The sequence below is a fragment of the Pristiophorus japonicus genome, chromosome 16 (genome assembly GCF_044704955.1).
Source record: "Pristiophorus japonicus isolate sPriJap1 chromosome 16, sPriJap1.hap1, whole genome shotgun sequence".
Classification (NCBI taxonomy): domain Eukaryota; kingdom Metazoa; phylum Chordata; class Chondrichthyes; family Pristiophoridae; genus Pristiophorus; species Pristiophorus japonicus.
In genome coordinates, this window is record NC_091992.1 from 11,396,750 (window position 1) to 11,461,570 (window position 64,821).

The following is a 64,821-nucleotide window of genomic DNA, read 5'->3' on the forward strand; positions in this document are numbered from 1 at the left end:
CGGTGAGTTGTGGCTTTACGCGGTGAGTTGTTGTGGCTTTACGCGGTGAGTTGTTGTGGCTTTACGCAGTGAGTTGTTGTGGCTTTACACGGTGAGTTGTTGTGGCTTTACGCGGTGAGTTGTTGTGGCTTTACGCGGTGAGTTGTTGTGGCTTTACGCGGTGAGTTGTTGTGGCTTTACGCGGTGAGTTGTTGAGCCTTTACGCGGTGAGTTGTTGTGGCTTTACGCGGTGAGTTGTTGTGGCTTTACGCGGTGAGTTGTTGTGGCTTTACGCGGTGAGTTGTTGTGGCTTTACGCGGTGAGTTGTTGTGGCTTTACGCGGTGAGTTGTTGTGGCTTTACGCGGTGAGTTGTTGTGGCTTTACGCGGTGAGTTGTTGTGGCTTTACGCGGTGAGTTGTTGTGGCTTTACGCGGTGAGTTGTTGTGACTTTACGCAGTGAGTTGTGGCTTTACGCGGTGAGTTGTTGTGACTTTACGCGGTGAGTTGTTGTGGCTTTACGCGGTGAGTTGTGGCTTTACGCGGTGAGTTGTTGTGACTTTACGCGGTGAGTTGTGGCTTTACGCGGTGAGTTGTGGCTTTACACGGTGAGTTGTGGCTTTACGCGGTGAGTTGTGACTTTACGCGGTGAGTTGTGGCTTTACACGGTGAGTTGTGGCTTTACACGGTGAGTTGTGGCTTTACGCGGTGAGTTGTGGCTTTACGCGGTGAGTTGTGGCTTTACACGGTGAGTTGTTGTGACTTTACGCGGTGAGTTGTGACTTTACGCGGTGAGTTGTTGTGGCTTTACGCAGTGAGTTGTTGTGACTTTACGCAGTGAGTTGTGGCTTTACGCAACGAGTTGTTGAGACTTTACGTGGTGAGTTGTTGTGGCTTTACGCAGTGAGTTGTGGCTTTACGCAGCGAGTTGTTGTGGCTTTACGCGGTGAGTTGTTGTGGCTTTACGCAGTGAGTTGTGACTTTACGCAGCGAGTTGTTGTGGCTTTACGCAGTGAGTTGTTGTGGCTTTACGCGGTGAGTTGTGGCTTTACGCAGTGAGTTGTTGTGACTTTACGCAGTGAGTTGTGGCTTTACGCAGTGAGTTGTTGTGGCTTTACGCAGCGAGTTGTTGTGGCTTTACGCAGCGAGTTGTTGTGGCTTTACGCAGTGAGTTGTTGTGGCTTTACGCGGTGAGTTGTGGCTTTACGCAGTGAGTTGTTGTGGCTTTACGCGGTGAGTTGTGGCTTTACGCAGTGAGTTGTTGTGGCTTTACGCAGCGAGTTGTTGTGGCTTTACGCAGCGAGTTGTTGTGGCTTTACGCAGCGAGTTGTTGTGGCTTTACGCAGTGAGTTGTTGTGGCTTTACGCGGTGAGTTGTGGCTTTACGCAGTGAGTTGTTGTGGCTTTACGCGGTGAGTTGTGGCTTTACGCAGTGAGTTGTTGTGGCTTTACGCGGTGAGTTGTGGCTTTACGCAGTGAGTTGTTGTGGCTTTACGCAGCGAGTTGTTGTGGCTTTACGCAGCGAGTTGTTGTGGCTTTACGCAGCGAGTTGTTGTGGCTTTACGCGGTGAGTTGTGGCTTTACGCGGTGAGTTGTTGTGGCTTTACGCGGTGAGTTGTGGCTTTACGTGGTGAGTTGTTGTGGCTTTACGCAGCGAGTTGTTGTGGCTTTACGCAGTGAGTTGTTGTGGCTTTACGCGGTGAGTTGTTGTGGCTTTACGCGGTGAGTTGTTGTGGCTTTACGCAGCGAGTTGTTGTGGCTTTACGCAGCGAGTTGTTGTGGCTTTACGCAGCGAGTTGTTGTGGCTTTACGCAGCGAGTTGTTGTGGCTTTACGCAGCGAGTTGTTGTGGCTTTACGCGGTGAGTTGTGGCTTTACGCAGTGAGTTGTTGTGGCTTTACGCGGTGAGTTGTGGCTTTACACGGTGAGTTGTTGTGGCTTTACGCAGTGAGTTGTGGCTTTACGCAGCGAGTTGTTGTGACTTTACGCAGTGAGTTGTGGCTTTACGCAGCGAGTTGTTGTGACTTTACGCAGTGAGTTGTTGTGGCTTTACGCAGTGAGTTGTGGCTTTACGCAGTGAGTTGTGGCTTTACGCAGCGAGTTGTGGCTTTACGCAGCGAGTTGTTGTGACTTTACGCAGTGAGTTGTTGTGGCTTTACGCGGTGAGTTGTGGCTTTACGCGGTGAGTTGTGGCTTTACGCGGTGAGTTGTTGTGACTTTACGCAGTGAGTTGTTGTGACTTTACGCGGTGAGTTGTGGCTTTACGCGGTGAGTTGTTGTGGCTTTACGCGGCGAGTTGTTGTGACTTTACGCAGTGAGTTGTTGTGACTTTACGCGGTGAGTTGTGGCTTTACGCGGTGAGTTGTTGTGACTTTACGCAGTGAGCTGTGGCTTTACGCGGTGAGTTGTTGAGCCTTTACGCGGCGAGTTGTTGTGACTTTACGCAGTGAGCTGTGGCTTTACGCGGTGAGTTGTTGTGGCTTTACGCGGTGAGTTGTTGAGACTTTACGCAGTGAGCTGTGGCTTTACGCGGTGAGTTGTGGCTTTACGCGGCGAGTTGTTGAGACTTTACGCGGTGAGTTGTGGCTTTACGCGGTGAGTTGTTGTGGCTTTACGCGGTGAGTTGTTGTGGCTTTACGCGGTGAGTTGTTGTGGCTTTACGCGGTGAGTTGTTGAGACTTTACGCGGTGAGTTGTTGAGCCTTTACGCGGTGAGTTGTTGAGCCTTTACGCGGCGAGTTGTTGTGACTTTACGCAGTGAGCTGTGGCTTTACGCGGTGAGTTGTTGTGGCTTTACGCGGTGAGTTGTTGTGGCTTTACGCAGTGAGCTGTGGCTTTACGCGGTGAGTTGTTGTGACTTTACGCGGCGAGTTGTTGAGACTTTACGCGGTGAGTTGTGGCTTTACACGGTGAGTTGTTGTGGCTTTACGCGGTGAGTTGTGGCTTTACGCGGTGAGTTGTTGTGACTTTACGCGGTGAGTTGTTGTGACTTTACGCGGCGAGTTGTTGTGGCTTTACGCGGTGAGTTGTTGTGACTTTACGCGGCGAGTTGTTGTGACTTTACACGGTGAGTTGTTGTGACTTTACGCGGTGAGTTGTTGTAACTTTACGCGGTGAGTTGTTGTGGCTTTACACGGTGAGTTGTTGTGACTTTACGCGGTGAGTTGTTGTAACTTTACGCGGTGAGTTGTTGTGGCTTTACGCGGCGAGTTGTTGTGGCTTTACGCGGTGAGTTGTTGTGGCTTTATGCGGCGAGTTGTTGTGGCTTTACGCAGTGAGTTGTTGAGCCTTTACGCGGTGAGTTGTTGTGACTTTACGCGGCGAGTTGTTGAGACTTTACGCGGTGAGTTGTGGCTTTACACGGTGAGTTGTTGTGGCTTTACGCGGTGAGTTGTGGCTTTACGCGGTGAGTTGTTGTGACTTTACGCGGCGAGTTGTTGTGGCTTTACGCGGTGAGTTGTTGTGGCTTTACGCGGTGAGTTGTTGTGACTTTACACGGTGAGTTGTTGTGACTTTACGCGGTGAGTTGTTGTAACTTTACGCGGTGAGTTGTTGTGGCTTTACACGGTGAGTTGTTGTGACTTTACGCGGTGAGTTGTTGTAACTTTACGCGGTGAGTTGTTGTGGCTTTACGCGGCGAGTTGTTGTGGCTTTACGCGGTGAGTTGTTGTGGCTTTATGCGGCGAGTTGTTGTGGCTTTACGCAGTGAGTTGTTGAGCCTTTACGCGGTGAGTTGTTGAGCCTTTACGCGGCGAGTTGTTGTGACTTTACGCGGTGAGTTGTTGAGCCTTTACGCGGTGAGTTGTTGTGACTACGCGGTGAGTTGTTGTGGCTTTACGCGGTGAGTTGTGGCTTTACGCGGTGAGTTGTTGTGACTTTACGCAGTGAGTTGTGGCTTTACGCGGTGAGTTGTTGTGACTTTACGCGGTGAGTTGTGGCTTTACGCAGTGAGTTGTTGTGGCTTTACGCGGTGAGTTGTGGCTTTACGCAGTGAGTTGTTGTGGCTTTACGCAGCGAGTTGTTGTGGCTTTACGCAGCGAGTTGTTGTGGCTTTACGCAGCGAGTTGTTGTGGCTTTACGCAGTGAGTTGTTGTGGCTTTACGCGGTGAGTTGTGGCTTTACGCGGTGAGTTGTGGCTTTACGCAGTGAGTTGTGGCTTTACGCGGTGAGTTGTGGCTTTACGCGGCGAGTTGTTGTGGCTTTACGCAGCGAGTTGTTGTGGCTTTACGCGGTGAGTTGTTGTGGCTTTACGCGGTGAGTTGTTGTGGCTTTACGCGGCGAGTTGTTGTGGCTTTACGCAGCGAGTTGTTGTGGCTTTACGCAGCGAGTTGTTGTGGCTTTACGCAGCGAGTTGTTGTGGCTTTACGCAGCGAGTTGTTGTGGCTTTACGCAGCGAGTTGTTGTGGCTTTACGCAGCGAGTTGTTGTGGCTTTACGCGGTGGGTTGTTGAGCCTTTACGCGGCGAGTTGTTGTGACTTTACGCAGTGAGCTGTGGCTTTACGCGGTGAGTTGTTGTGGCTTTACGCGGTGAGTTGTTGAGACTTTACGCAGTGAGCTGTGGCTTTACGCGGTGAGTTGTGGCTTTACGCGGCGAGTTGTTGAGACTTTACGCGGTGAGTTGTGGCTTTACGCGGTGAGTTGTTGTGGCTTTACGCGGTGAGTTGTTGTGGCTTTACGCGGTGAGTTGTTGTGGCTTTACGCGGTGAGTTGTTGTGGCTTTACGCGGTGAGTTGTTGAGACTTTACGCGGTGAGTTGTTGAGCCTTTACGCGGTGAGTTGTTGAGCCTTTACGCGGCGAGTTGTTGTGACTTTACGCAGTGAGCTGTGGCTTTACGCGGTGAGTTGTTGTGGCTTTACGCGGTGAGTTGTTGTGGCTTTACGCAGTGAGCTGTGGCTTTACGCGGTGAGTTGTTGTGACTTTACGCGGCGAGTTGTTGAGACTTTACGCGGTGAGTTGTGGCTTTACACGGTGAGTTGTTGTGGCTTTACGCGGTGAGTTGTGGCTTTACGCGGTGAGTTGTTGTGACTTTACGCGGCGAGTTGTGGCTTTACGCGGCGAGTTGTTGAGACTTTACGCAGTGAGTTGTGGCTTTACGCAGTGAGTTGTTGAGCCTTTACGCGGTGAGTTGTTGTGGCTTTACGCAGTGAGTTGTTGAGCCTTTACGCGGTGAGTTGTTGTGGCTTTACGCAGTGAGTTGTTGAGCCTTTACGCGGTGAGTTGTTGTGGCTTTACGCAGTGAGTTGTTGTGGCTTTACGCGGTGAGTTGTTGTGGCTTTACACGGTGAGTTGTGGCTTTACGCGGTGAGTTGTTGTGGCTTTACGCGGTGAGTTGTTGTGGCTTTACGCAGTGAGTTGTTGTGGCTTTACACGGTGAGTTGTTGTGGCTTTACGCGGTGAGTTGTTGTGGCTTTACGCGGTGAGTTGTTGTGGCTTTACGCGGTGAGTTGTTGTGGCTTTACGCGGTGAGTTGTTGAGCCTTTACGCGGTGAGTTGTTGTGGCTTTACGCGGTGAGTTGTTGTGGCTTTACGCGGTGAGTTGTTGTGGCTTTACGCGGTGAGTTGTTGTGGCTTTACGCGGTGAGTTGTTGTGGCTTTACGCGGTGAGTTGTTGTGGCTTTACGCAGTGAGTTGTGGCTTTACGCGGTGAGTTGTTGTGACTTTACGCGGTGAGTTGTTGTGACTTTACGCGGTGAGTTGTTGTGACTTTACGCGGTGAGTTGTTGTGGCTTTACGCAGTGAGCTGTGGCTTTACGCGGTGAGTTGTTGTGGCTTTACGCGGCGAGTTGTTGTGACTTTACGCGGTGAGTTGTGGCTTTACGCGATGAGTTGTTGTGACTTTACGCGGCGAGTTGTTGTGACTTTACGCGGTGAGTTGTGGCTTTACGCGATGAGTTGTTGTGACTTTACGCGGCGAGTTGTTGTGACTTTACGCGGTGAGTTGTGGCTTTACACGGTGAGTTGTTGTGGCTTTACGCAGCGAGTTGTGGCTTTACGCAGCGAGTTGTTGTGACTTTACGCAGCGAGTTGTTGTGGCTTTACGCAGCGAGTTGTTGAGACTTTACGCAGCGAGTTGTTGTGGCTTTACGCAGTGAGTTGTTGTGGCTTTACGCAGCGAGTTGTTGAGACTTTACGCGGTGAGTTGTTGTGGCTTTACGCAGTGAGTTGTTGTGGCTTTACGCAGTGAGTTGTGACTTTACGCAGTGAGTTGTTGTGGCTTTACGCAGTGAGTTGTTGTGGCTTTACGCGGTGAGTTGTTGAGACTTTACGCGGTGAGTTGTTGTGGCTTTACGCAGCGAGTTGTTGTGGCTTTACGCAGTGAGTTGTGACTTTACGCAGCGAGTTGTTGTGGCTTTACGCAGCGAGTTGTTGTGGCTTTACGCAGTGAGTTGTGGCTTTACGCGGTGAGTTGTTGTGGCTTTACGCAGTGAGTTGTGACTTTACGCAGTGAGTTGTTGTGGCTTTACGCGGTGAGTTGTTGTGGCTTTACGCAGTGAGTTGTTGTGGCTTTACGCAGTGAGTTGTGGCTTTACGCGGTGAGTTGTTGTGGCTTTACGCAGTGAGTTGTGACTTTACGCAGTGAGTTGTTGTGGCTTTACGCAGTGAGTTGTGGCTTTACGCGGTGAGTTGTTGTGACTTTACGCGGTGAGTTGTGGCTTTACGCGGTGAGTTGTTGAGACTTTACGCAGTGAGTTGTGGCTTTACGCAGTGAGTTGTTGTGGTTTTACGCGGTGAGTTGTTGTGGCTTTACGCAGTGAGTTGTTGTGGCTTTACGCGGTGAGTTGTTGTGGCTTTACGCAGTGAGTTGTTGTGGCTTTACACGGTGAGTTGTGGCTTTACGCAGTGAGTTGTTGTGACTTTACGCGGTGAGTTGTTGTGGCTTTACGCGGTGAGTTGTTGTGGCTTTACGCAGTGAGTTGTTGTGGCTTTACGCGGTGAGTTGTGGCTTTACGCAGCGAGTTGTTGTGGCTTTACACGGTGAGTTGTGGCTTTACGCGGTGAGTTGTGGCTTTACGCGGTGAGTTGTTGTGGCTTTACACGGTGAGTTGTTGTGGCTTTACGCAGTGAGTTGTGGCTTTACGCAGCGAGTTGTTGTGGCTTTACACGGTGAGTTGTGGCTTTACGCGGTGAGTTGTGGCTTTACGCGGTGAGTTGTTGTGGCTTTACACGGTGAGTTGTGGCTTTACACGGTGAGTTGTGGCTTTACGCGGTGAGTTGTTGTGGCTTTACGCAGTGAGTTGTGGCTTTACGCAGTGAGTTGTTGTGACTTTACGCGGTGAGTTGTTGTGGCTTTACGCGGTGAGTTGTTGTGGCTTTACGCAGTGAGTTGTTGTGACTTTACGCGGTGAGTTGTTGTGGCTTTACGCAGTGAGTTGTGGCTTTACGCAGTGAGTTGTGGCTTTACGCAGCGAGTTGTTGTGGCTTTACACGGTGAGTTGTGGCTTTACGCGGTGAGTTGTGGCTTTACACGGTGAGTTGTTGTGGCTTTACGCGGTGAGTTGTGGCTTTACGCGGCGAGTTGCGGCTTTACACAGCGAGTTGTTGAGATCTGGAATGCACTGCCTAACTTTAAAAAGTGAATTGGATAAATACCTGAAAGGGAAAAATTTGCACGGCTGTGGGGAAAGAGCAGGGTAGTGGGACTAATTGGGCACAAAGCCGGCACAGGCACGATGGGCCGAATGACCTCCTCCTGTGCTGTCTGATTCTATGGGCTCGATTTTCCACTTTTTTTGCATGCTTAATGCCCACCTAACGTCCATTTTACCGCTGAAATGACATATAACGCTCATATATTGCCCATTTAGCAACAAAATGGAAACTGATGGGCATTTTTCAGACACTTATCGGCGAGCATTACTTTCCCCATGTGCGTAACGCCGGGAAAAAATAATACCGTCCGCCCAATTCTTTTGGGCGGAATCATCAGAATGGGTGAAACCCACGGCCGTAATATCGCTCATAATATTTCCGCACGGAACTAACACCGAGATTCAATAATACCACCCGCCTACTTTTTTTTGTCGTAAAGATCACATTTGCCGAAACTAACGGCCGGGAGATTGCCCAGTGTCACCTTCACCACCTCACACACATATCGGCCACAATATCGCTCGTCCAAAAAACCGCCTGGAAAAAGTGGAACTAACTGGAACTACTCACAGCATTATGAACGCCATGTTCTACATCACATGTCACATCATTTAAAAAGCTGCTCTGCTTCAACCTCGGGGGAGTTCGGATGCACTCTGGAGGTGATGTGAACATCTGAACAAACATCTTATCATACTGTGGATGATTGGAATTTAAAGGTGTCTTCGTCGGGACATTCATTCTTTGTGACCAATCGGTGGAAGACAGAGAGCTATTGCAATGGGGCCTGTCCTTTCTCACCCTCTCTTGATGACCAGTTACATGCTGCAGACTCGAGATGGCCGATGGTACGCTCCACAGCATTACGTGCCCAATGTAAGACGTGCCAGATTGGTGAGGACCAGACGTTACGCTCCCCGCAAGTACAGGGACAAGCAGTCTTACCTCAGCTTGCTCAACACCACCTGCCTTCGAAGACTGCGCTGCCGCAAAGAGGTTATCACTGAGGTATGGCAGCTCATAAGGGGAGATCTGCAGCCTGCCAGCACCATCAGTACTGCACCGTCCGTCGAGGTCAAAGTCACCGTGGCACTGTCGTTCTACGCCTCGGGTTCTTTTCATACCTCAGCTGGGGACCTTTGCGGTCTGTCTCAGCATGCCACACATTGCTGCATTAGGCAGGTCACTGAAGCCCTGTACACACAAAGGATGGACTTGATCAGCTATGACCAGGGAGGCACCGACTGAGATTCTCCAGAATTGCAAACTACCCCAAGGTGCAGGGAGCAATAGACTGTATACACATCGCGATGCGGGCATCTTTTCAGCATCTAGAGGTTTTCAGGAACCGCCAGGGATTCCACTCCCTGAATATACAACTCGTTGTCGACCACCAGCAAATTATACTGGCAGTGAATGCTGAATTTCCGGGCAGCATCCATGATGCTCACTTCCTGCGTGAGAGCACGGTTTCTGACTTGTTTAACAATCAGCCACAAGGTCAATGCTGGATGCTTGGTGACAAAGGATATGGCCTCGCCACCTGGCTGATGAACCCCCCTGTGTGACACCCACACCAAAGCCAAGAGGCGATACAACGAGAGCCAAAGAGCCACTCGCAATATCGTGGAGAAAACCATTGGAGTGCTTAAGCAGCGCTTTAGATACCTGGACCACTCAGGAGGCGAGCTCCAATACCACCCTGAGCAGGTAGCTCAATTCGTGGTGGTGCGCTCCATGCTGCACAACTTGGCTATCAGGAGGGGACAAGAATTGCCTGAAGAGTCTGACAGTCCACCTCACCAGAGGAAGAGGAGGACAAGGAGGTGGACACTGACATCGGGCCAGAAAATCAGGCTGATGATGAAGCCATGCCCCCGCCCCCCTGTAGACCGCATGAAAGGGCCCATGGTAGCATGATAGCTGCAGACTCTTACGCCAGGAGCTCATCAATGAGCGCTTTGCCTGAAAGAACGTTGGTGGTATTTACAAAGTTGATGCACTGCTGGATATGCAGGTCATACATCAATGGTGGGCATCACCTTGGTGACCGTTAAAGTTTAAGTTGATTGAAATTAAGTGTAGTTATACCCTTTGATGTTAAGGAATCACCAGTGTGTAACAGTGCAGCTATCTGAGCCAATGCGCAACAAGGTTTTGTTAAATAAAAAACATTTAAACCGAACATTTGTCTGAAATCATCAGTATTTCTGTACAAACCAACCCTCCCCCGCCCCGCTTCTCCTCCCCATCTCTACCCCTTCCCCTTCTGACTCCAAGCTGCCTGGCCAAAGAGCTCCTCAGGCGATGCTTAATTGGGGGGCGGGGGAGGAATGACGGCCGAACCGCTGCTTGGACGTATACGGGAGAGGACGGTCCCGAGATGGGAATGTGCTCCAAGCCAGAAGCAAGATGTTGCTCCTGGCTCTCTCGTGTGGTTGGCAATGGGGGTGCGGCTCCTTGGGGTGCAGTGCCGTGCTCTGGGACCTCTGGGAGTCCTCTGCCACCAGTGTTCCTGGCTACCAGCTCCAGGGCCTCCTTCATCCTTTCCATGTTATATCTTCTTTGTTGGACAAAAACTCGGTGCCAACTATGTTCTTGGTGCTTAGTAGGCTTTTTGCTGCTGGTGAATCTCCCTCGTGCCTCCCACAACAGCCAGGCAAGCACACACCACAGCCACACACTCTTTCAGTCCCGCTCAGCTCCCTCTCTCTGTGTCTCCTCTTCTGCGCATGTCATGATGACCCTTGACCTCCTGAATCGCGGGAATCGAGCGTTGCCATGCCGTTGCTAAGGACGGCGACACTTTACGGCAGAAGGTCAGAGAGATTTACCGATACCGTCCATTTCATATCGCTCGTGGTAACGGCCAATTTCAAAAATGGAGATTAGGGGCTTTGAGAATGGGCGACAAGCCGGCGATCTGAAAACCCATTTTTATCGCCCACACCAGAAATAACGCCCATTTTTGGGCGATCTGCACAAAAGTGGAAAATCCCTATGACTCTAAGCCCTTCTCCAGACATGAACACATAATGTAGGCTGACATTTCAGTGCAGGGCTGAAGGAGTGCTGTCTTGTCAGAGGTGCCATATTTCAGGTGCCTGCTCATGTGGATATAAATGGCAACATTTTGAAGAAGTGCCTTGGCCAATATTTATTCCTTCAGCCAACGCGGTCAAAGCAGACTAACTGGTCATTTATCTCATTGCTGTCTGTGGGAGGACCTTATCGCTCAAATTGGCTTCTGTGTATGCCTTCATTACAACAATGACTACACTTCTAAAGTATTTATTTGGCTGTGAAGTGCTTCCGGACATCCAGAAGACATGAAAGCTGCTAATATAAATGCAAGTGCTTTCTCCTCTTACCCCTATTGAAAACAGTGTGCAGGTATTTTAACTGGCACCAAGTCCCGTTCACTCACCACCCCTGTGCTCGCTGTCCTACCTTGGGTCCCCGTCCAGAAACTCCTCGAATTTAAAATTCTCATCGAAATTCTCATCATTGTTTTCAAATCCCTCCATGGCCTGGCCCCTCCCTAGCTCTGTAACCTCCTCCAGCCCGGCAATTCTCCAAAATCTCTGCGCTCCTCCAATTCTGGCCTCTTGCGCAGTCCCGATTTTAATCACTACCATCGGTGGCCGGGCCTTCAGCTGCCTGGGCCCCAAGCTCTGGAATTCCCTCCCTCGGCCTCTGTGCCTCGCTACCTCTCTCTCCTCCTTTAAGATGCTCGTTAAAATCTACCTGTAGAACTGTGGAATGGTTACAGCACAGAAGGAGGCCATTCGGCCCGTCGAGCCCATGCCGGCTCTCTGCAGAGCACTTCAGCTAGTCCCAGTCCCCCGCCCATTCCACGTAGCCCTGCAAAAAAAATGTCTTCGGGTACTTATCCAATTCCCTTGTGAAAGCTACGATTGAGTCTGCCTCCACCTTTCAGGCTGTGCCTTCCAGAACCTAACCACTCGCTGCGTAAAAACGTTTTCCCTCATGTCGCCTTTGGTTCTTCTGCCAATCGCCTTAAATCTGTGTCCTCTGGTTCGCGACCCTTCCACCAATGGGAAGTTTCCTTCTTTGACCAAGTCTATCCTAATATCGCCTTATGTGGCTCGATGTCACATTTTGTTTGATAACGCTCCTGTGAAGCACCTTGGGACGTTTTACTACGTAAATTTATGCAGGAGAAGACCGGGTTTGATTCATCATCATCATAGGCAGTCCCTCGAAATTGAGGAAGACTTGCTTCCACTCTAAAAGTGAGTTCTCAGGTGACTGAACAGTCCAATATGGGAATTACAGTCTCTGTCACAGGTGGGACAGACAGTGGTTGAAGGAAAGGGTGGGTGGGACTGGTTTGCTGCACACTCCTTCCGCTGCCTGCGCTTGTTTTCTGCATGTTCTCGGCGACGAGACTCGAGGTGCTCAGCGCCCTCCCGGATGCTCTTCCTCCACTTAGGGCGGTCTTGGGTCAGGGACTCCCAGGTGTCAGCGGGAATGTTATACTTTATCAAGGAGGCTTTGAGGGTGTCCTTGAAACGTTTCCACTGCCCACCTGGGGCTCACTTGCCGTGTCGGAACTCCGAGTAGAGCGCTTGTTTTGGGAGTCTCATGTGGTTGGTGCTTCGATGCTGAGGATATTGGCCTGAGCGAGAACAGCGACATTGGTGTATTTGTCCTCCCAGGGGATTTGCTGGATCTTGCGGAGACATCGTTGGTGGTCTTTGAGATGTCTGCTGTATGTGGTCCACATCTCTGAGCCATATAGGAGGTCGGGTATCACTACTGCTCTGTTAGACCACAAGCTTGGTGCCAGATTTGAGGTCCTGGTCTTCAAACACTCTCTTCCTCGGGTGACTGAAGGCTGCGCTGGAGGCGGTGTTGGACCTTGTCGTCTATGTCTGCTCTTGCCGATAGTAGGCTCCGGAGGTATGGAAAATGGTCCACGTTGCCCAGGGCCGTGCCGTGGATTTTGATGACCGGGGTGCAGTGCTTTGTGGCAGGGTCAGGTTGTTGGACGAACTTTGTCTTACGGATGTTTAGTGTAAGGCCCATGCATTCGTACGCCTCGGTGAAGATGTTGACTATGACTTGGAGTTCAGCCTCTGAATGCGCGCAGACGCAAACGTTGTCCGCATACTGTCATTCGATGACAGAGGATGGGACGGTCTTGGATCTAGCCTGGAGGCGACGAATGTTGAACAGGTCCCTATTGGTTCTATAGTTTTAGGTCCACTCCAGAGGGGAGCTTGTTGAGAGTGATTTGGAGCATTGCAGCAAGGAAGATTGAGAAGAGCGTTGGTATGACGACGCAGCCCTGCTTGAGCCCGGTCTGGACGTGGATTGGATCTGTGGTGGATCCGTTGGTCAGGATCGTGGCCTGCATGTCAAGCCGGGCATGTGGCGCGGGTAATGGCAGCGGCCACTCTGACTTCTTTCACGACCCCTCAAGGTTAAAATAGAGCAGGGTCCCAGCGCCTCTCATCCCCACCCCTCATCCCACCTCGGAACTCCCACCACTTCTCCTGAAGCCACTGCTGAGTGCCGAGCTTACGGCTCGCACCTCACCATAGGCAACTAGGCCCAGACAGTAGAGCCTGGTCTACAGTTGTCTCGGACCCCCTTGCCACTGGGCCAAGACCTTGCTCTGCTAAGCCCATGTGGCAGGCGGTGTCCAACGGCCACCCTACGTGAGAAGAACTCACGCACAGGCATCTTCCACCCTTCAAAATGAAATTCGGGACCTGTAACGTCTGAACTCACGTAGACAACCCCAACAGCGACATACCGCTATCTTTGCCCGGAAACTTAGACGCTTCAACATTGACATCGCCGCCCTAAGTGAGACCTGGCGGGCAGGGCAAGGCCAGCTCAAGGAACAAGATGGAGGTTACACCTTCCTCTGGAAAGGCAAACCAGAGGAAGAATGGCACCTCCATGCAGTTGGCTTCGCCATCAAGAATGAGCTGGTCGACCCCTCAGAGACTCCCCCTGCGGGATTAGCGAACGTCTCATGACGCTCTGACTCACCCTAGCCCGGAACCAGTGCGCCACAGTTACCAACACTCAATCCCTGTCCCGTGTCCCTACGGACGACACACTGATCCTCCTCGATGACTTCAATGCCAGAGTTGGAAAGGACACAGACCTCTGGGGAGGCGTGATCGGCAGAGAGGGGGCAGGGAAAACCAACTCCAGCGGTACCCTGCTCCTGACAAAATGCCTAGAACACGACCTTGTCATCACCAACACCTTGTTCCGCCAGAGGGACAAGTACAAGGCATCGTGGCAACACCCTCGCTCCAAGCACTGGCACCTGCTCGACTACGTCATCGTTCGAGCCAGGGATCGCAAGGATGTGCGCATCACCCACGCCATGACAGGAGCCGACGACTGCTGGATGGACCACCGCCTAATCCGTTCTGTCATCAACATTAATATAGCCCCAAAGCAACGACGGCAACAGAAGTAATGCCGCAGAAAAATCAACGCCGGGGCACTTGAAAAGACCCAGTTAAGAAAGCCCTATACAGCCAGCGCCTCACTGTCGACCCTCGATGACCCCGAGGCGCAGAGTGCCCACAGCGCCTGGTCTGCCCTGAAGGCCTCCATAACCTTTCGCCTCCGAAGAGTCGCTCGGTCACTCAACCAGGAAACTCCAAGACTGGTTTGACGAGAATGATCAGAAGATCCAGGAACATTTCTGAACTTAATGCAACAACCCAACTCTGGAGCAGCAAAGCAGCTTTACAGGCGGCTGAAGGCCGAGGTCCAACAAAAAACCCACGACCTAAAGAATAGATGGTGGGTGGAGAAAGCACAGGAGGTTCAGCAGCTGGACGACAACCATGAAGTGCGAGGTTTCTTCACCGCAGTCAAGTCTACCTATGGCCCAAGGCACCATCCCACTGCTGGCCAAGAACGGAGAGGCACTCATTGTGGACACCGAGGCAGTCAGGGCCTGCGGGAAGAAGCACTTCGAAGATCTCCTTAATCGAGACTCTGCCTTTGACATGAGTGTCCTCGCCACCATCTCAGCAAAACCCCAACCCGGCACGAGGTAGAAAAGGCCATAGGTCAGCTCAAGAACAACAAGGCATCAGGAGCAGATGGAATCCCCGCCAAGGCACTAAAGTATGGTGGAGAAGCACTATTGGCACAAATACATGACCTCAACTCTCTCTCATCTGGAAGGAGGAGAACATGCCGGGAGATCTGAGAGATGCCGTAATCGCGACCATCTTCAAAAAAGGGGACAAGTCCGACTGCGGCACTTACAGAGGAATCTCCCTGTTGTTGGCCACTAGAAAAGTCATCGCTAAAATCCTTCTCAACCGTCTTCTCCCTGTGGCTGAAGACCTCCTCCCAGAGTCACAATGTGGATTCCGTCTGCTACAGGGTACAATGGACATGATCTTCACAATGCGACAACTACAAGAAAAATGCAGGGAACAGCACCAACCCTTGTACATGGCCGCCTTTGACCTCACAAAGGCCTTTGACACTGTTAACCGCGAGGGACTCTGGGGCATCCTCCTCCGTTTCGGCGGCCCCCAAAAGCTTGTTGCCATCCTCCGCCTGCTCCACGATGACATGCAGGCCGTGATCTTGACCAATGGATCCACCAATCCACGTCCCCGAATGATTAATAGCCTGCTGACACTCTCTCTCCAGGCTTTCATGTGAGGTTTGGCCACTTGACTGATGTAATGGTTCTGTGGCCCATGGAGAAGACTCCATTGTGGAGGCGAAAGGTTATGGAGGCCTTGAGGGCAGACCAGACGCTGTGGGCACTCTGCGTCTCGGGGTCATCGAGGGTCGACAGTGAGGCGCTGGCTGTATAGGACTTTCTTAACTGGGTCTTTTCAAGTGCCCCGGCTTTGATGTTTCTGCGGCATTACTTCTGTTGCCGTCGTTGCTTTGGGGCTATATTAATGTTGATGACAGAACGGATTAGGCGGTGGTCCATCCAGCTTCTGGAAAACTGGAGGGGGGGGAAAAAAAGATAATTCAAGGAGTAACTACTACATATTTTAGCATGAAAACTTTTTGTTTTTGTTTATTAATTCGTTCCTGGGATGTGGGCGTCGCTGACAAGGCCGGCATTTATTGCCCATCCCTAATTGCCCCTCGAGAAGGTGGTGGTGAGCCGCCTTCTTGAACCGCTGCAGTCCGTTTTTCAAAAATATACTTTATTCATATAAAAATTTGTACAGTACATTCAAAAGCAGTTCAGTACATTTAGCTGCGGTCAGCAATCCCATACACTACATTTGGGTGCTGACGGCAGTTCCGTTCGATACATTGCCTTGCTTTTCAGTTCAAGTACAATACGCTACAATACGGGACACCTTGTAGTACATTCAACAAATGACATTACACGTGTCACTATACAGTACACGGAATGGGTGACGGTACATTTACATTTTTCTTTTCAACGTGCATCACGAAACAGACCTTACATTGTACATGGCACTACATAGGTGTTTACAGATCATGGTGCTCCATGTACGCAAAAAAGAAGTTACAAGTACAGCCCGAGGGGGGTTTCGTACTGATTCCTGCCCCCCGGGTTTACCGTGGCGGAAGAGCTTTAAGCTGCGGCCCTTCCCCACCGTGCCTTTGCGGCGACTGCACCAATTTTAAGCGCGTCCCTCGGCACGTAATCCTGGATCTTGCATTGCGCCAGTCTGCAACACGCAGACGACATCTCCTTGCTCTGGAGAACCAGCAAGTTTCGGCAAGACCAAAGAGTGTCTTTGACCGCTGCAGTCCGTGTGGTGAAGGCGCTCCCACAGTGCTGTTAGGGAGGGAGTTCCAGGATTGTGACCCAGCGACGATGAAGGAACGGCCGATATATTTCCAAGTCAGGGATGGTGTGTGACTGGGAGGGGAACGTGGAGGTGGTGTTCGTGCCTGCTGCCCTTGTAGAGGTGGCGGGTTTGGGAGGTGCTGCCGAAGAAGCCTTGGCGAGTTGCATCTTGCAGACACTGCAGCCACGGTGCGCCAGGGGTGGAGGGAATGAATGTTTAAGATGGTGGATTGGTGCCAATCAAGCGGGCTGCTTTGGCCTGGATGGTATTGAGCTGCTTGAGTGTTCACATAAAGGGCTGGAAATACACAGCGAGTCAACCAGGACCTGAAAGGGAGGGAGGTGAGATCAGTTCCTCAGCACCAGTTCAGACAAAGGGACTAATTTATTCCTGGTCTCTGGCGATGTATAGGCCTTACCTTCAGGGCTAGCAAAGAACTTAAGGTGGGAACACTTCTGTCCAGTCTCCGCCACCTTAATTGTCCTTTGTGAAATTCCGATGTCGGGGGAGATTTTGGGACTCAAGATTGAGTTCACCAATTTCAGATCAGAACCACTGCTCCCATTTTGTCAGACAGCAGGTGTTGGGACAGATTCTGCTGCTGCCATTTACAGCTCCTCCAGACCCAGCTTTGGTTTTCAGCCCAAGCCCCACCCCATAGTTAGACTGCCACCTGCGAGGGGGATAGACTGCCGGCTGCGAGGGGGACAGACTGCCGGCTGCGAGGGGGACATACTGCTGACTGCGAGGGGGACATACTGCTACCTGCGAGGGGGATAGACTGCTGGCTGTGAGGGGGATAGACTACTGACTGTGAAAGGGATAGACTACTGACTGCGAGGGAGATAGACTACTGGCTGCGAGGGAGATAGACTGCTGGCTGCGAGAGAGATAGACTGCTGGCTGCGAGGGAGATAGACTGCTGGCTGTGAGGGAGATAGACTGCTGGCTGTGAGGGAGATAGACTGATGGCTGTGAGGGGGATAGACTGCTGGCTGTGAGGGAGATAGACTGCTGGCTGTGAGGGAGATAGACTGCTACCGATGAGGGGGATAGACTGCTGGCTGTGAGGGGGATAGACTGCTACCTGCGAGGGGGATATACTGCTGGCTCTGAGGGGTATAGACTGCTGGCTGTGAGGGGGATAGACTGCTGGTTGTGAGGGGGATAGACTGCTACCTGTGAGGGGGATAGACTGCTGGTTGTGAGGGGGATAGACTGCTACCTGTGAGGGGGATAGACTGCTGGCTGTGAGGGGGATAGACTGCTGGCTGTGAGGGGGATAGACTGCTACCTGTGAGGGGGATAGACTGCTGGCTGTGAGGGGGATAGACTGCTGGCTGTGAGGGGGATAGACTGCTGGCTGTGAGGGGGATAGACTGCTGGCTGTGAGGGGGATAGACTGCTGGCTGTGAGGGGGATAGACTGCTACCTGTGAGGGGGATAGACTGCTGCCTGTGAGGGGGATAGACTGCTACCTGTGAGGGGGATAGACTGCTGGCTGTGAGGGGGCTAGACTGCTACCTGTGAGGGGGATAGACTGCTACCTGCGAGGGGGATAGACTGCTGGCTGTGAGGGGGATAGACTGCTGGCTGTGAGGGGGCTAGACTGCTACCTGTGAGGGGGATAGACTGCTGGCTGTGAGGGGGATAGAATGCTGGCTGTGAGGGGGCTAGACTCTACCTGTGAGGGGGATAGACTGCTGGCTGTGAGGGGAATAGACTGCTACCTGTGAGGGGGATAGACTGCTGGCTGTGAGGGAGATAGACTGCTGGCTGTGAGGGAGATAGACTGCTACCGATGAGGGGGATAGCCTGCTGGCTGTGAGGGGGCTAGGCTGTGAGGGGGATAGACTGCTGGCTGTGAGGGGGCTAGACTGCTACCTGTGAGGGGGATAGACTGCTGGCTGTGAGGGGGATAGACTGCTACCGATGAGGGGGATAGACTGCTGGCTGTGAGGGGGATAGACTGCTGGCTGTGAGGGAGATAGACTGCTCCCTGTGAGGGGGATAGACTGCTACCTGTGAGGGGGATAGACTGCTGGCTGTGAGGGGGATAGACTGCTGGCTGTGAGGGGGCTAGAATGCTGGCTGTGAGGGGGCTAGACTGCTACCTGTGAGGGGGATAGACTGCTGGCTGTGAGGGGGATAGACTGCTACCTGTGAGGGGGATAGACTGCTGGCTGTGAGGGGGATAGACTGCTACCTGTGAGGGGGGTAGACTGCTGGCTGTGAGGGGGATAGACTGCTACCTGTGAGGGGGATAGACTGCTACCTGTGAGGGGGATAGACTGCTACCTGTGAGGGGGATAAACTGCTGGCTGTGAGGGGGATAGACTGCTGGCTGTGAGGGGGATAGACTGCTACCTGTGAGGGGGATAGACTGCTACCTGTGGGGGGGTAGACTGCTGGCTGTGAGGGGGATAGACTGCTGGCTGTGAGGGGGATAGACTGCTGGCTGTGAGGGGGATAGACTGCTACCTGTGAGGGGGATAGACTGCTACCTGTGAGGGGGTAGACTGCTGGCTGTGAGGGGGATAGACTGCTGGCTGTGAGGGGGATAGAATGCTGGCTGTGAGGGGGCTAGACTGCTACCTGTGAGGGGGATAGACTGCTGGCTGTGAGGGGGATAGACTGCTACCTGTGAGGGGGATAGAATGCTGGCTGTGAGGGGGCTAGACTGCTACCTGTGAGGGGGATAGACTGCTGGCTGTGAGGAGGATAGACTGCTACCTGTGAGGGGGTAGACTGCTGGCTGTGAGGGGGATAGACTGCTGGCTGTGAGGGGGATAGACTGCTACCTGTGAGGGGGATAACCTGTGAGGGGGATAGAATGCTGGCTGTGAGGGGGCTAGACTGCTACCTGTGAGGGGGATAGACTGCTGGCTGTGAGGGGGATAGACTGCTACCTGTGAGGGGGATAGACTGCTACCTGTGAGGGGGATAGAATGCTGGCTGTGAGGGGGCTAGACTGCTACCTGTGAGGGATAGACTGCTGGCTGTGAGGAGGATAGACTGCTACCTGTGAGGGGGATAGACTGCTGGCTGTGAGGGGGATAGACTGCTGGCTGTGAGGGGGATAGACTGCTACCTGTGAGGGGGATAGACTGCTGGCTGTGAGGGGGATAGACTGCTACCTGTGAGGGGGATAGACTGCTACCTGTGAGGGGGTAGACTGCTGGCTGTGAGGGGGCTAGATTGCTACCTGTGAGGGGGATAGACTGCTGGCTGTGAGGGGGCTAGATTGCTACCTGTGAGGGGGATAGACTGCTGGCTGTGAGGGGGATAGACTGCTACCTGTGAGGGGGATAGACTGCTGGCTGTGAGGGGGATAGACTGCTACCTGTGAGGGGGATAGACTGCTGGCTGTGAGGGGGATAGACTGCTGGCTGTGAGGGGGATAGACTGCTACCTGTGAGGGGGATAGACTGCTACCTGTGAGGGGGTAGACTGCTGGCTGTGAGGGGGATAGACTGCTACCTGTGCTGACTCAGTTGTATTCATAAAAGAAAGAGGGGATGAAATTGCCCCACCTCCTGTCCGGGGTGGGTAACCTTCCTGGCCCGGGTCAGTTATCGCCCGGGCTCGGAGACGGGCCCCTGGCGCGGCATTGCCCTTCGCACCCCTGTAACGAGGCGGACATCGTCCCGCCCCAGCCTCACATCCCGCGGGGCGATTTCCCCACAGGGCGCGAAGGTGTCGGCGCTGGACGATGACGGGTCGGCGCACACCGCGATGACATCATTGCTGGGTGTGTGCCGGCCCGGGGCGCAAATCGCGCGGCGTGGTGCTAACTTCAAATCGGCACCAAAATCCCTGGCCAAAAAAGGGGCAATTTCTGACCCATGGAACCCTCATTGGAAAGGTGGGTCCGAGCTGGGTGCTGTGGCAGCAGAGAGGTGATGGCAGTATGAACAGGCTCGACACGTGAAGCTCAATGACAGGCCCTTTGCTCATTAATCTGGGTTTAATTACAGTGCATTCTTAGAGACACTTCCAATTAGGAATGGTTGAGGAGGTAGTGACAACTGGAAGGATCTTAGAGGCCATGTACACATGCTCTCTCCTAACTGTACGTGATGTCTGTGGGTCGAATGCAAGAGTCAGGACGTGCGGCTCGGGTAGTCAATAAAGTACACCAGGGAAACTGTGACAGAAAGAGCCTGTATTTATATACCACACACCCGGAAAAAGAAAAAGTCTTCATTTTAGCATCAGTAAACTCCTGAAGGAGCAACAGGGTCAGGTTGGCCAAACCAGCGTTCAGTCGCCAAAGGCATCTCTGAAGGGGTGTGGTGTAATGTCATCCTGAGAGACGACATAAGAAATAGGAGCAGGAGTAGGCCATCTAGCCCCTCGAGCCTGCTCCACCATTCAACAAGATCATGGCTGATCTGGCCGTGGACTCAGCTCCACTTACCCGCCCGCTCCCCATAACCCTTAATTCCCTTATTGGTTAAAAATCTATCTATCTGTGACTTGAATACATTCAATGAGCTAGCCTCAACTGCTTCCTTGGGCAGAGAATTCCACAGATTCACAACCGGGACACAGATTTCCTTGGGAGTGCATATCCACAGATCCCTGACAGACCTTGTCAGAGCTAGGTCTTGGCCCAGTGGCATGGATTACCCAAGACGACTGGAGACCTGCTCTGCTGCATGGACCTAGTGCACGCACATGTCGCAGTGTGGGCTGGGCCCGTGCTGCCCCTGGCCCCGAATTCACGCCTCTCCTGGGCCCCAATCACATCCCTCCACAGTCTCTCACCGCTCCTGCTGTATCTGCCCACGCTCCAATCACCAACCTGGACCTTGATGTAATGATATAATGTAGGAAACACGGCAGGCAATTTGCACTCAGCAAGCTCCCACAAACAGCAATGATATAACCTGTTTTTTGGTGATGTTGATTGAGGGCTGAATATTGGCCAGGACATCGGGGAGAACTCCCCTGCTCTTCTTTGAAATAGTGTAATGGGATTATTTACATCCAGCTGAGAGGGCAGACGGGGCCTGAGTTTAACGTCTCCGTCAGTGCAGCCCTCCCTCAGTACAGGACTTGGAATGTCAGCCTGGATTATGTGCTCAAGTCTCTGGAGGTGGGACGATGAACCCAGGACTTTCAGACTCCGAGGCGAGAGTGCTGCCCACTGAACCAGGGCTAACACTGCGGAACTATGAATAACGATCCTGACTGGTGCCGGTAACAGCTTTTATAGACTTTATTTTTACCATTACTGCCCTGCACTGTGAAATAGAGGTTACAGAATAGTTCACACTGGAATATCAAGTTCTGGTCAAAAGAGAGACAAAGTTTCCTTACAACAGAATAAATTGACTCTCTCCCCACTTTGTTTCCTGTGCAGGAATAGTATTAACAATTATTTAACTTTTCTATTTAATGGTAATTATCACTAGTGAGATTGATGAATGGACATTCCTCGTTAGATCATCTGAGTCCTCATCTGTGTCCCCACAGCGAACTCACTCACCACCATGTTGAAATCAGTACCTTACCTGCCCCTCCTTGCCCACAATTGCTGCAAATCCAGTTAAGCCCCATAGATGGTGCTATTTTGCCTTTTAACTTCTATATGCAAAAGATAGAGTTCCCGACAACAATTCTGTTCGTAGAATCTTAGAGTACAGGAGGAGGTCATTCGGCCCATTGTGCCTGCGCTGGCCCTTTGAGAGAGCGATCTAATTAGTCCCACTCCCCCTTTCTCTTCCACCTAAGCCCTGCACGTTTTTCCTTTTGAAGTATTTAATCAATTCCATTTTGAAAGTTAATATTGATTTTGCTTCCACCTTTCAGGCAGTGCATTCCTGATCACAAATGTTGTGTATGCAATAACTGTTAGTCTGAGTACTGTTTAACTCCAAGAGATATGACCTTGGCTCTGCTTTATTAAGGCCCAAAGTGACTAATCTACAAAATGGCTGGCCTTTTATGCTTGGGCTGCACACACGTGCGTGCAGCCCAATGGCCTCCAACAGTGACGCCATCTAGTGGCTAGTGATTCCAAAAGTACATACACGACAACAACAACTCGTTGCATAAAACAAATTCTCCTCATCTCCCCCTCTGGTTCTTTTGCCAATTGCCTTAAACCTGTGTCCTCTGGTTACCGACCCTCCTGCCACTGTAAACAGTTTTCCCCATATCTACTTTATCAAAACTCTTTATGATTTTGAACACCTCAATTAAATCTCTCGATCTCTACTTAGGAGATCGTTTTGCACGCATTGGAAGTGGGGCGTGAGACAAAGGCTCTCTTAATACCCCTCATTCACCCACTCCCACAAATAGTCACCAATTCTTAAATTTCCCCGCACCGTCTGGCTGCCTATGCAATCCATTCCACACCCTCACCACTCTCCGCGTAAAATAGTTCAGTCTAAACTGTTTGGGCACCTTGCCCCTTCTGAGCTTGAGCCTGTGTACCCTGGTTCTGGAGTTTGTGGCATTCTCATAGAAACATAGAAAATAGGTGCAGGAGTAGGCCATTCGGCCCTTCGAGCCCGCACCACCATTCAATAAGATCATGGCTGATCATTCAACCTCAGCACCCCTTTCCTGCTTTCTCTCCATACTCCTTGATCCCGTTGGCCGTAAGGGCCATATCTAACTCCCTTTTGAATATATCTAACGAACTGGCCTCAACAACTTTCTGTGGTAGAGAATTCCACAGGTTAACCACTCTCTGAGTGAAGAGGTTTCTCCTCATCTCGGTCCATATGGCTTACCTCTTATCCTTAGACTGTGTCCCCCTGGTTCTGGAACTCCCCAACATCGGGAACATTCTTCCTGCCGCTAACCTGTCCAATCCCGTCAGAATTTTATATGTTTCTATGAGATCCCCTCCCATTCTTCTAAACTTCAGTGGATACAAGCCCAGTTGATCCAGTCTCTCCTCATATGACAGTCCGACCATCCCGGGAATCAGTCTGGTGAACCTTCGCCGTACTCCCTCAATAGCTAGAATGTCCTTCCTCAGATTAGGAGACCAAAACTGAACACAATATTCCAGGTGAGGCCTCACCAAGGCCCTGTACAACTGCAGTTAGACCTCCCTGCTCCTATACTCAAATCCTCTTTATATGAAGGCCAACATGCCATTTGCCTTCTTCACCGCCTGCTGTACCTGCATGCCAAACTTCAATGACTGATGTACCATGACACCCAGGTCTCATTGCACCTCCCGTTTTTCGAATCTGTCCCCATTCAGATAATATTCTGTCTTCCTGTTTTTGCCCCCAAAGTGGATAACCTCACATTTATTCACATTATACTGCATCTGCCATGCATTTGCCCACTCACCTAACCTGTCCAATTCACCCTGCAGCCTCTTAGCATCCTCCTCACAGCTCACACCGCCACCCAGCTTAGTGTCATCTGCAAACTTGGAGATATTACATTCAATTTCCCTTCATCTAAATCATTGATGTATATTGTAAATAGCTGGGGTCCCAGCACTGAACCCTGCAGCACCCCACTGGTCACTGCCTGCCAATCTGAAAAGGACCTGTTTATTCCGACTCTCTGCTTCCTGTCTGCCAACCAGTTCTCTATCCACGTCAGTACATTACCCCCAATAGCATTTGCTTTAATTTTGCACACTAATCTCTTGTGTGGGACCTTGTCAAAAGCCTTTTGAAGGTCCAATTGCACCACATCCATTGGTTCTCCCTTGTAACACTATACTAGTTACATGCTCAAAAAATTCTAGGAGATTTGTCAAGCATGATTTCCCTTTCATAAATCCATGCTGACTAGGACCGATCCTATCACTGCTTTCCAAATGCGCTGCTATTTCATCTTTAATAATTGATTCCAACATTTTCCCCACCACCGATCTCAGGGTAACCGGTCTATAATTCCCTGTTTTCTCTCTCGCTCCTTTTTTTAAAAGTGGGGTTACATTGCTACCCTCCAGTCCATAGGAACTGAACCAGAGTCTCTAGAATATTGGAAAATGATCACCAATGCATTCACTATTCCTAGGGCCACTTCCTTAAGTACTCTGGGATGCAGCCTATCAGGCCCCGGGGATTTATCGGCCTTCAATCCCATCAGTTTCCCTGACATTCAATTGCTGCCCACAATCAACGCAGTGAGGCTGAGAGACACTTAATAAATAATCAAGTAATGGCTGCGAGGAGGACAGTAAAAGGCTGCAGGGTGACTTGGACAGGTTAGGTGAGTGGGCAAATGAGTGGCAGATGCAGTATAATGTGGATAAATGTGAGGTTATCCACTTTGGTGGTAAAAATGCGAAGGCAGAATATTATCTGAATGGCGGTAGATTAGGAAAAGGGGAAGTGCAACGAGACCTGGGTGTCATGGTTCATCAGTCATTGAAAGTTGGCATACAGGTACAGCAGGCGGTGAAGAAGGCAAATGGTATGTTGGCCTTCATAGCTAGGGGATTTGAGTATAGGAGCAGGGAGGTCTTACTGCATTTGTACAGGGCCTTAGTGAGGCCTTAACTGGAATATTGTGTTCAGTTTTGGTCTCGTAATCTGAGGAAGGACGTTCTTGCTATTGAGGGAGTGCACCGAAGGTTCACCAGACTGATTCCCGGGATGGCAGGACTGACATATGAGGAGAGACTGGATCGACTGGGCCTGTATTCACTGGAGTTTAGAAGGATGAGAGGGAATCTCATAGAAACATATAAAATTCTGATGGGACTGGATAGCTTAGATGTAGGAAGAATGTTCCCGATGTTGGGGAAGTCCAGAACCAGGGGACATAGTCTAAGGATAAGGGGTAAGCCATTTAGGAATGAGATGAGGAGAAACTTCTTCACTCAGAGAGTTGTTAACCTGTGGAATTCCCTACCGCAGAGAGTTGTTGATGCCAGTTCATTGGATATATTCAAGAGGGAATTAGATATGGCCCTTCCGGCTAAAGGGATCAAGGGGTATGGAGAGAAAGCAGGAAAGGGGTACTAAGGTGAATGATCAGCCATGATCTTATTGATTGGTGGTGCAGGCTCGATGGGCCGAATGGCCGACTTCACCTATTTTCTATGTAACACAATTTCCTGACTAATAAGGATTTCCTTCAGTTCCTCCTTTTCGCTAGACCCTCGAACCCCTAGTATTTCCGGAAGGTTATTTGTGTCTTCCTTAGTGAAGACAGATCCAAAGTATTTGTTCAATTGGTCTGCCATTTCTTTGTTCCCCGTTATAAATTCACCTGATTCTGACTGCAAAAGATCTTTTTCTCTTCACATATCTATAGAAGCTTTTGCAGTCAGTTTGTATGTTCCTTGCAAGCTTCCTCTCATACTCTATTTTCCCCCTCCTAATTAAACCCTTTGTCCCCCTCTGCTGAATTCTAAATTTCTCCCAGTCCTCAGGTTTGCTGCTTTTTCCGGCCAATTTATATGCCTCTTCCTTGGATTTAATACTATCCTTAATTTCTCTTGTTGGCCATGGTTGAGCTACCTTCCCCGTTTTACTTTTACTCCAGACAGGGATGTACAGTTGTTGAAGTTCATCCATGTAATCTATAAATGTCTGCCATTGCCTATCCACTGTCAACCCTTTAAGTATCATTTTCCAGTCTATTCTAGCCAATTCACGTCTCATCCCATCGAAGTTACCTTTCCTTAAGTTTAGGACCCTAGTCTCTGAATTAACACTGTCACTCTCCACCTTAATTAAGAATACTACCATATTATGGTCACTCTTCCCCAGGGGGCCTCGCACAACAAGATTGCTAATTAGTCCTCTCTCATTACACAACACCCAGTCTAGGATAGCCAGCTCTCTAGTTGGTTCCTCGACATATTGGTCTAGAAAGCCATCCCTAATACACTCCAGGAAATCCTCCTCCACCGCATTGCTACCAGCTTGGTTAGCCCAATCTATATGTAGATTAAAGTCTCCCATGATAACTCCTGTACCTTTATTGCACGCATCCCTAATTTCCTGTTTGATGCCATCCCCAACTTCATTACTGCTGTTTGGTGGTCGGTACATAACTCCCACTATCGTTTTCTTCCCTTTGGTATTCCGCAGATCTACCCATACAGATTCCACATCATCCAAGCTAATGTCCTTTCTTACTATTGCGCTAATTTCCTCTTTAACCAGCAGCGCTACCCCACCTCCTTTTCCTTTCTGTCTATCCTTCCTGAATGTTGAATACCCCTGGATGTTGAGTTCCCAGCCTTGGTCACTCTGGAGCCATGTCTCCGTAATCCCAATTATATCATAATCGTTAATAGCTGCCTGCGCAGTTAATTCATCCACCTTATTTTGAATACTCCTCGCATTGAGGCACAGAGTCTTCAGGCTTGTCTTTTTAGCATTCTTTGTCCCTTAGAATTTTACTGTAATGTGCCCCTTTTTGATTTTTGCCTTGGGTTTCTCTGCCCTCCACTTTTACTATTCCCCTTTCTATCTTTTGCTTCTACCCCCATTTTGTTTCCCTCTGTCTCCCTGCATAGGTTCCCATCCCCCTGCCATATTAGTTTAACTCCTCCCCAACAGCACTAGCAAACACTCCAATATATTATCAAGGTTCAGGTTATCATAAGAATTAGGAGCAGGAGTAGGCCATATGGCCCCTCGAGCCTGCTCCGGCATTCAGTAAAGATTATGGCTGATCTTCGACCTCAACACCACTTTCCTGCCCGATCCCCATATCCCCTAGATTCCCCAGGAGTCCAAAATCTATCGCTCTCAGCTTTGAATATACTCAACGACTCAGCGTCCACAGCCCTCTAGGGCAGAGAATTCCAAAGATTCACCACCCTCTGAGTGAAGAAGTTTCTCCTCGTCTCAGTCTTAAATGGCCGGCCCCTTATCCTGAGATTGTGCCCCCTAAGGTGAACTAGGCTGACACTCCAGTGCAGTACTGAGGGAGTGCTGCACTGTTGGAGATGCCGTCTTTCAGATGAGACGTTGAACTGAGGCCATGTCTCCCCCCTCAGGTGGATGTAGAAGATGCCATGGCCCTATCTGAGGAAGACAGGGGAGTTCTCCCCCGGGTCCTGGCCAATATTTATCCCTCAACCAACATCACTGTAATATATTTGCTTCAAGGGTTCTTTGCTTAAGAATTCATAGCAACACATTGCTATTAAGAACTAGTTGGTTTATTAACAAAAGGTTTAATAATCACACTATACATTACCAGTTCATCCACCAGGCTCACAACCACCTGCCTCATCGTGGATCCCCCGAACCCAACTGGCTGGGGTTTTATTGAGTCTTGTGAACATCGTAGTTCTATCGAAAAAATAGAAGAGCAAGTTATTATTTAAATGGAGAAAGATTGCAAAGTGCTGCAGTACAGAGGGACCTGGGAGTCCTTGTGCATGAAACACAAAAAAGTTAGTATGCAGGTACAGCAAGTAATCAGGAAGGCAAATGGAATGTTGGCCTTTATTGCAAGGGGGATAGAGTATAAAAGCGGAGAAGTTCTGCTACAACTGTACAGGGTATTGGTGAGGCCACACTTGGAGTACTGTGTACAGTTTTGGTCTCTGTATTTAAGGAAGGATATACTTGCATTGGAGGCTGTTCGGAGAAGGTTCACTAGGTTGATTCCGAAGATGAGGGGGTTGACTTATGAAGGTAGGTTGGGCCTATACTCATTGTAGTTCAGAAGAATGAGAGGTGATCTTGTCGAAACATATAAGATAATGAAGGGACTTGACAAGGTGGATGCAGAGAGCATGTTTCCATTCATAGAGGAAACTAAAACTAGGGGACATAGTCTCAGAATAAGGGGCTGCCCATTTAAATCTGAGATGAGGAGGAATTTCTTCTCTCGGGGTTCTAAATCTCTGGAATTCTCTGCCGCAGAGAGCGGTGGAGGCTGGGTCATTGAATATATTTAAGGCGGAGATAGACAGATTTTTGAGCGACCAGGGAATAAAGGGTTATGGGGAGCGGGCAGGGCAGTGGAGCTGAGCCCATGATCAGATCAGCCATGATCTTATTGAATGGTGGAGAGAGGTCATGAAATAAATCCACACTGATTCCCTCTTACCACTCCACACCTATCTGGATGTTTCCTTACTCTATCTTTCAGGATGCCTCCCACATTCTACCCTGCGTAAACTGGAGATCATCCAAAACTCGGGCGCCTGTGTCCTAACTCGCACTAAGTCCTGCTCACCCATCACCCCCTGTGCTCGCGAACCTACATTGGTTCCCGGTGGCGTACTTCTGCTCCTATTTCTTATGTTCTTATCACGTGACTGGCTAAGCCACTCCCAACTTAACAGCTCTATAAACCTGTGAGCGTACTCACAGGTGCATACATTCCAATCGCTAAAACAGATTATCTGGTGATTTACCGCAGTGCTGTTTGTGGGACCTTGCCATGCGCAAATTAGCTGTCATGTTATCCTACAATGCAACAGTGTCAGACCTTTAAAAAACATAACTCATTGGCTGTGAAGCACCTTAAGACCTCCTGAGAGGTCATAAAATAAATCCACACTGATTCCCTCTTACCACTCCACACCTATCTGGATGTTTCCTTACCCTATCTTTCAGGATGCCTCCCACATTCTACCCTGCGTAAACTGGAGATCATCCAAAACTCGGGCGCCTGTGTCCTAACTCGCACTAAGTCCTGCTCACCCATCACCCCCTGTGCTCGCGAACCTACATTGGTTCCCGGTTAAACAGCGCCTCGATTTCAAAATTCTCATCCTTGTTACAAATCCCTCCATGGCCTCGCCCCTCCCTATCTCTGTAATCTCCTCCAGCCCCACAATTCCCCCGAGATATCTGCGCTCCTCTAATTCTGACCTCTTGAGTATCCCTGATTATAATCGCTCAAACCGTTGGTGGCCGTGCCTTCAGCTGCCTAGGCCCCAAGCTCTGGAACTTCCTCATTAAACCTCTCCGCCTCTCTACCTCTCTTTCCTCTTTCAAGATGCTCCTTAAAACCTACCTCTTTGACCCTCATCTGCCTTAATTTCTTCTTATGTGGCTCAGTGTCAAATTTATTTGTTTTGTCTTAAAACACTCCTGTGAAGCACCTTGGGTCGTTTTACTACGTTAAAGGTGCTAAATACAAGTTGTTTTATTGTTGATGCCTTCTCATACTCCAGTTCTCTGGGTCCCGCTGCCCCCATTTTAAAGATTGGTGAGCTACTTTCCAATCCCCAGCACTACTCTCGTGTCATTCCTAATGATTCCCCCATGAGTCTGGAAAGGGTGGGATTGATTCCGCGGCCTATTCTTTAAGTATCATTGTGTGAAGTCCGTTTGGACCAGATGTCCTGCCTTCCTTCAGTTTCTCCATTCTATCAGAGACTGTCGCACCTGAAATATCCGTCTCATTTCGCACTTCCGCCGTGAGCCCCAGAAATTCAACTTTCGTGCTGGGAAGATTGCCGCGGTCTGTCTCCCCCGTTAACACACACGCGAGAAAAAGAATTTCTTCCAGTCTGTTTGCTATCCCATGGTCTCCGGCTTTCTTGTCACCTTGGGGATCTTCCAGTGACCCCACTCTTTCCTATTTTCAGCTGTTTGCTTTGAATATATTTACAGGAGTGTGTAGTATATGCAAGCACTCTAATAATGACTCCACGAGGTAAGGATATAGTACTTGAACTGTATTGACCTTAGTCCTTTATTGCAGCTCCGAGAGTGAGGACACCAAGAGGTGGGCTTCCTTTTATACTGGGTTACCTGCAGTGTACAGGTGACCCTTAGGTCTCCAGCAGCAGCACCCTCTGGTGGTACAGGTATGGTGTATACAGGGTGAAGGTACACTGGTCTATAGTGTTACAGTACATACATTAACATGCATACATGACAGAGTGCATGATATTTCTTCTATTATCCCCTGCTATCCTAACTTCATTTTCTACTTTAACCTTCCTGGCCGGTTTCTCACCCTCTTTAACCTTTGCTTTATATTCAGCTCACTGTGTGACCTGTAGCTTTGTACGTTAGCAACAGCCATTTTTCTCTGCATTTAACCCTCGCATCGTCGCCCATGTCAGTCATTTCTTTCATAGAAACATAGAAACATAGAAACATAGAAAATAGGTGCAGGAGTAGGCCATTCGGCCCTTCTAGCCTGCACCGCCATTCAATGAGTTCATGGCTGAACATTCAACTTCAGTACCCCATTCCTGCTTTCTCGCCATACCCCTTGATCCCCCTAGCAGTAAGGACCTCATCTAACTCCTTTTTGAATATATTTAGTGAATTGGCCTCAACAACTTTCTGTGGTAGAGAATTCCACAGGTTCACCACTCTCTGGGTGAAGAAGTTCCTCCGCATCTCGGTCCTAAATGGCTTACCCCTTATCCTTAGACTGTGACCCCTGGTTCTGGACTTCCCCAACATTGGGAACATTCTTCCTGCATCTAACCTGTCTAACCCCGTCAGAATTTTATATGTTTCTATGAGGTTCCCTCTCATTCTTCTGAACTCCAGTGAATACAAGCCCAGTTGATCCAGTCTTTCTTGATAGGTCAGTCCCAATGCTCTGTATCTGTTCTGTTTTCTAGTGTCACTGAACGTAATCCACTGTTCTTGCACAACTTAGAAACATAGAAAATAGGTGCAGGAGTAGGCTATTCGGCCCTTTGAGCCTGCACCGCCATTCAATAAAGTCATGGCTGATCATGCAACTTCAGTATCCCTCATGCAACTTCAGTACTTGTATTTATATAGCGCCTTTAACATAGTAAAACATCCCAAGGTGCTTCACAGGAGTATTATAAGATAAAATATTTGACACCGAGCCGCATAAGTAAAAATTAGCGCAGATGATCAAAAGCTTTGTCAAAGAGGTAGGTTTTAAGGAGCGTTTTGAAGGAGGAGAGGCGGAGAGGTTTAGGGAGGGAGTTCCAGAGCTTGGGGCCCAGGCAACAGAAGGCACGGCCACCAGTGGTTGAGCGATTATAATCAGGGATGCTCAAGAGGACAGAATTAGAGGAGCGCAGACATGTGGGGGGGTTGTGGGGCTGGAGGAGATTACAGAGATAGGGAGGGGCGAGGCCACGGAGGGATTTGAAAATAAGGATGAGAATTTTGAAATCGAAGCGTTGCTTAACCAGAGTGAAATGTCCCAAAGCGCTTCCCGGGACGTTAGCAAAGTCACAGGTAATCACATTCCAGTGCTGGGTGGATGCAGGCGTTGTATAACAGTGAAGTGATCAAAAGTGACAAGGAAGGCCGAACGCTCTTGAACATTCCTGCATTTGGATCAGCTGTTTCAGCAGTTCTTCTCCCTTGCCTGCCCCTGTGTAAATCGAGTGTGATTATCCAGTCGAGGAGCTGAATGTATAAGTGGCGAGAGTTCGCTCTCCCCATACAGTAGAGTTGGGTGGGCATCATCACCGTCAATCTTTTCTGACACAGTTGTCGACTTGGTTTTTTCAGCTCTGCCGATAACACATTTGCCTGTCAGCTGTTGGATTCTTTTAGTATCTGTCTTCAGCCATTTGATCGCTGCCTGCCTTTCAATGAGGTCGGGTCGCTCCGCTGGTTGGAGTGAGCCCCAGATTTGGGCCCAACGGTGCCAACCGGGGCTCAGTGGGCAGCACCCTCGTCTCTGAGCCAGAAGGTCATGGGTTCAAGTCCCACTCCAGGGACTTGAGCACGAAAATCTAGGCTGATGCTCCCAGTGCAGTGCTGAGGGAGTGCCGCACTGTCAGAGGTGCCGTCTTTTGGATGAGACGTTAAACCGAGGCCCCGTCTGCCCTCTCAGGTGGACGTAAAAGATCCCGTGGCACTATTTCAAAGAAGAGCAGGGGAATTATCCCCGGTGTCCTGGGGCCAATATTTATCTCTTAATCAACATAACAAAAACAGATTATCTGGTCATAATCACATTGCTGTTTGTGGGAGCTTGCTGTGTGCAAATTGGCTGCCGTGTTTCCCTCCATTACAACAGTGACTACACTCCAAAAGTACTTCGTTGGCTGTAAAGGGCTTTGAGACGTCCGGAGGTTGTGAAAGGCACTATATAAATGCAAGCCTTTCTTTTTTTTCTTTGTCAGAGCTATCAAATTAATCCCACTCCCCCTGCTCTTTCTCCATAGCCCTGTAAAGAAATGCATCAGCATTTGCACGTGACGGGCCACCTGTGCCTAATGGGGATCGTCCTCTGTGGACAACATCTCTCCGACCTCGGATGTGGAGTTAATCAGCGGATAGAGCTACCCGCCAAAGAGGACAACAGCACTTGTCAAGACACCCACAAAGTCGTCGGAAGACGAGAAAAAGAATTGGGACCCGACAGGCCTCCTGAAGGACTTCCGCCAAGATGCTGCAGCAAGAAAAAAAACAGCCATTTATCATGACCCAGTGGCAGCATTCTCCGAGGAAGTTGCGTGTCCAGTACAGCAGCTCAACAGATACATCACAGGAAGCCAGCTGCTCACCCAGCCGCACAGCAACGGGACACTGAGAACAATTCTGGGCTGCCAAACAGGCCTTCTCCCTCAGGCAGGGCCTTGGTGAGACCTTCTCTTCTGAGGCAGTCCCTCAGAGTCGAGGATGACTTGCTTCCACACTAAAAATCAGTTCTCAGGTGACTGAAGAGTCCGACTTGGATGAAGGGACCGAGTGTAATGTTGCCAAGTTTGCTGCTGATGCAAAGATGGCTTCAGAAAGACACAACACAACATCTGTTGTTATACCAAGGATCTATAATAATAATAACTTTTATTTATATAACGCCTTTAACGTAGTAAAACGTCCCAAGGTGCTTCACAACAGTGTTACAGACAAACAGATAAATTTGACACCGAGCCACAGAAGAAATTAAGGCAGATGCCCAAAAGCTTGTTTAAAAAAAGTAGGTTTTAAGGAGTATCTTAAAGAAGGAAAGCGAGATAGAGAGGTGGAGAGGTTTAGGGAGGGAGTTCCAGAGCTTAGGGCCCAAACAGCTGAAGGCACGGCCACCGATGGTTGAGCAGTTATAACGTGGGATGTTCAAGAGGCTAGAATTTGAGGAGCGTAGACATCTTGTGGGGTTGTGAGGCTGAAAAAGATACAGAGATAGGGAGGGGCGAGGCCACGGAGTGATTTGTAAACATGGATGAGAATAATGACTTGGATGAAGGGACCGAGTGTAATGTAGCCAAGTTTGCTGATGATACAAAGATGGATGGGAAAGCAAATTGGGAGGTGGACACAAAAAATCTTTAAAGGGATATAGACAGGCTAAGTGAGTGGGCAAACATTTGGCAGATGGAGTATAATGTGGGAAAGTGTGAGATTATCCACTTTGGCAGAAAAAATAGAAAAGCAGATTACAATTTAAATGGAGAAAAATTGCAAAGTGCTGCAGTACAGAGGGACCTGGGGGTCCTTGTGCATGAAACACAAAAAGTTAGTATGCAGGTACAGCAAGTGATCAGGAAGGCAAATGGAATGTTGGCCTTTATTGCAAGGGGGATAGAGAATAAATGCAGAGAAGTCCTGCTACAACTGTACAAGGTATTGGTGAGGCCGCACCTGGAGTACTGCGCACAGTTTTGGTCTCCGTATTTAAGGAAGAATATACTTGCATTGGAGGCAGTTCAGAGAAGGTTCACTCGGTTGATTCCAGAGATAAGGGGTTGACTTATGATGATAAGTTGAGTAGGTTGGGCCTGTACTCATTGGAGTTCAGAAGGATGAGAGGTGATCTTATCGAAACATAAGATAATGAGGGGGCTCGACAAGGTGGATGCAGAGAGGATATTTACACTCATAGGGGAAACTAAATCTAGGGGCCATAGTCTCAGAATAAGGGGCCACCCATTTAAAACTGAGATGAGGAGGAATTTCTTCTCTCAGAGGGTTGTAAATCTCCCAGAGAGCTGTGGAGGCTGGGTCATTGAATATATTTAGGGCGGAGATCGACAGATTTTTGAGCAATAAGGGAATAAAGGGTTATGGGGGAGCGGGCAGGGAAGTGGAGCTGAGCCCATGATCAAATCAGCCATGATCTTATTGAATGGCGGAGCAGGCTCGAGGGGCCAGGTGGCCAACTCCTGCTCCTATTTCTTATGTTCTTATGCGGGACCTACAGTCTCTGTCACAGGTGGGACAGACGGTTGGAGGGGCGGGTGGGTGGGGTGCTTGGGTTGTCGTGCGCTCCTTTCGCAGTTTGCGCTTAGAAACATAGAAACATAGAAAATAGGTGCAGGAGTAGGCCATTCGGCCCTGCACCACCATTCAATAAGATCATGGCTGATCATTCCCTCAGTACCCCTTTCCTGCTTTCTCTCCATACCCCTTGATCCCCTTAGCCGTAAGGACCATATCTAACTCTTTCTTGAATATATCCAATGAACTGGCATCAACAACTCTCTGTGGCAGGGAATTCCATAGGTTAACAACTCTCTGAGTGAAGAAGTTTCTCCTCATCTCAGTCCTAAATGGCATACCCCTTATCCTAAGACTGTGTCCCCTGGTTCTGGACATCCCCAACATCGGGAACATTCTTCCCGCATCTAACCTGTCCCGTCCCGTCAGAATCTTATATGTTTCTATGAGATCCCCTCTCATCCTTCTAAACTCCAGTGAATAAAGGCCCAGTTGATCCAGTCTCTCCTCATGTGACAGCCCAGCCATCCCTGGAATCAGTCTGGTGAACCTTCGCTGCACTCCCTCAATAGCAAGAACGTCCTTTTTCAGATTAGGAGACCAAAACTGAACACAATATTCCAGGTGAGGCCTCACTAAGGCCCTGTACAACTGCAGTAAGACCTGCCTGCTCCTATACTCAAATCCCCTAGCTATGAAGGCCAACATACCATTTGCCTTCTTCACCACCTGCTATACCTGCATACCAACTTTCAATGACTGATGAACCATGACACCCAGGTCTCGTTGCACCTCCCCTTTTCCTCATCTGCTGCCATTCAGATAATATTCTGCCTTCATGTTTTTGCTCCCAAAATGGATAACCTCACATTTATCCACATTATACTGCAACTGCCATGCATTTGCCCACTCACCTAACCTGTCCAAGTCACCTTGCAGCCTCTTAGCATCCTCCTCACAGCTCACACTGCCACCCAGTTTAGTGTCATCTGCAAACTTGCAGAGATTACACTCAATTCCTTCATCTAAATCGTTAATGTATATTGTAAAGACCTGGGGTCCCAGCACTGAGCCCTACGGCACTCCACTAGTCACTGCCTGCCATTCTGAAAGAAAAGGACCCGTTTATCCCGACTCTCTGCTTCCTGTCTGCCAACCAGTTCTCTATTCACGTCAGTACATTACTCCCAATACCATGCGCTTTGATTTTGCACACCAATCTCTTGTGTGGGACCTTGTCCAAAGCCTTTTGAAAGTCCAAATACACCACATCCACTGGTTCTCCCTTGTCCACTCTGCTAGTTACATCCTCAAAAAATTCCAGAAGATTCGTCAAGCATGATTTCCCTTTCATAAATCCATGCTGACTTGGTCCGATCCTGTCACTGCTTTCCAAATGCGCTGCTATTTCATCCTTAATGATTGATTCCAACATTTTCCCCGCTACTGATGTCAGGCTAACCGGTCTATAATTCCCCCTTTTCTCTCTCCCTCCTTTTTTTAAAAAGTGGTGTTACATTAGCTACCCTCCAGTCCATGGGAACTGATCCAGAGTCGATAGACTGTTGGAAAATGAAGTACTCTGGGATGCAGACTATCAGGCCCCGGGGATTTATCGGCCTTCAATCCCATCAATTTTCCTAACACAATTTCCCGCCTAATAAGGATATCCTTCAGTTCCTCCTTCTCACTAGACCCACTGTCCACTAATACATTCGGAAGGTTATTTGTGTCTTCCTTCGTGAAGACAGAACCGAAGTATTGGTTCAATTGGTCTGCCATTTCTTTGTTCCCCATTATAAATTCACCTGAATCCGACTGCAAGGGACCTACGTTTGTCTTCACTAATCTTTTTCTCTTTGCATATCTATAGAAGCTTTTGCAGTCAGTTTTTATGTTCCCTGCAAGTTTCCTCTTTTCCCCCTCTTAATTAAACCCTTAGTCCTCCTCTGTTGAATTCTAAATTTCTCCCAGTCCTCAGGTTTGTTGCTTTTTCTGGTCAATTTATATACCTCTTCCTTGGTTTTAACACTATCCTAACATCCCTTGTTAGCCACGGTTGAGCCACCTTCCCCGTTTTATTTTTACTCTAGACAGGGATGTACAGTTGCTGAAGTTCATCCATGTGATCTTTAAATGTTTGCCATTGCCTATCCACCGTCAACCCTTTAAGTATCCTTTGCCAGTCTATTCTAGCCAATTCACCCCTCATACCATCGAAGTTACCTTTCCTTAAGTTCAGGACCCTCGTTTCCGAATTAACTCTGTCACTCTCCATCTTAATAAAGAATTCTCCCATATTATGGTCACTCTTCCCCAAGGGGCCTCGAACAACAAGATTGCTAATTAGTCCCTTCTCATTATACATCACCCAGTCTAGGATGGCCAGCCCTCTAGTTGGTCCCTCTACATATTGGTCTAGAAAACCATCCCTAATACTTTCCAAGAAATCCTCCTCCACCGCATTGCTACCAGTTTGGTTAACGCAATCAATATGTAAATTAAAGTCGCCCATGATAACTGCTGTACCTTTATTGCACACATCCCTTATTTCTTGTTTGATGCTGTTCTCAACCTCACTACTACTGTTTGGTGGCCTGTACACAACTCCAACTAGCGTTTCTGCCCTTTGGTATTCTGCAGCTCCACCCATACCGATTCCACATCATCCAGGCTAATGTCCCTCCTTACTATTGCATTAATTTCCTCTTTAACCAGCAACACCACCCCGCCTCCTTTTCATCTCTGCCTATCCTTCCTAAATGTTGAATACCCCTGAATGTTGAGTTCCCAGCCTTGGTCACCCTGGAGCCATGTCTCCGTGATGCCAATTACATCATACCCGTTAACTGCTGTCTGCGCAGTTAATTCGTCCACCTTATTCCGAATACTCCTCGCATTGAGGCACAGAGCCTTCAGGCTTGTCTTTTTAACACACTTTGCACCTTTCGAATTTTGCTGTAATGTGGCCCTTTTTGTTTTTTGCCTTGGGTTTCTCTGCCCTCCACTTTTACTATTCTCCTTCCTATCTTTTGCTTCTGCCTCTATTTTATTTCCCTCTGTCTCCCTGCTGGGCTTCCACGTGCTCCCGGAGAAGAGACTCGAGGTGTTCGGCGCCTTCCCCGATGTTTCTCCTCCATTTTGAGCGGTCTTGGGCCAGGGATTCCCAGGTGTCGGTGAAACCACACCTGGAGTAGTGTGCACAGCCTTGGTCTCCTTATCTAAGGAAGGATATACTTGCCTTAGCAGGAGGGCAACGAAGGCTCAACAGATTGATCCCTGGGATGTGAGGTCTGTCTTATGATGAAAGATTGTGTAGAATGGGCCTATACTCTCTGTAGTTTAGAAGAATGAGAGGTGATCTCATTGAAACATACAAGATTCTGAGGGGGATTGACAGGGTAGATGCTGAAAGATTGTTTCCCCGGGCTGGAGAGTCTAGAACCAGGGGGCATAGTCTCAGGATAAGGGGTCGGCCATTTAGGACAGAGATGAGGAGGAATTTCTTCACTCGGACGGTTGTGAATCTTTGGAATTCTCTACCCCAGAGGGCTGTGGATGCTCAGTCTTTGAGTATATTCAAGCTGAGATCGATAGATTTTTGGACTCTAGGGGAATCAAGGGATATGGGAATAGTGCGGGAAAATGGAATTGAGGTCGAAGATCAGCCGTGATCTTATTGAATGGCGGAGTAGGCTCGAGGGGCCGCATGGCCTACTCCTGCTCCTGTTTCTTATGTTCTCAAACCTCCACCCCCACCCAATATCCAAATCCTAGCGGTGGCCTTGAACAAAAGACTTGCCTAGCTGCAGCTACCAAGGCTGAATGAGCAATTGTGGAAATGTCCATAAATTGTCTCTCACTAACTGTTCTTTGTGAGCCTGTGTGACACATTGTTAGCTGTGGAGATAGGACCGGGGCCAGTTATTTAAGATGAAAAAAAAGGGACAATGTGAGACCGAGAGGAACACGAGTAATGTGAGAGACAAATCAAGAGAGGCAGCATCTGGAGGGACAGAGATAACGCAAACAAGAGAGAGAATGAGTCAGAAGGAGACACAGGGCGAGACACATGTACATGTGATTGGCACGTGATTCCAAGGGAACTGCATTTCATAGATTCATCAGAAAGAAAGAAAGACTTGCATTTATATAGCGCCTTTCACAACCACCGGACGTCTCAAAGCGCTTTATTGAAACTGAAGTATTCTTGGAGTGTAATCACTGTTGTAATGTGGGAAACATGGCAGCCAATTTGCGCACAGCAAGCTCCCACAAACAGCAATGTGATAATGATCAAATAATCTGTTTTTGTTCTGTTGATTTGAGGGATAAATATTGGCCAGCACACCGGGGATAACTCCCCTGCTCTTCTTCGAAATGGTGGCCACGGGATCTTTTACGTCCACCTGAGAGAGCAGACGGGGCCTCGGTTTAACGTCTCATCCGAAAGACGGCACCTCCGACAGTGCGGCACTCCCTTAGCACTGCACTGGGAGTGTCAGCCTGGATTTATGTGCTCAAGTTCCTGGAGTGGGAGTTGAACTCATGACCTTCTGCCTCATAGAATAGATTGATAGGAACCTTCAGCACAGAAGGAGGCCATTCGGCCCGTCATGCCTGTGCTGGCTCTGTGAAAGAGCAGCCGTGCTTAGTCTCACCGCCCCGCTTTTCTAAGTTGCTCGTCCTCAAGCTTTAAAATTATCGATGGACTCAGCTTCCACCACCTTTTCAGGTTGAGCATTCCGGATCCCGACAACTCTCAGAGTGAATACATTTCTCCTCATCTCCCCCCCGCTAGATCGTTTTCCAATGATTTGGAACCTTGACCTCTGATTATCGACCCACTCGCCAGAAGCAATATCTTTTCTCCATCTACTCCATCAAAACCTCTCATCACCTTGAAAACCTCTGTGAGGTCACCTCTTAACCGTTAGCACTTGTTAGCCTTAATACCGCATTGACCCACAGTTCCCACCTGCAGCCGTGGTCCTTTGGTGCTCGTCAAGCCACGAAGGAAGCTGCTTAGCCAGCCGGTGTAGACCTCCCGAAGCTCATTGACGCTGCTTGTGGAGTGCGCAGTTGGGGATCAGAGTTGGGCGGCAGCGGGGAATAAGCCCGTCTTGGAAATGAGGCCTTCCAACGTCTTGTTGATGTTGCCATGGAGCTAACAGCACAATAACAGTAGTCATAGAATCATAGAAATTTACAGCACGGAAGGAGGCCATTTTGGCCCATCGTGTCCGCTCCGGCCGACAAAGAGCCATCCAGCCTAATCCCACTTTCCAGCTCTCGGTCCGTAGCCCTGTAGGTTACGGCACTTCAGGTGCACATCCAAGTACTTTTTAAATGTGCTGAGGGTTTCTGCCTCTAACACCCTTTCAGGCAGTGAGTTCCAGACCCCCACCACCCTCTCTGGGTGAAGAAATTTCCCCTCAAATCTCCTCTAAACCTCCTACCAATTACTTTAAATCTCTGCCCCCCTGGTTGTTGACCCCTCTGCTAAGGGAAATAGGTCCATTCTATCCAGGCCCCTCATAATTTTATACACCTCAATCAGGTCTCCCCTCAGCCCTCCTCTGTTGCAAAGAAAACAAACCTGGAAGAGCTGTAGACAAAGCCGAGAGCACATCACACATAGGAACCTGCTATCCAGAGGGCCAACGCAGTCTCCAGCACATAGAGGACCCGGCATGAATTCAGGGCAAAAATGGACAACTTCAAGAAGCACACCAATTATAATGTGTGAATATTACTGAAAAATACAAGAGTGGGATAAAAATGGACCCGATGGAAATTTGCTGTTAAAAGTAGTGAATATGAATATGCAAAAAAAAGTATTGACATGTACATGTCAGAAGGTCATGGGTTCAAGTCCCACCCCAGGGACTTGAGCAGAAAAAAAATCCAGGCTGATGCTCCCAGTGCAGTGCTGAGGGAGCGCCGCACTGTCGGAGATGCCATCTTTCGGATGAGACGTTAAACCGAGGTCCCGTCTGCCCCCTCAGGTGGCCGTAAAAGGTCCCATGGCACTATTTCGAAGAAGAGCAGGGGGAGTTATCCCTGGTGTCCTGGAGACAATATTTATCCCTCAATTAACATCACTAAAACAGATTATTTGGTCATCATCACATTGCTGTGTGTGGGAGCTTGCTGTGCGCAAATTGGCTGTCGCGTTTCCCACATTACAACAGTGACTACACTCCAAAAGTACTTCATTGGCTGTAAAGTGCTTTGAGACGTCCGGTGGTCGTGAAAGGCGCTATATAAATGCAAGTCTTTCTTTTTCTTTATATACAGAATATACTGTGTGCAGTATTGTGATTAAAACAGGGTGGTTGTGTGCACAAATGTGTACGTCACAGTGGAAGGGTGAAATATAGTCGAGTGATCGATGTATTTGGGACAAAATTGGCCCTCGCTTACTTTCAAAGACAGAACTCTGAATTTCCTGGCTGTTGCGGGCAGAGTGCGTAGCGGGCTGCTCCGATACCGGCGCTGCGGGAAGCCGGGTCTGCCTGATAGTGTGGGAGGGGAGTCAGTCGTGTGTAGGCCAGACTGGGTTGGGGTGGCAGGTTCCCTTCCCCCTGGGGGACACGAGTGAACCGGTTAGGGTGTCTACGACCAAAAGAAAAAAATGGCAGCGTTTACTTGTCATTCCCACAATAAAATAAAATAAAAATAGAACATGCTGGAAGTTCTCAGCGGGTTAGGAGAGAGAAACAGAGTTAACGTTTCAGGTCGATCAGCGTTCTGATGAAGGGTCAACGACCCACAACATTAACTCTCTCTCTCTCCACAGACGCCACCCGAGTGTTTCCAGTATTTTCTGTTTTTATCTCAGATTCCCAGCATCCGCAGTATTTTTCTTCAGATTTTATTCAATTCAATTTTACAATTTTCTCTGGTGGGATTTCAACTCATGGCCTCTGAGTTGTGAGTCCAGTACCAAAACCACCATACTCCCCCTCTCTCTCCCCTCCCCTTCCTTCTACTCTCGCTCTCCCTTTCTCTCCTTTCCCTCCCACTCCTCCTCTCCCCCTCCCCGCTCTCTCCCCCTCCCCGCTCTCTCCCCTCTCCTCTCTCTTCGCCTCCCCTCTCCCCTTCCCCCTCCCCGTCTCTCCTCGCCCCTTCCCCCTCCCCGTCTCTCCTCTCCCCTCCCCCCTCCCAATCTCTCCTCTCCCCTTCCCCCTCCCCGTCTCTCCCTCCCCTCTCGCTCCCTCCCCTCTCCCCTCCCCATCCATCCACTCTCTCTCTCCCACCCTTCCCTCCCTCTCCTATCCCTCCCCTCTCCCTCACCCTCTCCCTCCTCCCTCTCTCCTCCCCACTTCCCTCCCTCTCCCCATCCCCTCTTCCTCCCCCTCCCCTCTCCCTCACCCTTTCCCCCTCCCTCTCCCTCCCCCTCCCCATCCCCTCTCCCTCCCCCTCTACTCCCTCTCTCCTAACTCCGCTTCCCTCCCTCCCCTTCCTCACACTCCCCCCGTCCCTCGCCCCCTCATTCTCTCTCCCTCCCCTTCTCCCTTCCCCTTCCCTCGCCCTCTCCCTCCTCTCCCCCCCCCTCCCTTCCCCATCCCACCTACAGTGATGCCAGAATTAACGATGTGCGATTCACCTCCCCATCTTCAGCCCTTAGTGCATTGAAACATTTATGCACTTTGCTGTGCTGCTGAATTTAAATGGGCCGGACAGCAAAGAATGAATTTGGAGCGAACCTTCTGAGGCAGGATTATTATTGTAATGAGGATCAATGATATTAAAGATCCAATGGTGTGCCATGGAGATTTGTCAGACTGGATTCCTTTATTGTTTTTTGAGGTTTATACAATCTCTCGCACTCTCCCTTTTTGTGGCATGATTAATTGATGTAGAAGTGTTTAACATTTTAAAATGCTTTCAGACAAGGGATAAAACGTTCTGATTCATCATTTGATAAAGTCAAAAAAAGCTTTTAAGGGCGTACAGGGATTCTTAAAGTATTCTTTTTATCTGGCAAAATTGAATTTTAAGAGCTGATTTCCCGAAGAAAAGGGCATATTGTGACAGACAAAGACATGCACTGTCTCAAAAAGGGGCAACTCAATGAAACACATCTCGCTCCCCCACCCTTCCCCCTGCCTTTCTCCGTTGTTGAACCAGTGTCTCGGATGTCACGATAATCTTATCTCTCTCTCTGCATAAGACACAAACAAGACAAAACAAATCTGGCTGAACTCAAGCAGCTTGTGGGTCCGATCGGCCGCTGATTAATGGGCCGATCGGGGGGGCCTTGGCCTTTGGCGCGGGTGATTAATGACATTCGGCGTTAACTCTGTAAGATATGAGACTTATGTCCACGATCACAACAAGCCACGCCGGGCACAGGCACAAGGCAAATAAGCACAACAGATTTTATTAAGTGGTTTACATCCAGTGTAAAGACGTAATACTTAACGCGGCGATAGTCGACAGTCTGTTTCTCGAAACCCCCAGCGGGGCTCACCGAGGGACTACAGCGTGGTCTCTGGCTGTCTTCTGCTGACTGTAGTTCTCCACCAGTCTTCCTCTGTGTTCACACTGCCTTCAGGGTTCAATAGCTGCTTCTCTTACTAAGAACATAAGAAATAGGAACAGGAGTAGGCCATACGGCCCCTCGAGCCTGCTCCGCCATTTAATACGATCATGGCTGATCCGATCATGGACTCTTCTCTACTTCCCCGCTCGCTCCCCATAACTCCTTAATCCTTTATCGGTTGAGAAACTGTCTATCTCTGTCTTAAATTTATTCAATGACCCAGCTTCCACAGCTCTCTGAGGCAGCGAATTCCACAGACTTACAACCCTCTGAGAGAAGAAATTCCTCCTCATCTCAGTTTTAAATGGGCGGCCCCTTATTCTAAGATCATGCCCTCTAATTCTAGTCTCCCCCATCAGTGGAAACATCCTCTCTGCATCCATCTTGTCGAGCCCCCTCATAATCTTATACGTTTCGATAAGATCACCTCTCATTCTTCTGAATTCCAATGAGTAGAGGCCCAACCCACTCAACCTTTCCTCATAAGTCAACCCCCTCATCCCCGGAATCAACCTAGTGACCCTTCTCTGAACTGCCTCCAAAGCAAGTATATCCTTTTTATACCTTTTTTTATACACACACCCATACACACACGTGACAGCTTGCAACTGTCTGGGTTTCAACTCTTGCTATTAATTTCCAGCTTTTGACTTTCAACACCTTATCTGGTATTTTGCAGAACTTCTATATAAACAATCTCGCATTATTTAGCTTTGGCGATAAGAAATATGCGTCGTAGACCTTTGTTTTATTTTGTGGCTAATTAATGTTCTGGCCTTGACCATGCTGGGCTCGAACATAACAACAGTACTTCAGCAGTTACAACGGCTAACATAATTTTGGCTCAATTTACCATCATGCTTTGCTTCACAGCTTTTACCATGGTTAGCTAAGCTTACACGCATTTTAGTTAATTTTATCGTATAACCGTTAAACAAAGGCATTATTAAAACACTGTGACAACATGAAGGTAGGTTTTATCTTTCAACTTGCTTGCTCAGCAGCCGAGCATGGGCTGGGGGGCAGGGGGGCAGGGGTGGGGGCGGTGACCGCGAGTGGAGCTGAATGGTTCATTTTCAACGCTGAGGCTAAACCTATTAAACTTACCCAAGTGACACCCAAGCCCATTGCGATATCTTCTCTACAACATCCCAAACATACACATACATGATGGCGCTACAGGAACTTGTCAGGTGACCTTGTCACATGATGCCTTTTATTATATACATCATTAGTTGCATTACCACAGTAGCCCACTCGGTGGATCTCTATATTACGCCCGTCATTAGATATAGCTGCCAGCCCATATGCCTCCATGCATTGTTAGTTCAGCCCTGTTTATTTTAAATGAACCCCCGCTTGCGTTAAGATAAAAGAAAGACTTGCATTTATATAGCGCCTTTCACGAACACCTCCCACAGTGCAGCACTCTCCTAGCACTGCACTGGAGTGCCAGCCTAGATTTTTGTCTCAAAGCACTTTACAGCCAATGAAGTAGTTTTTGGAGTACAGTAATGTGGGAAATGCAACAGCCAACTTGCACACAGCAAGCTCTCACAAACAGCAATGTGATAATGACCAGATAATCCGGTTTAGCGATAAATATTGGCCCCAGGACACTGGGGATAACTCCCCTGCTCTTCTTCGAAATAGTGCCGTGGGATCTTTTACGCCAGCTGAAAGAGCAGACAGGGCCTCGGTTTAACGTCTCATCCGAAAGACGGCGCCTCTGACAGTGCAGCACTCCCTCAGCACTGCACTGAGAGTGTCAGCCTAGATTTTTGTGCTTGAGTCACTGGAGTGGGACTTGAACCCACAACCTTCTGACTCAGAGGGTGAGGGTGCTATCTACTGAGCCACCCTTTCCTACTTTTAAGCACTTCCACCATATTGCTCCATAATCTGCGTTGTTCCAATGAAAAAGCCTCCAACTTTTCCAGCCTTTCCTCATATTTGTATTTCCTCATACCTGGCAACTTCTTAGTGAGTCCATATATATGAAGAAAGACTGGATCGACTAGGCTTATATTCACTGGAATTTAGAAGAATGAGAGGGGATCTCATAGAAGCATATAAAATTCTGACGGAATTGGACAGGTTAGATGCAGGAAGAATGCTCCCAATGTTGGGGAAGTCCAGAACCAGGGGTCACAGTCTAAGGATAAGGGGTAAGCCATTTAGGACCGAGATGAGGAGAAACTTCTTCACCCAGAGAGTGGTGAACCTGTGGAATTCTCTACCACAGAAAGTTGTTGAGGCCAATTCGTTGGATATATTCAAAAGGGAGTTAGATGTGGCCCTTACGGCTAAAGGGATCAAGGGGTATGGAGAGAAAGCAGGAATGGGGTACTGAAGTTGCATGATCAGCCATGATCATATTGAACGGTGGTGCAGGTTCGAAGGGCCAAATGACCTACTCCTGCAGCTATTTTCTATGTTTCTATGTACTGTGTCATCCCTAAAACCTCAATATGCTTCTTGTAGCCTAAATACTGCACTCGGTGCACAACCCCAGAATAGGTAGAGGGAGTGGGTATATTAAATTACAACAGTCCCACATTACAACTATAACGTCTCATCCAAAAGGCGAGACCTCCGACAGTGCAGCACTCCCTCAGCACTGGGAGATCCGGTTGTCGTGAAAGGCACTATATAAATCCAAGTCTTTCTTTTCTTTCTTTTTATATAACAATTCAAAAGAGGAAACTTGGCCTCAGACCCCCGCCCTCCCCGCAGGTTACTCAGAGAGCTGCATGCCTCCTGCAGCTAATAGAGAGATTTAAACTTATCGCTAAGTAGGTGGTGCCTCGCTAATGAGCTGCGGCTTTCAGTGGCACAGAGTGTAGGGCGGGGGGGTTCATACCTCGACTCCACTGAGCCCGACCCCAACCGGGAGAAGGTGAAAAAAGGCACATTCCAAAGGGGATGAGGGGAAGTTCAAAAAGAGTGTTTGCCAGGCTCAAGTGTTTCCTAGCAACCAGATAAAGGGAGATGCGATTGGTGGGGGCTGTCAGGAATCCACCCCCCCCCTCCCCCCTCTTGGCTGCAGGCAGTGTGTAGCCAGTAAACCCGGGAGGGAGAGAAATGTCGAGGGATTTGTTTTTGAAAGACGCAAGGTGGGAAGTGGGGGATATTTGGCTGAGATACCGGCCTTTCCTTTCTCGGAAACTGGTTGCCGACTCAGCCCAGATAGTTGGGCATGAAAAGACTCCCCTGTGTGTGCGCCATGCATCTCGGCAACAACAACAACTTCTTTTATATAGCGCCTTCAACGTAGTAAAATGTCCCAAGGCGCTTCCCAGGAGTGTTATAAGACACAACATTTGACACCATGCCAGCCAAGGAGACATTAGGGCCTGGTGACCAACAGCTTGGTCAAAGAGGTATGTTTTAAGGAGCGTCTTGAAGGAGGAAAGAGAGGTTTAGGCAGGGAGTTCCAGAGCTTGGGGCCCAGGCAACAGAAGGCACGGCCACCAATGGCTGAGCGATTATAATCAGGGATGCTCAAGGGGGCAGAATTAGAGGAGTGCAGACATCTCGGGGGGGGGGTTGTGGAGCTGGAGGAGATTACAGAGATAGGGAGGGGTGAGGCCATGGAGGGATTGGAAAACAAGGATGAGAATTTTGAAATCGAGGTGTTGCTTAACCGGGAGCCGATGTAGGTCAGCGAGCACAAGGGGGCGATGGGTGAGCGGGACTTGGTGCGAGTTAGGATATGGGCTGCCGAGTTTTGGATCACCTCCAGTTTACGTATGTGGGAGGCCAGCCAGGGGTGCGTTGGAATAGTCAAGTCTAGAGGCAACAAGGGCACGGACGAGGGCTTCAGCAACGGGTGAGCCGAGGCAGGGGCGGAGACGGGCGATGTTACGGAGGTGGAAATGTTACGCAGGGCAGACACAATCAAGGTCAGGGCGGGCACAGACCTACAGCACCAGAGCTGTGCTGGATTCAGCATCAATGCGCACAAAAACTAGCGGTCTCACTTGGCAGCAGGGGCCACGGGGCGGGGGTGGGGGGGAGGTGCTAATGCAGGGATCGGGGAGCATTGGGCTGCAGGGGCATCTGTTCCCACGCTGGGCCCGAGCCACCTTATTGAGGCATGGAAGTGTGCTAACTCTGGTCTGGCAGGGCTCAATGCTGACATCGGGTTGTCTGAAATAGGCAAGTGGTCCACTCCCCATCACCGGGAGACTGTGATGAGTATGAAATACACAGAAAAAGGTCTTTAAAGAAAATAAATAACTCTTGCCTCGATCCGGTTACACCTCAGCATTTACAGTTTGAGTAAAACAACTCCCAGAATGCTTCCGGCCGGGACCTTGCTCTCACACCTGGGGGAAATCCCGGTCAATCCTGCGCTGCGAGAAATCGGTCGCCTCAACCTGCCTAAACGTTCCTTTTCGGGGACGACCCACCAGCCCTTTGACAGAGTAGTAGAATCTTACTCACAGCACACACAGGGAGGCCATTCAGCCCATCGTTGTGGGTTCAAGTCCCACTCCAGGGACTTGAGCACATAAATCCAGGCTAACTCTCCCAGTGCAGTGCTGAGGGAGCGCTGCACTGTTGGAGGTGCCGTCTTTCGGATGAGACGTTAAACCGAGGCCCCGTCTGCTCTCTCAGGTGGACGTAAAAAATCCCATGGTATTATTTCGAAGAAGAGCAGGGGAGTTATCCCCGGTGCCCTGGGCCAATATTTATCCCTCAATCAACATCACTAAAGCAGATTATCTGGCCATTCAGTAAGACCATGGCTGATCTTCGACCTCAACTCCACTTTCCCGCCCGATCTCCACATCCCTTGATTCCCCTAGACTCCAAAAATCTATCGATCTCTGCCTTGAATATACTCAACGACTGAACATCCACAGACCTCTGGGGCAGAGAATTCCAAAGATTCACCACCCTCTGAGTGAAGAAGTTTCTCCTCATCTCCGTCCTAAATGGCCGACCCCTTATCCTGAGACTGTGACCCCTGGTTCTAGACTCCCCAGCCCCGGGGAAAACAACCTCTCAGCATTTATCCTGTCAATCCCCCTCAGAATCTGGTATGTTTCAATGAGATCATCTCTCATTCTTCAACTCAAGCTTTCCTCATCGGACAATCTTCTCATTTCAGGGATCAATCTAGTATACTCAACATGTTTATATAGTGCCTATTCTGGCCTCTTGCGCATCCCTGATTTTTATCATCCCCCCCTCCATCGGTGACCGTGCCTTCAGCTGCCTGAGTCCTCATTCCCTCCCTAAACCTCTCCACCTCTCTCTCTCCTCCTTTAAGACGCTCCTTAAAACCTACCTCCTTGTCCCAATATCTCCTTATGCAGCTCGGTGCCAAATACTGCTCCTGTGAAGCAGCTTGGGACGTTTTGCTATGTGAAAGGCGCTATATAAATGTAAGTTTTTGTTGTTGTAAAAATTCACATGGAAAGCCAAGACTCGGTGAGCTCTGGGAGAGCAGTCCAAGTGGGGAAGGATCAGACCAACAAAGTGATCTCATTTCAGGGCGAGCTTTCCCAATGTATCAGCTCCAGTTAATTAACTTTCACACATTTAATTTTATTTTTATATTCTGGGTTTTTATTTTCATTTTTTTTAGTTAGGATTATTTTATACACTTTTTAAAAATTAGTGCCCAGATTAGCAGTAGCACTATGTTAGATTATCACGTACTGTGATTTGTTCCTGCGAAGTCCCGTCTTTGCTGGGATCGTGAGCATCATAGAGCAAGTTCCAGTTATTCCCACAAGGGGGCATCATCAGAGACCGAACCACTTTCAGCCTGTGGAATCTCTGTTGTCGAAATAAGAATTATATACAGCTCAGAAACAGGCCATTCGGCCCAACCAGTCCATATCGGCGTTTATGCTCCACTCGAGCCTCCTCCCGTCTTTCCTCATCTAAATCTATCAGCATAACCCTCTATTCCCTTCTCCCTCATATGCTTGTCTAGCCTCCCCTTAAATGCATCGATACTGTTGTGTTCCTAACACAGATGAGACTGCACACAGGGAGGTTAGAGTAACAGTGACCTCAGTCTTTATTAAGACACTCCAGAGTGAGGAACAGGCCTTGGGGGCCGGCTTATATACAGTGCTCCTAAGGGATGCTGGGATCCCTTGGGACTTCAGTGGATGCGCTCCCTGGTGGCGGAACATGGGAGTGCATGCTTTACAGATACACAACAGATACCATTCGCTTCAATCACTCCCTGTGGTAGCGAGTTCCACATTCTCACCATTCTCTGGGTAAAGAACTTGCTTCTGAATTCCCGATTGGATTTCTTGGTGACTATCTTATATTGATGGTCTCTAGTTATTCTCTTCCCCACAAGTGGAAACACTCTCTCTGTGTCCACTCTATCAAAAACCTTTCATAATTTTAAAGACCTCGATTAGGTCACCCCACAGCCTTCTCTTTTCACGAGAAAGAGACCCAGCCTGTTCATCCTTTCCTGATAGGTACACCCTCGCATTTTTGGTATCATCCTTGCTAATCTTTTCTGCACCTTTCCAGTGTCTCCATATCCTTTTTATAATATGGCGACCAGAACTGTACGCAGTACTCCAAGTGTGGTCTAACCAAGAGAAATCATATTTCTCCTTCCGACTATTCCTTGGAGGGGGAGCAGAGGGGATTTACCAGAATGGTACCAGGGATGAATGGCAAGACTGGAGAAGCTGGGATTGTTCTCCTTAGAGCAGAGAAGGTTCAGGGGAGATTTAATAGAGATGTTCAAAATTGTGAGGGGTTTCGATACGAGCAGATCGGGAGAAACTGTTTCCACTGGCAGGAGGGTCAATAAACAGAGGACACAGATTTAAGATAATCGGCAAAAGTACCAGAGGGGGAGACGAAGGAATTGAATGTAATATCTCCAAGTTTGCAGATGACACTAAGCTGGGTGACAGTGTGAGCTGCGAGGAGGATGCTAAGAGGCTGCAGGGTGACTTGGTCAGATTAGGTGAATGGGCAAATGCATGGCAGATGCAGTATAATGTGGATAAATGTGAGGTTATCCACTTTGGTGGCAAAAAGAGGAAGGCAGAGTATTATCTGAATGGTGACAGATTAGGAAAAGGGGAGGTGCAACGAGACCTGGGTGTCATGGTACATCAGTCATTGAAAGTTGGCATGCAGGTACAGCAGGCGGTTAAGAAAGCAAATGGCATGCTGGCCTTCATAGCGAGGGGATTTGAGTATAGGAGCAGAGAGGTCTTCCTGTAGTTGTACAGGGCCTTGGTGAGACCACACCTTGAGTATTGTGTGCAGTTTTGGTCTCCTAATCTGAGGAAGGACATTCTTGCTATTGAGGGAGTGCAGCGCAGGTTCACCAGACTGATTCCCGGGATGGTGGGACTGACATATGAAGAAAGACTGAATCGACTAGGCTTATATTCACTGGAATTTAGAAAAATGAGAGGGGATCTCATAGAAACATATAAAATTCTGACGGGATTGGACAGGTTAGATGCAGGAAGAATGTTCCCGATATTGGGGAAGTCCAGAACCAGGGGTCACAGTCTAAGGATAAGGGGTAAGCCATTTAGGACCAAGATGGGGAGAAACTTCTTCACTCAGAGAGTGGTGAACCTGTGGAATTCTCTACCACAGAAAGTTGTTGAGGCCACTTCGTTAGATATATTCAAAAGGGAGTTAGATGTGGCCCTTACGGTTAAAGGGATCAAGGGGTGTGGAGAGAAAGCAGGAAAGGGGTACTGAGGTGAATGATCAGCCATGATCATATTGAATGGTGGTGCAGGCTCGAAGGGCCGAATGGCCTACTCCTGCACCTACTTTCTATGTTTCCATGTTTCTATGAGGAAACGTCTATTTTACGCAGCGAGTTGTTGTGATCTGGAACACGCTGCCTGAGAGGACGGTGAAAGCAGATTCAATAGTGACTTTCGAAAGGAGTTTGGATAAATACTGTAAGGGGAAACATTTGCGGGGGCTGTGGGGAAAGAGCAGGAGGGAGTGGGGCTAATTGAAGAGCTCTTTCCAAGAGTCGGCACAGGAACGATGGGCCGAATGGCCTCCTCCTGGGCCGGATGATTCTATTACTCTATTCCTGGCGTGGCAACTTTTGAACCCTCCCGAATTTCTGCGGCGTTCTTTGCAAAAGGAATTGTGCTGAGCGAGGACAGCGCTGTGGAAGTGATCCGCTAACAAACGGTGGGAGATGGGCTCGCCACAGGGGGGGGGTCTGAGCTGCGGTGCCGCACACAGGGTCACACTCTGCTCAGCCCCCACCGGGGAGGCTGGGAACATGAGCCACCTTGTGGCGCTCACGTGCGCCTCCTAGTGGACAACTGTCGAGTAGCGACGGCAGAGTCTCTGAGACTGGCCCCTACATCTCTCATCGTTGCCGTTGGCGACGCTTGGTGTGGAGAAGCTGCGGGAAAAAGGGGGGGGGGGGGGGAAAAAAGGCGAGGAAATAATTTTTGGGGAAAAAAATCGCATTGGCAGCTTCTACAAACTTCTGAGAGATTTTATTTTCCAGATATTAACAGGTCGGAGGGGGGAGAGATGAGAATTTCTTTTACGCAGTAAGTTGTGATCGGGAACGCGCTGCCTGAAAGGGCGGAGGGAGCAGATTCAATAGCAGCTTTCAAAAGGGAGTTGGATAAATACTGGAAGGGGAAAAATCTGCTGGGCTGTGGGGAAAGAGAAGGAGGGAGTGGGGCTAATTGTAGAGCTCTATCAAAGAGCCAGCACAGGCACGATGGGCCGAATGTGCTTCTTTGCTGCTGTAATAGTCTATAACCCAACTGGTGCTGCCCCCAGTGGCTCAATGAACAATTGCAATGCCTCGCGCGGCACTGAGCCGAGCGGGGGTCCCAGGTTTGATCGCTGGCCTTTGCTGAGTTAGCTGATCTCAGTGATAACAGAAGGACCTCTGGCCCTTGGCCCAGGGAGGGCGATAAAACCAGCCACTGCCTCTGGCTCTCACTTGCTGAGTGTCCCCAGCCACCTCCTCAGGCTGGAGCTGCCGGTGTTTGGCTGCAGTCTGAGGCCGAGCCCGGCTGCCCGCCACCGCACCATCCCGTTCGGCTCCGAGCTGGGCTTCTGACCCCGCACCCCTTCCATCGGCCGCCTCCGCCCCTGCCTCAGCTCACCCGCTTCTGGAACCCTCGTCCATTCACCTTCGTTACCCCTGGACTCGACTATTCCGACGCACTCCTCGCCGGCCTCCCATCTTGCAGCCCCCCCCCCCCCACTCCCCCCGTCAACTTGAGCACATCCAAACCACAGTTTGTATCCAAACTCCTGTATCGGAACCAAGTCTCGCTCATCCATCACCCCCTGTGCTCGCCAACCGACACTGGCTCCCGGTCTGGCAACGCCTCAGTTAAAAATGTTATTCTTGTTTTCAAATCCCTCTATGGCCTCAACCCCTCCCTATCTCTGTAATCTCCTCCAGTCCCACAACCCCTCTGAGATGTCTGCGCTCCTCTAATTCTGTCTCTTGAGCATCCCTGATTATAATCGCTCCACCATCGGTGGCCGTGCCTTCTGTTGCCTGGCTCTGGAATTCCCTGCCTAAACCTCACCGCCTCTCAACCTCTCCTCCTTTAAGATGCTCCTTGAAACCTACCTCTTTGACCAAGCTTTTGGTCACCTGTCCTAAAATCTCCTGATGTGGCTGGGTGTCAAATTTTGTCTGATAACGCTCTTGTGAAGCACCTTGGGAAGTTTTACTACATTAAAGGCGCTATATAAATGCACGTTGCTGTTGTTGATCTGGTCTACTGCCAAGATCCCTTCCCTTTCCAGTGACATTGCCCACTTTTGTTCCTACCTCTCCCAAGAGCACTGCTGAAACTCTAATCCTCACCTCAAACCTTTACTTCTCCCAACACGCTCCTTGACAGGCCTTCTACGTCTCCAGCTAATGAAATGTTATGTGTGTCCCCACACTCACAAACCCCTGCCCATCCATCACCCCGGTCTTGGCCGAGCTCCCTGTGCACTGAAAAAATCCCTTTTTCAAAATCCTCTTCCTGTCTTCAGCTCTCTCCAGGGCCCTGTCCGATTTGTCTTGAGTGATCTTCCCCGGCCATATGTCCCCGCGCACACCTCCCGCTCTCCTGGCCCCGTATAACTACCTGTTCCCTGCTCCCGCTACCCTGCCGTCAGAGCACGTTCACGGGTTTGTAGAGCTGTTGAGTTGTGAGTGGCTCGGCCAGTCACATGATGTTCGCAAGACTCAATAAAACCCCAGCCAGTTGGGTTCGGGAGATCCTCGATGAGGCAGGTGGTTGTGAGCCTGGTGGATGAACTGGTAATGTGTAGTGTGATTGTTAAACCTTTTGCTAATAAACCAACTCGTTCTTAATAGCAATGTGTTGCTATTAATTTTTAAGCAAAGAAACCAATGAATCAACTACATCACAGAGGCCAATTATTCAGTCACTATGTCCTTGCTCTTTAGAATTCGCTCTCCAAGTTGACTTGTCAAGTTGGACGTATTGCCGTAGGTTTCATTGTATGACCACCCTGTCCACTCAAACAGCATTTTTCCTCAAACCCCCCCCCTCTTCCCCTCCCCCTCCACCCCACCCCCCACCCCAACCTCTCCAATATTTTGATTTTGAGATGTCTCGCTGCTGGAAGGGTTGTAAAAGTGACCCATTTCAGGGACAGGAAATAAATGTTGCCCTAGTTAAGCTGGGGGCTCCCTCCAGAAGTTAGGGCGAGGACCTATTTCTGGGGCGGAGTTTTTCCTCGCTGTGATATACCTGACTCGGACACTATTTTAAAACTTTTTAAAAATTGATTCACAGGATGTGGGCGTCGCTGGCAAGGCCGGCATTTATTGCCCATCGAGAAGGTGGTGGTGAGCCGCCTTCTTGAACCGCTGCAGTCCATGTGGTGAAGGTGCTCCCACAGTGCTGTGAGGGAGGGAGTCCCAGGTTTTTGACCCAGCGACGATGAAGGAACAGCCGATATATTTCCAAGTCAGGATGGTGTGTGATTTGGAAGGGAACGTGGAGGTGGTGGTGTTCCCATAAGAACATAAGAACGTATGAAATAGGAACAGTAGTAGGCCATACGGCCCCTCGAGCCTGTTCCACCATTTAATAAAATCAGGGCTGATCTGATCATGGACTCCGCTCCACTTCCCCGCCCGCTCCCCATAACCCCTTAGTCCCTTATCGATTAAGAAACGGTCTATCTCTGTCTTAAATTTATTCAATGATGCAGCTTCCACAGCTCTCTGAGGCTCTCTAGTTCTAGTCTCCCCCATCAGTGGAACCATCCTCTCTGCATCCACCTTGTCAAACCCCCTCATAACCTTCTACGCTTCGATAAGATCACCTCTCATTCTTCTGAATTCCAATGAGTAGAGGCCCAACCTACTCAACCTTTCCTCATAAGCCAACCCCCTCATCTCCAGAATCAACCTAGTGAACCTTCTCTGAACAGACTCCAAAGCAAGTATATCCTTTCGTAAATATGGAAACCAAAACTGCATGCAGTATTCCAGGTGTGGCCTCACCAATACCCTGTATAGCTGTAGCAAGACTTCCCTGCTTTTATACTCCATCCCCATGCGCCTGCTGCCCTTGTCCTTCTGGGTGGTAGAGCTCGCAGGTTTGGGAAATGCTGCCCTCTGGAACTCTCTCCCCAAATAGGCGTGCCAACTTTGGTGGGAAGTGTTCCTGAGAGGCTGACACAGGCCTGGGGGGGATGGAGAGAGGAAGGCGCTACCAGAACTATTCCGTTTCCCTGGCTCTCGCGTTCTTGACGAGTCGCTTGAGTTCCTGGCCTGAGGTTTGTGCTGAAATGGATCATTCAGGTGCAAGCCAGACAGTGCTGGGACTGGGATACAGGCCGGGCGTCATTAGCAGGAGTCATTATACATCGCAACAAACAGTCAACATTTACTATATGATTGACCAAGTCTCCACATTTTAGTTCAGTGCCAGACCAGCCTGCTAACTGTGGGTCCCAGCTCCGAAACACAAAAGAATTGTTTCAAGATTATTAATGTGCTAACCTTTTGCTGGGTGCTGGCCAAAGATTTATTACCACAACGTGGAGAAAACTATTATATTAAAAGCGCGACAATTTGAAGAAAGTTTTGATTGAATGATATCCCATTTCTGACATCATATCATAACCGGCCGATTCCTGCAGTCAGGGTAAAATGGCAGTTCTCCTGCAACATCTGAAAGTACTTATTTAAATTCTTCCTCCCTTTTTATTGATTTCTACTCCTGCCTTTCGGTCCTTTCCTTCACCACTGAACATGGCAGCGCCGTAGGGCAATAAATAATAGGCAGGAGCAGTGAGAGTGAGCCAAATGGCCAAACTGACGGTGCATAGACATCGCCGTAATGTATTGGCTTCATGGGTTCTTAAGAATTCATAGCGACACATTGCTATTAAGAACTAGTTGGTTTATTGGCAAAGGTTTAACAATCACACTACACATTACCAGTTCATCCATTAGGCTCTCAACTGCATACCTCATCGTGGACTCCCTGAACCCAACTTGGCTGGGGTTTTATTAAGTCTTACATAAGAAATAGGAGCAGGAGTAAGCCATTTGGCCCCTCGAGCCTGCTCCGCCATTCAATACGATCATGGCTGATCTGATCATGGACTCAGCTCCACTTCCCTGCCCGCTCCCCATAATATTTAGCCCTCAATCAACATCACTAAAACTGATTATCTGGGTCATTATCACATTGCTGTTTGTGGGAGCTTGCTGTGCGCAAATTGGCTGCTGCGTTTCCCACATTATAACAATGACTACACTCCAAAAAGTACTTCATTGGCTGTAAAGCGCTTTGAGACGTCCGGTGGTCGTGAAAGGCGCTATAGAAATGTAAGTCTTTCCTCCTTTTTATTATAAAAATGCTCTCTAACAAAGGATGCCTTAGCGACAGAGTAGAATTATTGACCATTGGGCTGATTGTGACAATGCACCGCGCACAAACGCAGTCACGTGCTTTCCAGGTCTGTCTAGCGCCTCTTTAAAATTGGCTTCCTTCATCGTCGTGAAGAGAAACGCCTGCCTCAAAAGTTCAATCCGTTCACGTCGGATCAAGGATTGAGTCCGGCAATCAACATGATCACGGGGCTGATTGGCAATGATGTCCTTCCAAACTGACAAAGAGCGTCCTCTGCCAATCAAACAGTCGGCTGTGCCGGGGGTAATCAGTGAAAAATGTTTTTATTTGGGGAGGTGGGGGGGAAAATAATCATCTGCCGCTCGTTGTTTCCAATCACGCTGTTAACGGAAATCAACTCTCGGGGTCAGGGTTCAATCGCAGGACTGCACCCGAGCACGGCCAAGGGGGCCATCAGCCGGTCCAGGCAGCGGGCGGTCGAGGGGGCTCGTTCAGCCCGACTGCCTGCCTCTCTCCCGCAGGTACATCCGCGCCAGGGCGCCCCTGGAGACGGAGCACGCGGTGTCCACCGGTACGCTCGCGGCCTCCCGCGAGAGGCGGGCGCCGGAGGGACTGGAGTGCATCATCGCCCCCGGCAACCGAGTTTTAATTGAATTTGTTAAAAAAAACGTCCTTTTCATTTTTTTGGGGGGCCGTAATTCGGCAAGGCCCCGTTTGGGGACGGGTAACCGAGGCGGGAATTCCGTCGCCGCGTAGCGTTGGCGCAAGCACAGAACCCGCTCCTTGTATTAAAGGGGAGGGCGCGCTGTGAGCGCTGCAGCGGGGCGAGGGGACCACCACTACACGCCATCGCGGCACGCACCCCGCGAAAGCGCAAACAAAAGGCCGCCGTCGGTAAGTCAGCAATTAAAACAGAAATGGTGAGGCTCCCCTTTACTTTTCGCCCCACTCGCCGAGTGTAGCCCTGGTTCGCGACCCGTGAGGCTGCCGCTGTCATCGCCCGCCGCGACCTCATGGGGGCGCTGCCCAATTTCCAGCCTGGGGCGAAAAGGGGTCGCCGTGCACGGCCATGACGTCATCATCATTGGCGGGAGAGGGGGTGGGGCGCTGCTGGTTTGCGTCTCCGCTAACTCCCGCGCAATTTCGCAGGAGGCGATAGCACTCTTCCCCCCCCCCAGCCCCCAGGTGAGAAATAGTTTGTGCTCCAATAGCGCCCCCCAGGGGCGTTAACAGGAGTTGCAACCAAGGTGAATCTTTCCCCCCACCCCACACGGTTTTTATTGGTTGTGCCCCATAAAAAGGCAATTTGTCAGCGATGCGAAGGGATCTCTATAATCATTGTCATCTTTAGACACAGGAAAGGTCTTTGATGGAATGGAGTCCATACATCTTAAAGAAAAACTTGCATTTATATAGCGCCTTTCACGACCACCGGACGTCTCAAAGCGCTTTACAGCCAATGAAGTACTTCTTTATCGAAGTGTAGTCACTGTTGTGATATGGGAAACGCGGCCACCAATTTGCGCACAGCAAGCTCCCACAAACAGCAATGTGACATTGACCCAGACAATCTGTTTTTTAGATATGTTGATTGGGGGATAAATATTGGCCAGGACATCTTCCATCTATTACGTTTGGCTCCATTTCTTTAATCAGCACCTTAAAGGTATGATTATGACTGGAGGTTATACCGCGGCACTCCTCCATCTAGAAACAGCTGGGCCATGGGTGGGAGGGAGGAGGTGGGGGTTACCGTCTCATCTGTTTGCGCACATTACAGATTCTGGCGGTCTGTATCAGCATCGGTCTAACTCGAGAGGGCCCTGCCGAGGGTTCAAATGGACCTGTACCTGTCTGTCAACCAGACTCTATTTCTATTTTTTGACTGGCCCATCTACATCAGTTTCCGTCCTCTTGTCAGAGGTTACCTGGCCTGGAACCTTACCTGGCTGCAAAATCAACAGAGCCTTCTCTTCCTTTGCCCTTGTGTTCCTCTTTGTCCGGTGCATCACACAAGGCCTGAATTACACAGGTATCAAATCTTAAGAGTTCCTGCTCTCAACAAAATGGGATCATTCCCACAGTGTATCTTTGTCTCTCACTCCAGAGACTTGAGCACAAAATCCAGGCTGACACTCCCAGTGCAGTGCTGAGGGAGTGCCGCACTGTCGGAGGTGCCGTCTTTCGGATGTGACGTTAAACCGAGGCCCCACTGAGGTGGAATTAGAAGACCCCACGGCACTATTTGTAGAAGAGCAGGGGAGTTATCCCGTGTGTCCGGGCCAATATTTATCCCTCAACCAATATCACTAAAAAAACAGATTGTCTGGGTCATTATCACCTTGCTGCTTGTGGGAGCTTGCTGTGCGTAAATTGGCTGCCGCGTTTCCTACATTACATCAGTGACAACGCTCCAAAAAGTATTTCATTGGCTGTAAAGCACTCGGGGATGTCCTGAGATCGTGAAGGGCGCTATATAAATGCAAGTTCTCTCTTTCTATCTCCAAAGCTTTCGCACAAACGCACTCCTAAGCTGAACAAGCTGCCCTGCTGCCTGAGTGGATCAGGTTGTGAATACCTTTCTATGAATAGAAACCTGATAGAACCCACCATTCTTGTAAACAATAAGATCAACAGGGTTTTTACTGCTGTGTGGTGAGAGAATTGTGGAGAGACATGCAAAGACATAAGAGAGGCAATCACCCCCCGCCCCCCCCCCCCCCAGTGGGCTGGATTTTTGGGTCGTTTTTTTGACACTCCGCGGCAAAAAATGGGGCGTTCAGCCAGGTCGCGATCCGCTGGCCGTGTTTTGCGACGGCACTTAGCAGCACCGCCGGGGAGAGCTCCGCCGGGGAGAGCTCCGCCGGGGAGAGCTCCGCCGGGGAGAGCACCGCCGGGGAGAGCTCCGCCGGGGAGAGCACCGCCGGGGAGAGCACCGTTGGGGAGAGCACCGCCGGGGAGAGCACCGCCGGGGAGAGCTCCGCCGGGGAGAGCACCGCCGGGGAGAGCACCGCCGGGGAGAGCACCGTCGGGGAGAGCACCGCCGGGGAGAGCTCCGCCGGGGAGAGCACCGCCGGGGAGAGCTCCGCCGGGGAGAGCACCGCCGGGGAGAGCTCCGCCGGGGAGAGCACCGCCGGGGAGAGCACCGCCGGGGAGAGCACCGCCGGGGAGAGCACCGCCGGGGAGAGCTCCGCCGGGGAGAGCTCCGCCGGGGAGAGCTCCGCCGGGGAGAGCACCGCCGGGGAGAGCTCCGCCGGGGAGAGCACCGCCGGGGAGAGCTCCGCCGGGGAGAGCACTGCCGGGGAGAGCACCGCCGGGGAGAGCACCGCCGGAGAGAGCACCGCCGGGGAGAGCACCGCCGGGGAGAGCACCGCCGGGGAGAGCTCGGCCGGGGAGAGCACCGCCGGGGAGAGCACTGCCGGGGAGAGCACTGCCGGGGAGAGCACCGCCGGGGAGAGCTCCGCCGGGGAGAGCTCCGCCGGGGAGAGCACCGCCGGGGAGAGCTCCGCCGGGGAGAGCTCCGCCGGGGAGAGCACTGCCGGGGAGAGCACCGCCGGGGAGAGCACCGCCGGAGAGAGCACCGCCGGGGAGAGCACCGCCGGGGAGAGCTCCGCCGGGGAGAGCACTGCCGGGGAGAGCACCGCCGGGGAGAGCACCGCCGGAGAGAGCACCGCCGGGGAGAGCACCGCCGGGGAGAGCACCGCCGGGGAGAGCTCGGCCGGGGAGAGCACCGCCGGGGAGAGCACCGCCGGGGAGAGCACCGCCGGGGAGAGCACCGCCGGGGAGAGCACCGCCGGGGAGAGCTCCGCCGGGGAGAGCACCGCCGGGGAGAGCACCGCCGGGGAGAGCTCCGCCGGGGAGAGCACCGCCGGGGAGAGCTCCGCCGGGGAGAGCACCGCCGGGGAGAGCTCCGCCGGGGAGAGCTCCGCCGGGGAGAGCACCGCCGGGGAGAGCTCCGCCGGGGAGAGCACCGCCGGGGAGAGCTCCGCCGGGGAGAGCACCGCCGGGTGTGTAACGGCTCTCCTTGCGACACCGCGCGAGTTTCGGCTCGAACCCGACCCGTACGCCGCGAAGCGTGCCCACACGATGACCGCCGGGGAAAACACAGCGATCCAGCCCTGCCAGCGGTGGTGAGGTGGATAAACCGTGAAGCAGGTCAGTTCCAATGTTTCTTCGTTTATTGTGTTGTGAGGGTGTTGGCCAATGTTTTTTTGAATGTTTTTGTGATTTTCTTTTAGGGGGTTTTCCCCCCCCCCCTCCCAAGGCCTCTCTCGGGCCGCTCCCAGGCCCCGCACTTTAGTTGGCGAGGTTCCCGTTTATGTGCCGCGAAGGTCGTACAACGCCTCCCTTTGCGCCGCGCCCCTGGTGCAGAGCCCAAATGACGAGAATTAATCAATTAATGGCTAACGTTAATCGGACGGTAAATTTCCCGCCCCGCCTCCGTTTTCACCCCGAAAACAGCAAAGTAGAAAATCCCACCCATTAATGTGTCTCAGTGAGTCCATCAAACCAAGAGGGTCCCCACCATTCCCAGGAGTATGTGTTGGGAATGGTGGTGATTCTATCAGTGTGGTAGACCATGGGGACCATGTTGGTGGGTGATTACATCCTCTAACACCTCCCACACACTAGCATGTCCTTCATTGAGCTGTCCACCCACAATCCTCTCACTCCTGAATGGTCAGATGGTGTCAAGCTGAGCTCGGGCAGGAGAGCTGATGGTGCAGTCCTTCCTCAGATGCCGGTTGAATAGCAGAGCCAATGGCATTCAGCTCCCAATTCCTAGAGATATTCAGGTGGAACCAGAGATGGTTGCCTCCAAGGTACATATTACATTTGGGATGAAGGTTGCATCTTGCGATGTTCTGCAGGGATCCTGCATTACTGATTCGTTTTTTTTTATACAGGCAAACGGTGACCCAGTACGCGATGACTGTTTCTGAGACTGAGGTTAAGACAAGTTGTTGGGATGGAGTAGAAGAGGCTTCACCTCTAAGCTTCTTAGCGAGTCACACAGCATCCTGACTTGGAAATATATCGGCCGTTCCTTCATCGTCGCTGGGTCACAATCCTGGAACTCCCTCCCCTAACAGCACTGTGGGAGCACCTTCACCACACGGACTGCAGCGGTTCAAGAAGGCGGCTCACCACCACTTTCTCAAGGGGCAATTAGGGATGGGCAATAAATGCCGGCCTTGCCAGCAACGCCCACATCCGAGAACAAATTTTTTAAAATTCTGCAAGTTATTCAGCATCCCTGATTATAATCGCTCAGCCATCGGTGGCCGTGCCTTCTGTTGTTTAGGCCCCAAGCTCTGGAACTCCCTCCCTAAACCTCTCCGCCTCTCTCTCCTCCTTCAAGATGCTCCTTAAAACCTACCTCTTTGACCAAGCTTTTGGTCACCTGCGTTAATTTCTACTTATGTGGCACGGTGTCAAATTTTTAAATTTTATAATACTCCTGTGAAGCACCTTGGGACATTTCACTACGTTAAAGGCGCGATATAAATACTAGTTGTTATTCTACCTGATCTGAGAGCAGCTGCTACTGGCAATGGGTGTAATAGGTGTTTCATTCCCCGGCACTAACAGTAATCACGGGGCAGGTTAACCACGGGCGGATTAACCATGGGGCGGGTTAACCGCGGGGCGGATTAACCGCGGGGTGGATTAACCGCGGGGCGGATTAACCGCGGGGTGGATTAACCGCGGGGCGGATTAACCGCGGGGCGGATTAACCGCGGGGCGGATTAACCACGGGGCGGATTAACCGCGGGGCAGGTTAACCGCGGGGCGGATTAACCACGGGGCGGGTTAACCACGGGGTGGATTAACCGCGGGGCGGGTTAACCATGGGGCGGATTAACCGTGGGGCGGATTAATCGCGGGGCGGGTTAACCGTGGGGCAGATTAACCGTGGGGCGGGTTAACCGCGGGGCGGATTAACCGCGGGGCGGATTAACCACGGGGCGGATTAACCGCGGGGCGGGTTAACCACGGGGTGGATTAACCGTGCGGCGGGTTAACCACGGGGCGGATTAACCACGGGGCGGGTTAACCACGGGGCGGATTAACCGCGGGGCGGGTTAACCACGGGGTGGATTAACCGCGGGGCAGGTAGAGCTGTAGCCCCAGGCTCACCAAAGAACATAGGCCCACCAAATAAATGTGGGGAAAAAAATATAAGGCCTCCCAAATAGGCTGAGTAGAATAGACAATAAGAGAGGAAAAACAAGACCGAGAAAAATATTGTTTATTGGCCTAATGTGTACATATCTATTTTTGCAGAGTACCTATATACACTAATGTACCTAGATACAGGTGGACCTATATACACTAGTGTACCGATATACAGATGGACTTATTTACACTAATGTACCTATATACAGATGGACCTATATACACTAATGTACTGATATACAGAACAGAATATGTACGAGCCTGTTTTATTTCACATGTTATTGAGAGAAATGTGCATATATGTATAGGAATCTAGTATTGCAATGTTACCAGAACCAGAATATATACCGACTTGTTACAGAATATATGCTTTCATTGTTGAATATACTGGCCTATGCTTTCATACTCAGAATCCGAATCATACATGTGATGAATATGAACAAACGTAACTATCGGCCCATTGGGATCAGTTTTCCCCAGGCCCATCAGGCCCTGAATCCAGCCCTGGGCATTAATATTGCTTCATTAACTCTTTTTCTCTCCACAGATGCTGCCTGAGTGTTTCCAGTATTTTCTGCTTTTTATTTCAGATTTCCAGCATCCGCGGTATTTGGCTTTTCTTTCAGTGAATGGGGACGCTTGGCCTATTTCATTTTATCTTTTCAGAATCCGACTTGCTGTTTCTCAGCCTCAATCACTGTTCCTGGCAACTGGTTCCAGCTATTGATCACCCACCCATGTAAAGCCGCACCTTGTTGTGGCTCAGTGGGCAGCACACTCACCTCTGCGTCAGAAGGTCGTGGGTTCAAGTCCCACTTCAGGGACCTGAGCACAAAAATCCAGGCTAACGCTCCCAATGCAGTGCTGAAGGAGTGTTGCACTGTCGGAGGTGCTGCCTTTCGGATGAGATGTTAAACCGAGGCCCCGTCTGCTCTCTCAGGTGGGTGTAAAAGATCCCATGACACTATTTTGAAGAGGAGCAGGGGAGTTATCCCCAGTGTCCTGGGGCCAATATTTATCCCTCAATCAACATAATGAAAAAACAGATTATCTGGGTCATTATCACGTTGCTGTTTGTGGGAGCTTGCTGTGTGCTAATTGGCTGCTGCGTTTCCCACATTGCAACAGTGACTGCACTCCAAAAGCACTTCATTGGCTGTAAAGTGCTTTGAGACGTCCGGTGGTTGTGAAAGGTGCTATATAAATGCAAGTCTTACTCTCCCAGCTGTGCCCATTGCTAAACTTAGGTCAATTTCATTCCTTTCAGATTTGCATCAGTCTTGGCAACAAAAGGTTTTACTTTCACTTGAAGTCCTGGTTTCAAAGGCTTAAAATCAGATACAAAAGTAAAACCAATTCAGGTGCAAAAATATATATATATATTTTTTAAAAGAAGCAGTTAACCTGTTTACTTCTGGTGTGACAGGGTCAAACCATTCACTCCGACATAAATAGTTCAGCACTTGTACTTTGTTGGCGTTTCTCTCAGTTGCCATGGTGATGGCTGAGTGTCCTCAGGAGAGGAGTTGCTTGCTGCTGTTGTCAGGGCAGTTTCAAAGATGACTAAATTGCACTCAGCTCTTCAGCTGACAGTCTTTTGTAGAAGTGTCTTAAGTCTCTCAACGTCCTGATAGCTTCCATTGGGTCTGAAGGATGGGCGTTTGACTCGAGGGATTACTAGCTCTAATGCGGTTCACGGAGCGAGTGCAGTGGTTTGACATGAAGGTCACAGCGGGCGCAGACTCACACAGAAGAGCGTCGGTAAAACAGTGGCGGAATCGCAGAGGAGCCAGCAAATTGTTGTGGATGTCAGACGCCTCGAGAAAGCGCCAACACATTCTCTTAAAGGGCCTGTCGCCAACACGGACATGTCTTTCTCGGCCCACCCCTCTCGGCAGTGTGGGTGTGCACGCATTGTCGGTGACAGCATCGGTAAAGCGCTGTTAGTTACCTCGCAATGGGAACCTTTGTCGGGGACATTTTTAACCCAACTCACCGGCCAGAAATCCGGCATGGTCGGGAGCAACACTGGTTTCAACACCCTGCCCGATTTGACTCCAGATCGAAGTTGGGGGGCCGTAAACATAAGATAGTCACTCATAAACCCAACAGGGAATTCAGGAGAACTTTCAGTGTGTGTGAGAGCGTGGGTGTGTGTGCTGGGTGAGTGTGTGTGTGGGCGTGTGTGCGGGCGTGTGTGCGTGTGGGTGTGTGTGTGTGGGTGTGTGTGTGGGCATGTGTGCGTGAGTGTGCTGGGTGAGTGTGTGTGTGGGCGTGTGTGTGTGAGTGTGTGTGGGCATATGTGCGTGAGTGTGCTGGGTGGGTGTGTGTGTGGGCGTGTGTGCGGGCGTGTGTGTGTGAGTGTGTGTGGGCATATGTGCGTGAGTGTGCTGGGTGGGTGTGTGTGTGGGCGTATGTGAGTGTGTGTGAGAGCGTGGCTGTGTGTGTGTGGGTGTGTGTGCGGGCGTGTGTGTGTGTGTGTGAGTGTGTGTGGGCATATGTGCGTGAGTGTGCTGGGTGGGTGTGTGTGTGGGCGTATGTGAGTGTGTGTGAGAGCGTGGCTGTGTGTGTGAGTGTGTGTGCTGGGTGAGTGTGTGTGTGAGTGTGTGTGAGAGCGTGGGTGTGTGTGCTGGGTGAGTGTGTGTGTGGGCATGTGTGCGTGAGTGTGCTGGGTGGGTGTGTGTGTGGGCGTGTGTGTGAGTGTGTGTGAGAGCGTGGGTGTGTGTGTGTGGGTGTGTGTGCTGGGTGAGTGTGTGTGTGGGCGTGTGTGAGAGTGTGGGTGTGTGTGCTGGGTGTGTGTGTGTGTGTGGGTGT

The 64,821-nt window shown here is 50.1% G+C and overlaps 1 protein-coding gene across 1 annotated transcript; it reads left to right on the forward strand.

Moving 5' to 3' along the window:
• The first annotated feature begins 14,274 nt into the window (after positions 1-14,274).
• Positions 14,275-60,219, forward strand: LOC139226914 (mucin-21-like). Its single transcript, XM_070858006.1, has 3 exons — positions 14,275-14,459; positions 58,611-59,957; positions 60,066-60,219. The coding sequence occupies exons 1-3, from the start codon at positions 14,275-14,277 to the stop codon at positions 60,217-60,219; spliced, it is 1,686 nt and encodes a 561-aa protein (XP_070714107.1).
• Positions 60,220-64,821: the final 4,602 nt, after the last annotated feature.

Excerpts from the sequence above, each read along its gene's own strand:
- LOC139226914 (XM_070858006.1), top strand. The coding sequence starts at position 14,275 with ATGCAACAACCCAACTCTGGAGCAGCAAAGCAGCTTTACAGGCGGCTG. Across the intron at positions 14,460-58,610 it reads AAGTCTACCTATGGCCCAAG|CCAGGTCGCGATCCGCTGGC; the intron begins GCACCATCCCAC and ends TGGGGCGTTCAG. Across the intron at positions 59,958-60,065 it reads ATCCAGCCCTGCCAGCGGTG|GGGGTTTTCCCCCCCCCCCT; the intron begins GTGAGGTGGATA and ends ATTTTCTTTTAG.